The 72089-nt window shown below is 37.8% G+C and overlaps 3 protein-coding genes across 3 annotated transcripts; 1 reads left to right on the top strand and 2 right to left on the bottom strand.

Moving 5' to 3' along the window:
• Positions 1–9965: 9965 nt before the first annotated feature.
• Positions 9966–10400, bottom strand: LOC137724958 (uncharacterized). The gene has a single exon (XM_068463588.1). It carries the CDS (start codon positions 10398–10400, stop codon positions 9966–9968), a length of 435 nt encoding a protein of 144 aa, XP_068319689.1.
• Positions 10401–36458: 26058 nt separating this feature from the next.
• Positions 36459–45346, top strand: LOC137726327 (CDPK-related kinase 5-like). The gene is made up of 11 exons (XM_068465240.1): positions 36459–37373; positions 40566–40696; positions 40924–40965; positions 41049–41157; positions 42304–42382; positions 42470–42766; positions 42850–42962; positions 43424–43531; positions 43654–43716; positions 43809–43976; positions 44741–45346. Exons 1-11 carry the CDS (start codon positions 36834–36836, stop codon positions 44876–44878), a joined length of 1788 nt encoding a protein of 595 aa, XP_068321341.1. The 5' UTR covers positions 36459–36833; the 3' UTR covers positions 44879–45346.
• A 16557-nt stretch (positions 45347–61903) lies between these two features.
• LOC137726789 (uncharacterized) lies at positions 61904–64097 on the bottom strand. Its single transcript, XM_068465749.1, has 4 exons — positions 64019–64097; positions 63752–63860; positions 62480–62628; positions 61904–62138 (listed from the first exon to the last, which is right to left on the bottom strand). Exons 2-4 carry the CDS (start codon positions 63855–63857, stop codon positions 62058–62060), a joined length of 336 nt encoding a protein of 111 aa, XP_068321850.1. The 5' UTR covers positions 63858–63860; positions 64019–64097; the 3' UTR covers positions 61904–62057.
• Between the last annotated feature and the right edge of the window lie 7992 nt (positions 64098–72089).

Genomic DNA, 72089 nt, shown 5'->3' with positions numbered 1-72089 from the left:
AGTAGCAAACAGGAAGGAACTAGATCTTGAAGCTCCTTCAACCCTCAACTACTGGTTAAACCGGCTTTCTCCTGAAGACAGTGGTGGGGCAGGGCGAGCACAATCGCTAGAGTGACCCAACCTTCCACACCTGTAACAAAATATCCTGAACCCCTCATAGGACAGTTGGATAGTGTAAGAATCGAGTCTGCGACAAGGCACCAAGAAACTGTTGAGCAATGGTTTGGTTGCATTGAAATCAACCCTCATCAGAAGAAAACCCCTGAAGCTAGTTTCCAAAGGATCATTCACCTCTAAGACTGCACCCATTCTAGCTCCCAGGTGTTAACTACATTGCAATGTTTGAGAAGTAGAGAGAAAATCAAGAAGAAAGATGAAGAGAGAAAAGATGAACACAGAGAGTTTTAGAGAGAGAGAAGTATGTTTTGTATTAACCAACCAATGAATATTACACACTATGTTTTTATAAGAGAAATCCTAACTACCTTAACCAAATACTAACAACCATACTAACTATATTACTAAGTATTTCTAATTGTATTACACTTGTACCCTTAATACCAGGTACCTAGCATTTTTCACCATACAATAGTTCCTTGGTATACATTGCACCTGAACCAGTAAATAGCCCGGTTAGCCTCAATGTACTCTAGAGAATGATAGGTAAGTCACAGCTTCATCGACTCCTCCTAGTTACAGCCTCTTCTCCAACTGTATTGCATAAACGTTGGCTTTCGTATGAGAACCCGGTCAACTCCCATTTTGTTCCAAACTGGTCTAAAGACTTCCTTGACTACAATTTGGAATGGCTCATGGTTAGCTATAAGTCTGCCCACCAGATGTATGGTATTATCAAATCTTTCCTCGAGGTCGAGACCGTCTTCAAGGGTGATGTTCAAACAGTCCCGGTCCTCCTTGCCGACGTTCATGGTGTAACAAAGTAGGAAGCTTTAAACATAACATAAATCTTGAAAATAAAATATTTTAACTCACGACATAGAAACCGGAGAACATATCCAAATTGGATACAAAAATCAACACTAAACGGCTGCAGAAAATGAATCCAAAGGTACTAGTGGCACCACCAAAACAACAGTGTTTAGATGGTTACTGAATGAGGGCGGATAACATTCGTAGCTGGAAGAGGAAGAAGAACCATGGCAGAGCACTTTAAGTTGTTTGGCGAATTAAATTCAGGTTAGACTCCCGATGTCTTCTTGAATGAGGTTGAGCACGGCAAGCTCGTTTTCAGAACTATCGGATACAATGACCAAGTACAAAGTTGCAAAGTGCTTGTACACAAGGCTAGTATCTAGGCCGAAAATAGACTCAGCATCCACGAAATTGCTCACATTCTCAGCTTTACTGGATAACACTCCAGAGACGTTGTGTATAAGCTCATGTTGCTTCTCCATAAGCTGACCTTAAAAACTAAAATTTGTAGAACTTGGAAAAGCAAGACTTCCCTTGCATGTTTATCACCATCACCGATCGCATCATCTTCTCCATAAATAATAAGAAAAAAATGATTTTTCCTTTGTACTCATAAATATTCGAAGGTTTGGATATTACATTGGAAGTGTACGACAATTTTGTTGTTGTAACTAAAGTTTGTTTGAGATGGCAAATTTCTGTTCAATTGATATTAATATAATTTTACTTACTATATGCCACAATATTACTTCAAAAAATAGCACCATGATAATTGTAAACGCAAAACTAACATATATGTTGATATATTGTTTGATCCATCCCTAATTATATTTTTCGAAGTTATGAATAACTAAAATGCCCTTGGAAGAGCTAAGTGGAAATCCTACGTGGAAATTTTAAGCTCATTTCCTATTTTATCTCATTTCTTGCAATATTTGTCACCACGAACGCATGAGTGCAAACAGGACATGTAGAATTATCAGAGAGACAGGCCATACGGCCCACTTCCAACAACACTGATATTGTCCCCAACTTGGTAATTACCACCTGCACAATCCGTTAGGTGTGAGGTTTTATCACAAAAGGCCTCGGTGTTAATTGGAGTGGGATTAGGGTATTTAAACTATTCTTTTGTCTTTGATACGGTCGATGTGGGACATTTCAACATGCCCCCTCACGTGGGACCCAATTAGTGGGTCATACGTGGGAGATCCACACATCAACAACCACGTGGAATCAAGGGGACTCACCCTACACGCGGGGCCAAGGGACCCACCATCATCGCGTGGGGCCAAGTGGACCCACCCATCACGTGGTAGTACGGTACGGGGTCGCTCCCTGGCTCTGATACCATGTAGAATTATCAGAGAGACGGGCTATACAATTACCACATGCACAATCCGTTAGGTGTGGGGTTTTATAAAAAAGGTCTCGGTATTAGTTGGAGTGGGATTAGGGTATTTAAACTATTTTTTTGTCATTGATACGGTCAATGTGGGACATTTCAACTGGACATAAATCGGACGTATAACGAAGAAGTTACGTGTGTTTTAAGGTCGAAGGCAATTTGGTAATTTTCTACCTATGAGATCGAGTGGAACCTTCTAGTCTACATGTAAAGTTTATTTTTATTGTTTTCTATTTAGGGTAAGTTGGTTATTTATCCAGTCTTCTCTTCAAGGGAACATGACCACTTATTATATCTTACTCATTGTCTCTTTTTTCTCTCTCTCTCCATCGACACTTTCTTTCTCACCTTCTCCCCACCCTCACTCTCTCTCTCTCTCTCGCTAAACCACAGACAACATGTGAAATCTCGTTCCCAAATTTCACTATTTAATTTTCATATATCATATTTGCGCAATTTTATTTTTAATTTTACTTTTGTTAATTTTTTAGTTTTAATTACTTAGTTAGAAAGTCAAAATTTTTGTAAATAGTCATTTAAAATCCATAGACCTTTTGGGGTCACACTTAGTGTTTTCGAATAGAGCTCAAATTCACGAGCGCGTAGGCAAACACCGTTCGCAAAGTGAAGCTATAACAAACAAATACGAGCAACAGAAGTCGGTTCAGAATATTGATTGTGGAACTTACTATAAATAGCAAGTCCAACTTAGTGGGGAATCAACCAATCACATGTAAGACAGCTGGACTCAGATTCCCACCTCTGACCTGCGCATGCAAATCGTTTTATGACCCGTTTCCCTACAACAATTTTCGATGCCTACTCCAGCATTTTTCTGGCAAATCAAAGCTAACCACCACTATAAGACAACTTAGCATCACTCCATTTTTCATTTCCACCCAACTCAAGCGTATTTCGTCCCTGTTTCACGACAAATACCATTGTCGATTTCCCAGAGCTCATAGTGGAAACCTCACTGTTCCTTCTCTTTCCAACATCAGCCACCACCACCATCTGACTCCGTTAAATCCCAGGAACAAAGCCCAAGCAAAGTTCAAGGCGTTGGATTACCGATGATGGCGAATCGATGATCACCCTTTCTAGGGTTTTCGATGATCCACTGCGATTTTTAGGTGGAATTGGACCCTGGGTAGGTATAAATATTGCTCATCTTCTCACTATCTTCATTTTTGTGTAATTTGAGGCATTTTGGCGTTAGGTGGAAATTCCAGCTAATCGTGGTCGTTGCACGCGGCGAAGCATGGCCTAAAAACCCACTTGGTCCTTCTAGGCTAAATTCGATATTGTGACTTTATTTTTACTATCCGTTTGATGAAACTTTGTCGTTTGAGCCTAGTTTTGTGAAGGTCCGTCACTTGACATTTGTAGTAAATAAGCATCCATCATTGGATCGTCCCGAAGTTATAGTATGCGGTTATACGTAATATTTGAGGATTTAAGAAATTTATGGATTGGAAATTCGAAGTATAGATCATCCAAATTGGATTACTTGGGTTGTTGACCATATTGTTGCCCACGTTAATCAAGGGTTGACTTTTGGTTAAAACTTTTTGAGTCATTTTTAAACATTAAAATTGACGATACCCAAAAGAGCCTAGTGGGCATATCTTGGTGAACCAGCCATCCAGAAGGATATGTGCTTCAGGTTGTGAGCGAGTGGCACCTTATCAAAAGTTACGTGATTATTGAACTTCTAGATGTTATAAATGATGTGTGTGATTGCTAGTATGGAAAGATGAGCTTGGAGCATATTAGAAGTTTCCTGTAGAACTTGTACATATGTGTGATTAGATAGTTGTTGTTCATGTGGATTTGATAGTGAGTGTGTGTGTACTTACAATTGTGAGTCATGTTGAATGGACGTATGATAGGATGTACGATGCTTTGTGTCGAGCCGAGATCCCTTTTATATCATGTCTACAGTTTGATTTTGCTTCAGGCCTTGATATGAAAATTGCAAAGCCTACATAGCACACAAGCCAATTAACTTAAAGCCAACTCAATCATTCAATGGCATGAAGGTTGATCTGGGCGCGCCAATTTGCACACAAGCTAATTTCTGAAATGAGCAACCTCAGCTGAGGGAGAAACACTCTCGGCCTTGAGTTCTAAACCTAAAGACAAGGTTATGCAAATTACTATGAAGTTCTTGACACGTCCTGACCCCAATAACACGAGTTACGAGGCCAAGGTATGCTGGCCACTACTAAAATGACACCATTACTCCATCAAGAGATGATATCACAAGCCAACTTAATAATGAAGCCATAGTAAGATAATTGCAATGTGAGTGAATTTAAACCAAAATGTTCATCCTTAATAGAATAAAAGCTGCTACATAGTTCCCTAATCAACCTCCCCACTTAGGGACGCATGTTCGAGAGTTAAACTCGGTTATTATCACATCACATCAAAGCATCTAGAAGTTTCACACAACAATAAACACATAAAAGTCCAGTGTTATGCATAATTGAAAGTATGATTATACAAACAGTAAAAGAATCATCACCCAAAGTCCAAATGACTGGTTGGTTCACTGTTAAGCACACTCGTCACATCCGGGGTTCTCCTTATTCTCTTTACATCTTGAGGGGTTGAAAAACAAAGTGTGAGTGGATAAAGTTTATCTAGTTAAAAATCATTCAAATATAATAATCCCTGTTTTGAAATCACATATATAGTAAAAATTACATACATATAATACTACAATAATAGTAGTCAAATTCACATCACATCACATCACATCACTCATTATATCAAGGAAAGTAATATCAATCACAATAATCAAAGTAATCCAAATGTATAGCAAGCAGGTGAAGCAGCATCTACCTGATTGATGACTAGCATTTACTAGCGTTTCTAGCCTTTACTAGAAAACTAAGTACCTGCCAAATAACCTATGACCGTAGTTAGCCATACAATATGTATGATGACCAAGTGGTGAAAATAAATCACCAATGGTCTCAAGATATGAATATAATTTAACTAGATATAAATCTCCTCAAAGACTAACAATAATATTCGTATGAATCAACATATAATAATAATTTAAAAAGATTTAGTTTTGAAAGGATCCACTCACAAGCAAGCAGAGCACCCTTCCTCGTTAGGCTCCTTGCCTGATTCCTTTTTAATCTCTAATATGCCTATTGATTGGTTATAAAGCTAAAACAAGCTTTAAAGTGAAATCTATGAAAAATCGTCCATAACTACTATTTAGGCATCAAATTTTCACAAATATAAGAGCCATGCGATTCAGAACACTAAAAACCTAAAGGTAGGTCTCGAGTCCTACACGCGCTGCCGCACACGCTACCCCATGCCGGTTGTTGGTGAAAGCTAATAGATTAACGAAATATACCTCTGTCGTTGGAAGATTTCGTTAACGTTAACAGAATGGATGACGTCACCATGAATCCTAACAACGACCGCCATATGTCGCTAATCACTGGCGCTAGAACCTTGCCAGAAACTACAGAATGTATAGAACACGATCCCTATCTCAGATTATTTCGATTCCGATGTGCTTAATACCCCAATTCCAACCAAAAACACAAATTAGGGTCCAGGAAATTACCTATACTTAGATTCATCGTGAACTCGTCGGACCTCCTCGCCGTAAACTGGAAATAAAGAACACGACACCCATAGCACCATTAAAAACAAGGAACTCACCCAGACCGAATGCAGGAGGATTAAAAGGAGGATGAGTCTCGAACTCGCTGAAGTTCGCCCATTTTCCCTCGCCCGATACTGGGCAACAAGGCAGAGTGTATGCAGATGTTAGAACATGATATTTAATCTGATAACCTCATCAATCTCATTCCCACAAAAATAGAAACAATAATGAGGAGAGGGAACCCCCAATCGACTTTGAACTCAACGGTTTCTCATCGGAGTTCGTCGCCAGGACGAATAAGCATGCACAAAAATTTACAAGGGTTTAAAACTCTTAGATTCAACACCAAAATCATCTCCAACACATAGAAATGACCCTGGAACTCGAAGAGTGGATAAAGAACCTCACATGGGGGTTTTGAGGTTAGATAAATTAAGGAAATGATGGTGATTGTTGAGAACAAGAACAAATATACCAAGAGCAGCACTGTAAATAACTCAAGCAAACTTGAAGAACAACTTATTTATTGACTAGAGACTTTGGCCATTATATAGCCTTACAGAATTAACGGAACCCTAAAAAATAGCCCACAATCCACACTAATCGGAAAGTGATAACGTGCATGAGGAATTAGTCTACGTAGAACAAGTCTTCTTAGATAATAGGAATTTATTGAAAAACCAAAACAAAACCTAAGTGATTGAGTCCTACAACGAAAAGGACAACCAGACTTATCAATCCCTCCCTTAAACTTACTGTTATCAAACAGTTAGCTTATACTAACAATCTCACAAACCCTCAGCATACTTCGAAGTCTCTGGAAAACATCAACCTTTAATGGCTTGGTCATTATGTCTGCCACCTGATCCTCGCTCCCACAATGAATCAAAGTAATCGAACCCTCATTTGTGAGATTCCTCAAAAAGTGATACCTCACATCAATATGCTTACTACGACCATGCATCACTGGATTCTTTGACAGCTTAATGGTTGAACTGTTATCATATCTAATTAGAGTACACGTCTCATTACTGTACTCAAGCTCCTTCAGCACTCTCTTCATCCATATTGCTTGACACGCACACATTGTAGCTGCTACAAATTCTGCTTCTATATTAGACAGTGTAACAATAGGCTGCTTCTTTGAACTCCATGTCACAACACCTAAACTCAGCAAGAACAAATAACCACTTGTGCTCTTCCTATCCTCCACATCTCCTGCATAATCACTATCTGTGAAAGCAAACAGTCCACCATCTCCACATTTCTTGTAATGAATACCATAATTCACCATCCCCTTTAAATATCGAAGAGCTCTTTTTGCAGCCTACAGGTGAAGCTCAGTTGGTTTTGCCATAAATCTACTTATGAGACTGGTGACAAACATCATGTCTGGTCTTATGGCAGTGAGATACATCAAGCTTCCCACCAATTACTTGAAGTATGTCTCATCCACAGTAATTCCATCCTCATCCTTACTGATCTTAAAACCTGGGACAATCGGACTATTCACTTCATTACTTTCCAACATCCTAAATCTCTTTAGAACCTCCAAGGCATATTTTTCTTTTATGTATGAAAATACCATCTGTTCTTTGAAGTACTTCAATGCCAAGGAAAAACCTCATGCTTCCCAAATCAATCATATCAAATTCTCTCAACATGGACTTCTTGAACTCACACATAATATCTTTATCATTACCAGTAAAAATTAAATCATCAACATAAATACTTACAATGATGATCTTTCCTTCTCCATTCTTCTTTGTGAACAAAGTTTGCTCACTGTCACACTTCTGAAAACCCTCATTGATAAAGTGCGCCTCGATCCGACTAAACCAAGCTCGTGGAGCTTGTTTTAATCCATACAATTCTTTGTGTAGCTTGTAGACCAAGTGTTCCCTTCCTTCCTTCTCGTAACCCCTTGGTTGCTTAATGTAAAGCTCTTCACTCAGCTCTCAAGAAACACTGACTTAACATCTAACTGAAAAATCCTTCAACCCTTTTGTGCTGCCAAGGCAATGATCATCCTCACTGTGTCCATCCTTGCCACTGGTGCAAAGACCTCTGTGTAGTCTATGCCGTGCTTCTGTGAGTAGCCTTTGGCTACTAGATGTGCTTTGTGCTTGTCAATCTCTCCATGTTCGTTGTACTTGGTCTTGTAGACCCATTTGACACCAATCTTTTTAGCTCCAGTAGGCAACTTACTTGAAGACCATGTTTTATTCTTCTTAATGGAGCTGATCTCACTGTCCATAGTTTGCCTCAATTTCTCTTCTTTCACTGCTTCTTCAAAATAAAGAGGATCTTCGGTTGGCACGATTTGAACCATGTGTGCCTCATCGTCACTTAGCCCTTCTCCAGTGACATAGTCACTTAAGTAAGAAGGAGGACGTCTTATTCTTCCTTCATAAACCCTCCCTTCATCCTCACCAAGTTCATTAGAACTTCTTTCTTCACAACCATGTGTTTCTTCACTGCTCTCACCCACATTTCTTTCTTCTCTAGTCTCACTGCCATTTTCATCTTCATTTTCACTCACCCTTTCTTCTCCCTCACTGTTTTCTTCATTTTCTCCCCATTCCAAATCTAACATGATATGTCCCTCATAACTCACATCCCAATCTCACTATTTTTCTTTCTCAAAAATAGCATCTCTGCTCACAACAATTTTCTTAGCTATAGGATCAAACAATCTATATCCCTTGGACTCTTCACTAACTCCCAATAAAACACAAGGAAAACTTTTATCATCTAATTTACCTTTCTTGACATTTGGAACATGGATGTGCTAAGCTTCCAAAGACACAGAAATGCTCAACTGATGGTTTTACTCCACTCCACGCCTCTTGTGGAGTGATATCCTTCACTGCCACCTCGTTTTGTTACGGCATGTAGGCAGTGGTTAACTGCCTCTTGATTCCATTTTCTTTGCAAAAAACAGTGAATTCAGTTGAGGTGAATTCACCCCCTCTATCTGTCTGTAGACACTTGATACTCAGCCCTTTCTCATTTTCCAGCATTATTTTGAAAAATTGGAAGCAATGCAGTGCCTCACTCTTTGCTGTCAACAAGTACACCCATGATTTATGACTAAAATCATCAATAAAGCATAAAATATACCTCTTTCCACTATTTGATATAGGAGAAATGAGCCCACAGATGTCTGTATGAATAAGCTCCAAAGGCTGACTTGCTCACCACGTACTTCTTGTTGGCATGTCATTACGATGCTGTTTGCCTTGAATGTAGTCTATGCATGTGGTATTTGAGATTTGAAGTTGAGGGAGTCCACGAACCATCCTCTTGTGTTGCAAAGCTCTCAATCCCTTGTGGCTCAGGTGACCGTATCTTCGATGCCAAAGATAAAAGAGATCATGTGAGCTTGTGTGAAGACACATTTCTGGTTTAGCACTTATAGAGACTAGAGTCTGAGCTAACAGTATAAACATCATGTTCTTACTCATCACAATTTGAATAATCAAACCCTTAGTCGGATGATATATTTTGCAAACTCCTTCTTGAATCAATATAGCCAAACCCTTTTCTTGAAGTTGTCTTATGCTCAAGAGATTGGTTTTGAGCTCTGGAACATAGTACACCCCATGGACAACAAGGTTGATTTAAAAATAATTTGACACTTCCCTTGCCAACCACATTCATCCTACTGTTGTTTCCCAATTTAACTGAATGAACAAAGCTTTCATCTAGATTTGTGAACATATCCCGATTGCCACACATATGGTTGGAACATCCTAAGATAAGAAACCAAGCATCAATCCGTTCATGTGACTCAACATATAACATCAACAACATATCATCTTCTTCATTCACTTCTGCATAATTAGCCTCCTTATCCCATTTTGGACATCCATACTGGAAGTGTCTAAGATTATGATACTTGTAGCATTCCACCGCATCCTTGTTGAATGCTTGGCCTCCTCTTCCACGTCTTCGTCCTCTATAATTGTTTCTTCCACGCCCTCATCCTCTATAATTGTTGATACCCCCCTCAGTTTTGGCATCAATTGTTACCTTCAGGGCTTGCTCCACACAGCTGCTTCTATAAAATTTTTGCTCATGTATAGTGAGCGAGCTTTGAAGCTCATCAATGGTAATTGCATCTAAGTCCCTAGATTCCTCAATCGAACAAACTATATAATTAAATTTGTTCATGAGAGATCGCATAATTTTTTCACAGATCGTGACATCAGTCATGGTCTCCCCATATACTCTCATCTTGTTTGCTATTGTCATCACTCTAGCAAAGTAGTTAGTGATTGTTTCACCAACCTTCATCTCAAGAGTCTCAAAGTCTCTTCGTAGGGCTTGAAGAGTTGAGTGCTTCACTCGAGCATTCCCTTCACATTTCGTCTTCATGGAATCCCAGATCTCCTTGGAGGTGTCCTTTTCCAACATTGTCTCTAAGATACTCCTATCGATTGCTTGGAAAAGGTAGTTTTTGGCTTTGAGATCTTTGAGTTTCACTGCATCAAGCTATTTTTGTCGTGCTTCTGGTAGGGGTTGCGCCCCCTTTGCTCGTTCTTCATAACCAGTTTCAATCAAACTCCAATACTCCTTGCTTCGAAGGAAATTTTCCATGAGCATGCTCTAATGGTCATAATGACCATCAAAATGTGGAATGGAAGGCTACACAAAGTTTCCCTCATAAGTCATTTTCCTCTCTTTCTCTCTTGTGTTTGGAAGTCACTCAAAAGCTGCAGCTTTTCGGTTCTCAGGCCCCAGTAAGGGCCCCTAATACCAGTTTGTTGAGAACAAGAACAAATATACCAAGAGCAACACTACAAATAACTCAAAGCAAACTGGAATAACAACTTATTTATTGAATAGAGACTTTGGCCATTATATAGCCTTACAGAATTAACGGAACCCTAAAAAAATAGCCCACAATCCACACTAATCGGAAAGTGATAATGTGCATAAGGAATTAGTCTACGTAGAACAAGTCTTCCTAGATAATAGGAACTTATTGAAAAACCAAAACAAAACCTAAGTGACTGAGTCCAACAACGAAAAGGACAACCAGACTTATCAATGATGGTGGCTAGTTTGTCACAGTGCTAGAGAGAGAGGGAGAAATTGCAGAAGTGAAGGGAAAGAGAGAGATGGAGTGGGTTAAGTCCACTTAAAAATTTTAAGTGAAACTACTTGTTTGCCCCTCTCAAGGTTTCAAATTACCATAATACCCGTTCTGACTAAATTTCGAATTTCCTTTTCGATGTCACATTCACGTACATGAATATAATTAGGAAAACATAAGAAAGTATAAGAAATTGATATTTGAGTCGAGGCTCGAAATTTACTTAATAAACACACTCAAGGGCAAAATAGTCGTTTCATATGGATTGGGAATAAAAATACATTATTTTAAGGGATAGGTTGTAACAATTCTGGATCTTCTGCACCAAGTTTTGCACCCTTAACTATATTAGTGAAAATATAGGTCCTCGAATCTGTATCAAACTGTATGGACAAAGATACTCAAAGAAATTGAGTGTCTTAATTGTAAAAATGGTTTAGCTGTTTGTATGCTAAACTCTGAATGTGATATGAGAGTAACCAATCATGAAACCTCGCCGAGAAGGCTGATGAAGTGATCTTTTTCGGCAAAACAATCAAAGATTCTTCGCTGGTTTAGACTTAAGATAAATAGCTAGCCACAGACTTGGAGAGTCCCCATCTATCTAGTCAACAAAAACTTCCAAGGCAAATTGACTCCACAACTTCGACCTCGTCTATCCAGTTTGTTACTTTCACTGGTTTTTTTTGCAAAACCCCATTTATCTAGTCGGTTGTCGTCTGTCGGCTGCTAACCCAAAGCCGTCTATCCAGTCAAAGTTTGTGTTGACAGTTAGTGAATTTGTTAATTTTCAGAAAATGGTGTGAAAGTTGATTTGTGTGTTGAGTTGAAGGTCCTCTTTATGTTGTCCTCTAATATTTATAGGAATAAATTACTTGATACCCAAGACAGTTAGTTATAAAGTTAAATAGTATTACAATCTCTTGAATTATTATCATGATATGCTTAGAATGATCTTCAGTCCTTTCACAAGTCATTCTCCTTTGAAATCCTATCACTACTTTCACCTTCTTTGACTCCAACTAGGACTTTGAACCTAGACTTATTATGGGATTAATTCAAACTTCATTGAGAAGCCAATCCTAATCCTTTCATCCAGAATCCAATTCTGTTTTCATTATGATCTATTAAAAAAAATAAAAAATAAAAAATAAAAAATAAAAAATAAAAATAAAAAACTAAATTTCTAAGTCATTCAAATTTGATGTCCATTTTGTTGAGAAAAACAATCTCTAACTGGTAGATATTGCAGTTTTTATTAATTAAAAATGTGATTGTGTAAATCCTAAGTAAATTTTATATATATATATATATATATATATATGAATCTTGTGAGATCCAGAATATCTTTCCTTGTACAACATGTATTACCTGGAGAGTAAGTTTCTCTCCCCTTATTAATATAAATAAAGGCACAAGATATGGAGAATATCATTCATAGAATTCCTCAAGCCTCTCTTTTCTCTCTTTCTTTATGTACCGCACTTCTCTCTCTTTCCCTCACTAAAATAGGTCTACAACAGTAGAGAAGTTTTCACAACTGTTTTTCTATTTACAATATTAATAAGTTCCCTATGATATAAGTAAGAGAGCATAGAATGTTTTCCAAATTGCTTATGAGGTGAAATGATAAAACCAAACTAGTCAGTAAATGTAATTTGGTTGTATTATACTACTAGTTTAAGACCTAAATCGAACCAGGTCAGACATTTATGTTATGTTGATTCAGTGTATGGTTTGAGGCAAAAAATGAATCAAATCAGACCACGCTATGCAAAAGAGTTTGCTGTGTTACCCCTTTTCTATAATTTCACTTTGCTTTTTCTTGTTTCCAATCTTGCAAATTTCACTCTGGCTATTAGGAAACTAGAAGTTTCCTTCTTAAGTTTCATCCTCCTCTAACCTCTGGATTTCACCATTTCTTCCTTGAGTTGCTGCATTTGGCGGAGAATAATGGGTTCCAAGTTTTGCACAAATTACATTAGCAATTGTGCTAATTACTTCAACGCTAGCAGTTAGCAGCACAGCCAACAAGGATTGGCAATATGGTAATTACACAGGTTAGGGTTTCAACTATGGCTCATTTCACCTCAATAAGACCAAAGGTCCAACAAGATAATAGTTGGTGGTTCAGAAAATTGGCATTTCGGATTTAGTACACAGAGTGGGCTTTGAAGAATGGACCATTTTATATCAAGGACACTCTTGGTGAGAAATTTCTGTTCATTTCTTCAGTTGTCGTTGCAAAGATGTCACTTTTTATGTTACAAATTTTCTACCGATATCGACAATTTAGTGACATAAATAATAACATGTCAAACTATTAGGCAAAAAAAATAAAAATAAAAATAAAAATCTACTACCTAAATTTTTCTGCAACTGTAATCATTATCTTGCACAATTTGCTTCACTACTGCTCCTTTTCCATCGTACATAAAATTGAATATATGATCAATGGTGCTTTGGGTGTTTGTAGTTTTCAGGTATGATCCACCAAATGACACTACTCGTCCTCACAGTGTTTACATGTTCCGAAACCTTTGGAGCTTCTTGAACTGTGACTTGAGCCAAGCGAGAATGGTGGGGAACCAAACACAATGAGGCAGAGACGGCTTTGAGTTTGTGCTCAAGAGGTGGAAGCCTCTCTGTTTTGCTTGCGGCGATCACAATGGTTTGCATTGTAAGGACAGACTGATGAGGTTCTCTGTCTTCCAACGTTTCGTGGTTAGCGTTATTGATCAATCGATGCTAAGACAGTGCACACACTTTATATTCAAAATTAATTACTTTTGAGCAAATAATAAGACTTGGTATGCAAGTTTTTGAGAGAATATAGTTGATAAGTCTAGTAGTGACATTGAGTATTGATCATGTCATTTATTTAATTCTTGTTGTTCTTTCTAGTGACGTTTTACTATGTAACCAAAGATTTGAATTCTTTTTTGGAGGATTTGAGGTTGTTTTGGTCTCACCATCATGTTCATCACTAGGATCTTAGCATATGTATCGTAAGGTTTTCCACATTAGTTTGAGTAAATGTGAATCTATATATGGAAATCAGGCAGTCTAAGTTTGATACCGATAACACTACTATTATTAGTTTGAGTTTAATATTTTGTTATCACTCATGAGTTTAATATATTGGTATATATCACGCTCATGAGTCTAATGTATTGAACTCATGCATTCAATATATTAGTATCACACGTACTTTTTCAAGCTTACTGTGGAAGGCCTAATTAACACTATAAAAATATTTGATTTCTTATGTTATAAACCTCAAGATTATGATATCGATATAATCAAGGCTCAAGATTATAAGTACATCTAAAGACAAGAGGTCGTTGGTGTAGGTAACCCTGCGGAGTACGCGCGTTGTTGCGTACCTTGGATGAGTAAGGTACCGTAGTGCCATTCCATATTATTGTAGTTGACTCATATGCACATTCGAATAGTAGTAGTCCAGCCAATATCCGACTGCCAGCATGCCATAAGCCGTTCTCAACATTATATTATGACCTAAAATTTAGAAAGAAAGAGAGAGGGTGCGGTTGAGAGAAGAGTAGTACTTGAGAAGTTCTGTGTTGGTAATTTTCATGCCTAGTGTCTTTAGTTATAGTAAGGGAGAGAATCACGTGTTTTCCAAGTAATACAAAGTCAAATAAGAAAAATCTTCTAGACCCCGAAGAATTCCTAACTTATCTATACTTAAGATTTACACAATCACACAATGTTAAATATTAATTACAGTACTTTCCCCTTGAGTGTACATGTAAATGCATGTAAATGCTCAATCAGGAGACACAATTGGTCTTCAGGAAAATATGGAAGCAGTTGATGAAGTCTTCTCATAGACACTGATGCGCGAATGCGAGTCTCAAAACAAACTGAAGAATGCATAACGAGTAAAACTAAAATGCCTTAAGGACGCAAGTAAAACAAACACAACATAATGATTAGCCAAGGATATGTGCCTCTTTAAAACCTCGTTAGATAGCAGCAACCCAATGGAAAAAATTCTCCTAATCCAAGGGGAAAAGAGTACATTAAGATTAAGTGAGTATACTTTTGAATACTCCCCTTGAGTTTAACAAAACTTCCAAATGAAAACTACAAGTATTGCAAATCAGACAATTTACGCATACCAATACCTTTGACAAGTTTCTAGAAAGTAGACTTTGGCAGTGACTTGGTGAAAAGGTCGATTAGGTTGTCTTCAAATAGGATTTGCTTGACTTCAATCTTCTAATGCTCATGCTGCTGAGATGTAGATTCAATATGATGGTCTTGACTTCATAGATGTATCATGTTATCATATGGTCGATACATGCAGTGTTGTCTTCATAGGTCGTTGCTGGGGCTCAACAATTGATGAAACCTGCAAGTGCTTAGAATATGCTCATATGTACACGTGTGGCATCCTGTATGGTGATGAGCTCGAAGACGTCACAACTAAGAGGTTGGATGGACCTAAATTCGTTGTTTTCATGTATGGTGATGATATCGAAGACATTGCAACTAAGAGGTTGGATGGACCTAAATTTGTTGTCAGAGGGGTGATTTCTATATGAAGTTAGTGTGTGTAGTAGAACATTCATCCATAAAACCAACTTCTCCACATGTATACCTAATCACATGCTAAATTGCATTTGATCACATGTATACAAGAAACATGATTCAATTAACTCATATTTAAGAACAATAATGTTATCCAGAACAAAAACAACCAAACTTAAATCCAAGAACATAAAAAATTGTTCACAAAGGAAAATCATAACTCAAGAATTCATAAATCAAAATCATAAAGAAAAATCATAACTCAAAATCATTAACAATTCAACAAAGAAAAAAGGAACCCAGTTAATGAGATAGCGCATTAGACCAAGTGAAACCCATGTTTTAGGCCATTTGGTGTTGGAGCTTACCCAAAGCCAATTTCGTGCGGCTATTACCCAAAGCCAATTTGATGTGAGTGATTATGGTGGTGGACAACAATTATTTATTCGCAGGAAACTACCTGACGGATTTCTAAAAACTCGTTGGAAAATTTTAACGTTAGGGTGTCCTTGATTCACCTTAAAATGCACTGAAATCCAACATGCAATACCTAATATTTCTCATGGGAGTGAGAGGAGTCGTTTCCAATTCGTGGCAAGGTCTTTTTTACGACGATCTGCTGAAATTGCATTGTCAGAAGTGGATCCGAAACCCTAACCCTGCTTACTCGAAAACGTTCATGAAATTCACAAAATTGGTGTGAGATTTTGACTAAGTAGAGCAACAAGGATCAATTGGTGGTGGTTTCGTGGACTATAGTTGCTGAAAATGACGAACTTGTTGCTGGCCACAGTGGTGAGTCGCATTTGAGGAGAAGAGTGAGAGGAAAGAGTGAAAAGGGAGAAGGAAGAAAAAGAAAGAGAAAAAAAATATATAGTATATATATGACGGTGTTTCAAGGACACAATCGGCATTAGGGTAAAAATGCAAGGAGAATATCAAAAGCACATTGTGCTAATTAATAGCTCATTTGGATGCTCTTTTAAAATGACTAAAAGTGTTTTTAGAGAAAATGTTTTTGGATTTCAAAAGTAAGAAGCATCAATTATGACGGTGTTTCAAGGACACAATCGGCATTAGGGTAAATATGCGAGGACAATATCAAAAGCACATTGTGCTAATTAATAGCTCATTTTAATGCTCTTTTAAAATGATTAAAAGTGTTTTCAGAGAAAATATTTTTGGATTTCAAAAGCAAGAAGAATCAATTATGTGCTTCTTCCAATAAACAATTTAAGTGCTTTTTCAAAATTTATTTGCATTTTTACTAAGAATTAATTCTAAAAACATGTTCACCAAAAACACTTTCAGTCATTTTAAAAGCACATTCAAACGAGTTATAATAGTAAAATAGTTCATTTTGAGATTAGTTTAGATTGAATTTCCAATTGATGTTGCTTTCCGGGCAGCATGATCATTATGTGAGAAATTACATCTAGTGTCAGCTTTTGTCTTTAAATTATTACGAAGTGTTCTACTTTGCTCCTTGAATTGGGAAAAGGATCATCACCGGATCCTTTTCCTGGAAATCTTAGTGATCTCGTGATCGTGATCGTGATCGTTTATCGTATGTCGTGTAGTTAGTTTTCGTTAAATACTATTTGTATTTAATTTTAAATTTAAATTTTGAAATAATTTTTTATCGTACGATGTACGATGAATGGTCACGATCACGGAATTCCTAGAATTTCCAAAAAAAAAAAAAATCTGACCACGATCATTTTCCCTTGAATTGTAAATCTTGTTACACTTTGTCCCTAAATTCGATTATTTAATTTGAGTAGCATTACCCCTTGAATTCTATAGGCTTTGTTTTCCTTTATCTTCTAAACTTTCAATTTAGTTTTGGTCCCTTCGTTCTCATGTTAATGTTCTGGTCTGTTTGAGAATTATTTTTGTCCACTTTACACAGTACGTCTTTGGATTTTTTGTAGATGTGTTGAGTTTCAATTCCTCGTAAATTTTTCTCTTTACTCAATGAATAGAATTCTAAGTTTGACAAAATATATATATATATATATATATATAATTCTAAGTATTCATTAATTTTGTTGTGAGTGTAGCATTATATTTTTTAGGCATTGCACGAAATGAAATTAGCGAAAAATTGTAACAATTGACGGTTGAGGAGAAGTGGACACTGAATTGAAAACTTAGTGAGCTCAAAACAAATTAAAAGCTTAGTAGGGTTCGAAACCATAGTGAAGTTTTGAAAGAAAAAAATAGACTAATGACCTAAATTCAAGGAACAATATTGCTATAGTTTTCTGTAAAATCTAAGTTCAAAATGTTCTGCCCTTAAAGGATATATGAGTTAAATAAAGGTAAGTGATTGTTTTTCAAATGAGTTTGGATATGATTTCATAAGGAATTCAATATAATTTCAGAAGGAATTGATGACGGTTACAGGAGGAGTTAGATTCAAGGACATGAACTCAAAGCTTAAGTTATTCATGCATGGTGGTGGTCCTGGTGGACTCAGAGGTAGTGGTTGTTTGCAGAAGGGGTTTATGATTTCCTGGCTCACCATCAACTTTAATGTTCATCATTTTCTTCAGTAGAACAGCAGTCTTTAATTAACTTGATGGGGTAAGGCTGTGGAGAGGTCAGGGTTCCGAACTACAAAACTAGTCTAAAATCAACTTCAATGAGCTTGGTTAGGACTGTGGAGAACCAGAGTGCACTTCAAGACGCTTTATTTCAGAATTTAAAAGTAAAAATTATTACCTAGGATGTTTTGGATTTAACAGATCTTTAAGTAGAGAGGGGTTTATCACTTAGTTGATTAACAACATTCATTCATACACTTGAAGTTTCAAGTTTGATTCTCCTGTCCTCCAATATTGCTTGTAAAATAATAGGTCTCAAAAATTTTCACAGGAGAGATTTTAGAAAATAAAAATGAATCCAAATACTCACCATTCCATTATGAAGAAACAAAATTTGTTAATTTTTCCAATTGTTAAAAATATACTATATAGAAATGTCTTTTACTTATTCGAATAATGATTCATATTAAGTACAAATAATTTGAACATTGATTTCGTCAGTAGTTGAACATTAGAGACATTTTTGTTTTTTACTGGACAACATTAGTACTATATTTTTTTTCCTTATAAGTGCATGAAATTTGTTTATGCGTAGTTAGAGTAGGTCTTAAGTTTGAGTAATATCAAAGATGAGGATTGTATATTTGCAGTAAATTTGATACCTAATCGTGATTAGCCCACTATGATCGAGTATTTTGTTGTGCCACTACTGGTGCTTTGTAATATCCTATTGCTTGTCAACATATAAAAAATACAAATAATTAGTTATAATATAATGGGATGAATAATAATTCCTTAAACCTAAAGAAACTTTGTGTTTGTTTTAATCCTTAAGTTTTTATTAGGGAACCAAACTTAATACTTTTGAAGTAGCTCAAATGGTTGAGTTGGAGAGACTTACATTTTGATATGCCAACTTCGCTTCTCAGATTATTAATAGAATTTCATGTGATAAATTTAATACACGACATTTTATTATTGACCCAAAATGCCTTGGCATTTTTAAGAATGTTTATAAGTCCGTCAAATTTGGATAAATGAAGAAATACTTTCCCATGTAAGTGGTCAACCCTTTACCACAGTAGTGGAAAAGTGTTGAGCTCTTGCACGACGGCGTGGGTTTAAACTCCGTTGGTGACTAATCTAACATTTAATCTAACAAAATTTATCATTTGACTTAAAAAACAATAAAAATAAAATAAATAAATAAATAAACCAACCTTCCCCCATGGGGTTTGATTGCAACGGATTCCAATCTTTTCCTGTGGACCAATCTCCCTTGGCATTGGTTAAAGATATGTTTCATAAATATCGGATAATATTTGGGCTATGACTAGTCAGAATACCATATGCTTATTATTTTCAATCCCCAAAATGGAATATCAACACCATATAACTTATTTCTTCTAATTTCCGTAACCTCTAAACCTTCCTTTCTTACTTGAACATAGGTACCTTGAATCTTATGATTTATCCACTCCAACCTAATCCTAGACATAGGTACCTTGTCAGAATATACCAGTCGAACATAGAGAGATCGCAGAAGCAGTAGAAGAGAAGATATCATGTAGAAAGCAGAGACTGAAGAATTGCAAATGAAGGCTCAAGAGTAACAGGAAGCACGTGGAGAGAGAGAAGGAATAGCAAGATTTCTGTATTTCTCATTAGTTGAACAAATGAATCTTTAAAGCAGTTTTTAAAGCTTTCCTTTTCTTACTCACCGTGTAAGCTAAGCTAAGTTAGCTAACTGTTCTAACAATATAACAACTAACAGACCAGCTTCATCTTTTGACACTTGGCAGCATCTCAAACCTTGATATCTTTACACAAACGAGCCCTTATTACTCGAAAATGTTATATTATTACTTCCTCTCATGGAAGAGGAGAAGCTCTTGAGTCTTCATGTTTGATAGAAAGAAGTAGAATGATCTCTTTTTCACCTAAGGCGAATGTATGAACCAAACTTGTACGCAATTGATGCTTTCGTGGGAAGCAATCTGAGGTGGATTCAATACAAGAAGCATTTACATATCCTATGATTCTACCTAAAGTATACAACCAAAAAGAAAACAGCTATTTAGCAAACAATCACAGCTTCGTGTACAAGTACTCCCAAACATGCATGTATTTACAAATCCAAAAGGATGATTAATCAAAATTGTTAATCTATAACTGGTTTCATCTGCAGGTAGGTAAACTCCTTTCATTTAATTAAGTGGGATTAATTAAGCGCGAAAATGTTAGTTTAGTGGAATTCAAATGCGTGTCCCGTGTCAAAAAACATGTTGATGGGAAAGAGAGGCTGTAATTTGTTTATTCCTAACAATGCAATGTAGCGGGGAACCCACTCATTGAAGGAGTACCACAAATGGGATAATGGGGGAAGAAATTTCAAAGTCGTTTTTACTTGGAATGAGTAATTTGATGACCCTTTAAGAAACAACAATGTTTTATGGGGGAGAAAAGAAAAAGGAAACAAAAGGCATAAAGGAAAGTGGCAAGTTCCATGAGATATTGGGAACCACTTTGGCACTACTTCTCATGGAACCACTTTGGCACTACTGCCAAAGAATAGATGCAATCTAGCCTTCAGATTGAACTCAGTCAGAACCATTATGCTTTGGGATTTAGCTTTTTTACTTTTGGATGGACTGTTCATCACTTGGTGGGAAAAAATGTTATGAAAATCGAACCTAATGAAGATCTTTTACTTAAAAGTGAAGAAAAATACTACTAAACCATAGTACTAAGTGGTCATTCTAAATGACTTGTTAATTGTAATTAATCAGTGTTGGTTACATACCTAAATTACACTTGATGTAATCCTATATATTGTACATGATTTACACAATTCAATCAATGAAAACCGTACACTTTACATGGTATCAATAGTTTAAGTTGCCCTACATTTCTGGAAACCCTAACCCTAGCCCTTCCTGCCCTAGGTTCTCCTTCTTCCTCAGCCAACCTTCCTCGCTCCCTCCCATGGCATCCAGATATTATTATTAGTATTTTTCATTTTCATAACTCATATGGTTGAACCCAATAAGCTTTCTAATTTTTTTAGCTTTGGAGTTAAAATGGTCATTGTACAATTAGAGAAACAAGTCTATTGGATTAGATGATAATTGAAAGGGAACTGACAGTAGGGCAAGCTATATAACGTATGGCCCTGCTCTCTCAATTAAGCATATAGACGTGAGCAAGTAAATGACTTGCCATTATGGACAATGCTCTTCTTTTTCTCTTGACCCTTTGACAGTTCACGCGATATTGAAACCACTCTCATAAAAAGTAAAAGACTTATATCGATAAGAATTTATTGCTAGACTAAATCTGATAACACCTTAAACTTTTGAACCTAAATCTAATTAGAGATTTGTTTTCCTCACTTAAATCAAGATTAATGAGTCTTAAACTATCACTTACCTTTGCCAGTACTTCCTTCAAGATTCATGCATATAGGTCCTATTACTTGGAGAAGAATTCCCATGTAATGCTGTGTATGGTTCTTTCTCTTTATCACATATGTAAACACAATACGGTTATTATGAGGGAAAGTGCTCAAATAGTACATGATTAACGAGAATCATTTCCATAGCACATGTAGTGGCGGAGCATGATTTTACAACAATAAGTCAAGAAGAAAAAAATATAGAATGTAATTCAATATTGTCTACTCACTCTTTAGTTTTTCTTTTCAACTTTTTATAGTGGTTAGAGACAAAAATATACATGGGTTGTCGGGGTTAAGTGCAACCGGTGCCCCATCTTAGTCTATTGATATAATTTTTTTATAATGTTGTGTTACTGGCACAAAACACTACTGCAACAGTGTACATGTGTCAATGAATTGAGTTGCTCTCCACGGTTGGCTAGTAGTATTCTCCATAAACCAACATGGTACGATTCAAACACATGAGACGACTTAATTAATTGCTTTCTCTCATTATATGACAAGTACACGATTGAACCAATACCAATTATAGTTCAATTAATTGCAATTGACTTTGAGAACCACTACCTAAACACTAGATTACATGCAAGTTGATCAGTTGGATGCTACTATACATCCACAATTGGTAGATAATCTCATAACAAATAAGGCCACTTATTGTGAGTATGAATCCTGTATCGGGAAAATAAATGATCTTGAATGTGCTTATAAGTAATTGGGCTACTCTTTATATTGTCAATTGGTTTTTTGGTAGAACCTCAACTTTCTTCACATGCTCCACGTCACCCAATTTGAAGGGGCGTGTTGAGGGTATGAATCCCACATCAGAGAAAAAAGGGATGTTGTATGTACTTATAAGTAATTGTGCTACCACCCATATTGCCAATTGGGTTTATGATAGAACCTCAACTTTCTTCACCATGAAAAGAGTGTGGTTGAGATAAAACATGACTAATTACACAACTATCCAACATGAAAAACCATACTGAAGAGTACTAAATCTTGCAAAGTACCACAAGGAAAGAACCACACCACTCTCTAATAATTTTGCAATCATTGGCAAAGAAGCTGTACTCTGAGTCACCTCCAACAAACATAAAGCTTTTTCCTTATAGTCCTTTACCAAGCGCACACACAAAAGCCACGGACAAAAGGCTCTCCTCGACATAAAAAAAGAGAGCAACTACAACCACTAAGACTCTCATCAACAAAGTGAGATAGCGGCCATAGAAACAAGAAGGGAAGATATTAACAAGGATTGAACTCCAAGGCCAAAGACAAGGGTCGACGATGGTAGGTTTTTTCTTCATTTTTCTCTATAGCGGCAAGGGTTTTTAATAAATAGGAAATAAACACTTCCGTGCCCATCTCTCACTCTCACCATCACCGCCGCCACCCCGCCCCATTACCATCTCTACCACCACCACCCGATCACCATCATCGTTGTCACTACCTACTATCACACTGTCACCACCACCATCACTAGCATTTGTCAATTACATAGCTCATTCATACGTTGATGCCTTTTAAAAAAAAAATTACAATCTATATTACTACATAGGTGGGCATCAGATGGTTCGATCTTGCTAAGTAGTTGACTTTAGATGCACATAAAGTTCCTTCATACTCCTAGGTTAAACAAATAAGAAATTTCTCAAATTAAAGTAGATTTCATCATTGAGGTCATTAGCTAAACATGGAAGAAGACAAATACAATAAAAGAAAATTTGATAAATTAATCAGGCAAGTTACACTTTACAGTCTGTACCCCTTTAGATTAATTTCTACATTTTTTTTGGTAAAGCACTTTCAAATATTGTTTATCCAGTAGTATATAGCCTGGTTTTTTTTACTTAGGTCGTGTTTTTGTTTTGCAAACTTCCCTTGTTTCTTCTCAAGTCTCACTTGTTCTCTCCGGACAAAATTAAATAAACAAATGTTCACTGCTCTAGGAATTAGGACTAAACGAGATCATGGCCACATAAAAAAATTGAGATACGGATCAATTTTTCATTGTCCTCTAAATCTTAATCTGTAGTTCCCTGTTTCCCGTATTTCTCTTCTCAATAATTGTGCTATCATTTTAAAATAAAATCATTGATTTGCATTAATTAAGATGTGCGTTATTTAACTGCCAATTTAATAGATTAAATCATTCTATTAATATATCATAAAGTTTTTTGGTTGAAAAAAGCATGCTCTAATTAGCAAATAATGTCAGCAGTTAGATATCATAAAGTGGCAGTGGGATCATGTTTTACAACTGCTTTCTCTGACATTATACCAAATATTGAATCGGGTTGCTCTCTTCGAACTTTCCTGGAAAATGACAGTGTGTTTGAGCTTTCTTCAAAAATGACAATCTCCAAACATTATTCATTCTTTAAATTGCATGGTAATTGCAGATTGGAAGGGTTGATTTTGTGAGAGGAGAGTGAGGGTTGGTTTCTAATTAAACATTTACCTTTGAAGATTTCTTTTATTAAAGAAATATTATATTTGTTATTCAAGAAGAAAACATACGTAGAAAAGAGGATATGGTGCATACATGCGGCAACATGAAAATTTTGTTGTAACTTTTAACCTCGTCGAAGTTAAAAGAGTATTACACAAAAATACATTAGAGAACGTGCATGGTAATTGCAGATTGGAAGGATTGATTTTGTGAGAGTGAGCGAGGGCTGGTTTCTAATTAAACATTTACCTTTGAAAATTTCTTTCATTAAAGAAATATTATATTTGTTATTCAAGAAGAAAACATACATAGAAAAGAGGATATGGTGCATACATGCGGCAACATGAAAATATTGTTGAAACTTTTAACCTCATCGAAAGAAAAAGAGTATCACACACATATACATTAGAGAATCTCCAATGAGCTCAGCTTAAGTTTTTTATTTTTTATTTGATAGGATTTTGGATAGAGTAATACTAGGAAGACTAAATTTGGAGAAATTTTTAATTGTGACGGAAACACAAGTGGTACATCACGTGTTTTAATAGGAGTAGTGAGAAAATTTATTTTTTAAGTTATTAACTTTTTAGTATACATATCCCACCATTTGTATAATGACACGTGGTGTACCACGCCGCGTACTGGTCACACTGAAAAATCTCTCCTAAATTTGTAAACAGTTTTGAAAACTAAAAAACATGGAAATTGATGATTGGTTTATTAATTACACATTGATAAACATGTTTATTTTTATTGGTGACATATCATTTAATTTGCAAATTTAGTCTCCCTGTGACATCCCGTCCCGGAATTATAGAAAACGTATGTATGAAATTACGATTTTGCCCCTAGTATGTTTTTCGTCACGTTGTGGGGTTATTTTGTGTGTGGTGGCAAGTGGAGGGCCACACACACACACTGACTCACTCTCCCTCTCCCTCTATCCCTGTCCCGTGTCTCTCTCTCCCTTCTTTCTTCTTCTTCCTTCTGTGAGAGTACGGACACACACCAAGGACCTTCAAACCATCACAGATCGAAGGAACCAACTACACCATTCGACTCGTGAGGTCGAGGCGAGCTCAGCCATACCATTTTCAGGTGAGGAATCCTTGATTTTCACGTCGATTCATCAATGGCCGATTTGGGTACTGTTCATGCAAAGTTTGTACATTAAGTTTTTGGGTTTTCTGAGCTCGTGGTTGTGTTTGTGAGGTTCCCAGGAGCGTCGGAGTAGCTCGTTGGACGATTTTGGACGTCGGGAAGGCCTGGTTCGAAGTTGGCCGAACTTGGAGTCTTTGGGCAGGTATAATCTCTTAGTTTTAGCCCTTAAAACTTGTTGGGACTTGTTCTTCTAGTCTAGGGCTTTCATTTGGTCCAAAAATCACGAAAAACGGTTGAAAAATGAGTGAGAAAACCTGAGTTGCAGGTTTTCCCAGTTTCCGGCGCCAGCGACGTTGCCGGCGATCGAAGGAAGAAGGCGACGGAATATTCCTAACGCCGTTAACGGAACCAGTTAGATTTAACGGAATATTCCGTCAGTTTGACGGAATATTCTTGACGGCGTCTGTTGACACCGTCAGTGTGCCTGGCACGTGGCCGCGCGTGGGGGGCGCGTAGGTCCGTGCCTGTGCTGGCGCGTGGGAGCGCGTGCGGGGTCCAAAAATTTTTCTAAAAATATGGTTGTGATCCTGAGGTTGTGTAGAGCACGTGGGTATATTCATTTGTCCATTTTGAGCAATGTATGAGAAGTTATTACGAGAAACGGGTTATGTGCTTTAAAGTTAACGTTTTTATAGTTGTTTCGCATCTAGGTGACACGTACCCAGAGGACGAGCGTGCACACGCGAGACAGGGGGGCTACGACCCTTCTACATACCAGTGAGTGGGCTTTTGTTTTCCGTATATACCTATATACATTTATATTCCCAGAAATTGAATTAAAAAGGGTTATTTGCCTTATGCCATGCACTTTATTATTTATCATTCATGCATCTTTGCATGCATTATTTGTGGCATACATATACATATGCATATGTCATATATATTTATATGTGGGTGCTGTGGAGGCATAGGTAAGTGCCAGGTAAGCGTTAATTAACGATTGCATTGCATAGTGTTTAGAGGTGCTTAGAGAGCTCATAACCTGCACCCCCGGTGTTAGTGCTCCCGCCCAGAGTAGGGCACAGTCCTTCACGTGTTGTTCACCTCCCGCACCATACGCTCAGCTTGGATCCAAGCTAGGTGCATAGGCCTGTCGTACAGACCACTTTAGGTGGTTCGGACTCGTAGGTGACCCGCGATTGTTCGCACAGCCTTCACGTGATCGTAGCACTAGAGCGTATATATGTATTACACCCAGGCCTGTCGTACAGACCACATAGAGTGGTTCCGACTCGTGGGCAGGTTCAGTTGTTGAGTTTGAGATTGAGCTCTATATGCAGCCGTACAGGTCACGTTAGGTGACTCCGGCTGCCAGATGTTATGTTATTGATATGATTCATACCTGAGCACATACATTTCATTACGAGGTTTTGACATGGCATATCTTGAGCATGATTGGCATACCCTTGAGCATGTTGGACATATCTATACATACGTACATATGGTTATTTTCTGGGAAGTATACAGGTTTTACGGTGAGGGGTTAGAATGTATTTTATGAAATGGTTTTCAAAGAGCTTTGTTTTTGCCCACTCACGCTTTTGTTTTGCGCCCCTCCAGGTTCTAGTTGCTTAGCCGTTGCGGTGGTTTCCCTTGAGAGCTTTCCGGCGTTCGGACAGACACTCCACATTGTAGGGTCGCCTTCGGGCGTACTACTGTTGTCGTTTTATTTGGACTGCCATAGACCTGCTCTGAATTTGTATCGCACTAACTAGCATTTATTCTAGTACTTGTATGCTAGTTTTTTTTTAATTATTCGTGCCTTTATATTACTACTTACTAGCTTCCGCACGTGCACATGGCTACGTCACCTTTGAGTGACGGCCAGCACGCTCCGATCTCGGTCGGGGTGTGTCAGTTTGGTATCAAAGCCTAGGTTTGGCAGTCCTGTGTCCTTGTGAGTATTCTAATGATTTTGGTGTCTTCTGTCAGAACTATGCCGCCTCGTCGGGAACCCCGTCGCTCTTCTGAGCCTAGTTTCCCCGATATTACTCAGTTGGGGGAAGCTTTTGCTACAGCCCTTCAGGCAGTGATGCGCCCTCCCCAGAGGACTCCTCTGGAGACTATGTACAACTTGAAGCTGGATAAGTTTAAGGGCAGTGAGGGACCCGAGAGCACAGAGCGCTGGCTAGAACACATAGAGAAGACCTTCCGGGTGCTGCATAATAAGGGGAACTTGCATATGGAGAGGTGGGTCGAGACGACCGCTTGGTTTCTGGATACGGAGTCGGCCGCTTGGTGGGAGCAGGAGCTTCGTAGGTTGACTCCGGATCAAAGGGTTGATTGGAATGTTTTTACGAGATTGTTTAGGAGAAGGTATGTTCCCCCTGAGTACATCGACCGTAAGAAACAGGAGTTTTCCGAACTGAAACAGCGGAAGATGTCAGCGAATGAGTACTACCGTAAGTTTATGGACTTGTCCCGTTATCACCCTGATGTCGCTGATAATCCGGCGGAGATGCTCCGTCTTTTCCGTCTGGGCACCAGGAAGAAGTGGCGTTCTATGGCGTCTACGGTCCACAGCGAGACTTACCGGGACTTTTATGAGATACTGTTGAGGATCGAGGATTCCGAGAATATGTCGAGCGATACTGATGAAGAAAAGGACGGCAACCAGAAGAAAGATGACAAAGGCAAAGGTCAGGCATCGCTCGGGCCCCGTCAGACTCAGAACTTCAAGAGAGGTGGAGCTAGTTCTAGTTCTTCGAGTGGTGGCTTCAGTGCCACTGGACAGGGTCGTGGAGGTAGATTTGCTGGTGGCGCTAGAGGCCAGAGGCAGGGCGATGGTGGGCGAGGCAGAGCCCCAGTTTGTCGTAGGTGTAACAACCGGCATTTCGGCGAGTGTAGACGTGGTAGCAACGGGTGCTTCACATGTGGACAGGTGGGACATAGAGCGGCGAATTGTCCCCAGGGTTAGCAGCAGCAGAAACCACATCAGACCTTTATGCCACCGCCTGCACCACTCCAGCAGATCCAGGGTCCTAGTAGTTACGGCCAGACGGGTCGAGGTGGTGCTTACCACTATCAGGGTGATGCTGTCCCTTATGCTCCTGGGCAGTATCAGTATCCTCAGGATCCCTATCCCCAGGGTGGCTATCCCCAGTATTCGGGCGGCTATATGCCGTATCCTCCAGCCTCAGCGGGTGGTTCACAGTGGTATCAGGGAGGACAGTATCAGCAGGGGGAGATTGCCACTAGCAGTGCAGGATCTTCGAGACAGTCAGGCCAGCCCAGTCAGGGGCGTGGTGCTCAGGGACGCGGTGTTCAGGCGAGCAGAGGCCGCGGTGGGCGTCAGCAGGGACAGGGGCGTCTTCACAATATTTCTCTGCAGGACGCTCAGAACAACCCAGACTTGATTATGGGTACGTTGAACATTCTTGGTTGTTTTGCTAGAGTCTTAATTGATTGTGGAGCTACACATTCCGTAATTTCTCATACGTTTGCTCAAGCGACGCAACCTCGCCCCACACCTCTAGGGTATGATTTAGAGTTTGTTATGCCTAGAGGAGAGAGTTGTGTCATAGATTGTGTGTACCCAGGGTGTCCAGTGATCGTAGAGGGAGTTGCTTTGTCAGCCGATCTTATCCCGTTAGATATTGTGGACTTTGACGTGATTCTGGGCACGGATTGGTTACACTTCTATCGTGCCAACATTGACTGTTACGGGAAGGTAGTTACGTTTCACCGACCTGAACTACCTGTGGTTACTTTTGTGGGTGAACAGAGTGGGGTGAGATATGGCGTTATTTCGGCGCTTCGAGCGAAAAAGTTGTTAACTAAGGGTTGTCAGGGGTATCTGGCTCATGTGATGCTGGAGGAGGCTGTTACTAGCAGAGTGGAGGATGTGAGAGTGGTTAGACACTTCCCTGATGTATTCCCCGAGGATTTACCTGGTTTACCCCCAGATCGAGACGTAGAGTTCACCATTGAGTTGCTTCCAGGTACTAATCCTATTTCTTTAACTCCTTATCGTATGGCTCCCGCGGAGTTAAGGGAATTGAAAGTTCAGCTGCAGGAGTTAGTAGATAAGGGATTTATCCAGCCTAGTACTTCGCCTTGGGGCGCTCCAGTGTTGTTTGTGAGGAAGAAGGATGGAACTTTGAGGCTGTGCATCGACTACAGGCAACTCAATCGGGTGACGATTAAAAACCGTTATCCATTGCCTCGTATCGATGATTTGTTCGATCAGCTGAGAGGTGCTTGTGTGTTCTCTAAAATAGACTTGAGGTCTGGTTACTATCAGCTGAAGATCAGTAAGGATGATGTCCCTAAGACGGCGTTCAGGACTCGTTATGGTCATTACGAGTTTCTGGTTATGCCATTTGGGTTGACGAATGCACCAGCCGCCTTTATGGATTTGATGAACCGAGTATTCCAGCCTTACTTGGATAGATTTGTCATTGTCTTCATTGACGATATTCTGGTGTATTCTAAGTCGAAAGCGGAGCATGTTCGACATCTTACTTTGGTGTTGAAAAGGTTGAGGGAACACCAGTTATATGCTAAGTTTAGCAAGTGCCAGTTCTGGTTAGATCAAGTTGCATTCTTGGGGCACGTCATTTCTGCTCAGGGTATTTTGGTTGACCCTCAGAAGGTTGCAGCGGTAGAGAGTTGGGAGCAACCGCGAACCGTCACCGAGGTGAGAAGTTTCCTTGGATTGGCAGGGTATTATCGGAGATTCGTTAAGGATTTTTCGGTGATCGCCTTACCACTGACGAGGTTAACGAGGAAGAATGTCAAATTTGAGTGGGATGATAGGTGCGAGCGGAGTTTCCAACAGTTGAAGCATTGTCTCACTCATGCACCTGTTTTGGCACTCCCAGACGATAGTGGTGATTTCGAGGTTTACAGCGATGCTTCCTTGAATGGTTTGGGATGTGTATTGATGCAGCATGGTAGGGTGATTGCTTATACTTCGCGGCAGTTGAAACCTCATGAGATGAATTACCCTACACATGAATTGGAGTTGGCTGCTATCATCTTTGCGTTAAAGTTGTGGAGACATTATCTTTACGGGGAAAAGTGCAGGATCTTTACAGATCACAAGAGTCTCCAGTATCTCTTTACTCAGAAAGAACTTAATCTTCGTCAGCGGAGGTGGTTGGAGTTGCTCAGCGATTACGATTGCACGATTGATTATCATCCTGGTCGTGCGAACGTAGTGGCTGATGCACTTAGCAGGAAGTCACAGGGCCGTATTAATGCGTTGTACGCTAGTCGTGTTCCTCTTTTGGTGGACTTGCGTACTATGGGAGTAAGGCTAGAAGCCGAAGATCGAGATGTGGCATTACTTGCTAATTTTCAAGTTAGGCTGATACTTGTTGATCGGGTGCTTGAAGCCTAAGTAGCTGATCAGGAGACTCAAGAACTTATTCAAGCTCGAGAGCAAGGAAGGAGGCGAGACCTCAGAGTTCGTGATTCAGATGGCATGTTGATGCTTGAAGGTAGAATGTTCGTGCCTAATAGTGTGGAGTTGAAGAAAGAAATTCTCGATGAAGCACATATCTCGGCTTACGCTATGCATCTAGGAGCTACGAAAATGTATCATACCATTCGACCATTTTACTATTGGCCGGGTATGAAGAGGGAGATAGCCGAGTATGTGAGCAGATGTGCTGTTTGTCAGCAAGTTAAAGCAGAGAGGAAGAAGCCGTTTGGGTTGTTGCAGCCACTTCCCGTTCCGGAGTGGAAATGGGAAAATATCACCATGGATTTTGTGTACAAGCTCCCGCGTACACATAATGGCTTTGACGGCATTTGGGTGATCGTTGATCGACTCACTAAGTCGGCTCATTTTATTCCGGTAAGAGAGAAGTATTCTTTGAGCCGTTTAGCGGAGTTGTTCATCTCGAAGGTTGTGAAGTACCACGGTGTCCCTGTGAGCATTATTTCGGATCGAGATCCACGATTTACATCGAAGTTTTGGGTAGCTTTCCAGGAAGCTATGGGCACGAGATTACTTTATAGTACGGCATATCATCCACAGACTGACGGGCAGTCAGAGAGAACTATTCAGACCTTGGAGGATATGCTGCGAGCTTCGGTGTTGCAGTTTGGTGATGCTTGGCACCAGCGGTTAGATTTGATGGAATTTGCTTACAACAACAGTTTTCATTCAAGCATTGGAATGGCGCCATTTGAGGCCTTGTATGGTAGAGCTTGTCGCACACCGTTGTGTTGGTCAGAGGTTGGCGAGAGAGTTTTAGTAGGTCCAGAGATTGTTGAGGAGATTACTCAGAACGTTCAAGTGATCAAGTCTAACCTGAAAGCAGCTCAGGACAGGCAGAAGAGTCTAGCGGATCGGCATGCTACGGACAGGGCATATGAGGTCGGAGATTGGGTATTTCTGAAGCTTTCACCGTGGAGAGGTGTTGTGCGGTTCGGAAAGAAAGGGAAGTTGAGCCCCAGGTACATCGGACCATACGTAGTCACAGAACGAGTTGGTGAGGTAGCTTACAGGTTGGAGTTGCCTCCGGAGTTGGCTAGAGTGCATAATGTTTTTCACGTGTCTATGCTCCGACACTATGTTGCTGATCCATCTCATGTGATACCTCCTCAACCGCTTGAGATTAACCCAGATTTGACGTACGACGAGGAGCCGGTGACGATACTAGATTGGAAAGAGAAGGTCCTGAGGAACAAGACAGTGAATTTAGTGAAGGTTTTGTGGAGGAATCATTCCGTTGAGGAAGCTACGTGGGAGACAGAGGATCGAATGAGGGATTTGTATCCTCGTTTGTTCTTTGGCCACTAGGGGCTGCTGCTTGGTTGTTTTGAATTTCGGGACGAAATTCTTTTAAGGTGGGAAGGTTGTGACATCCCGTCCCGGAATTATAGAAAACGTATGTATGAAATTACGATTTTGCCCCTAGTATGTTTTTCGTCACGTTGTGGGGTTATTTTGTGTGTGGTGGCAAGTGGAGGGCCACACACACACACTGACTCACTCTCCCTCTCCCTCTATCCCTGTCCCGTGTCTCTCTCTCCCTTCTTTCTTCTTCTTCCTTCTGTGAGAGTACGGACACACACCAAGGACCTTCAAACCATCACAGATCGAAGGAACCAACTACACCATTCGACTCGTGAGGTCGAGGCGAGCTCAGCCATACCATTTTCAGGTGAGGAATCCTTGATTTTCACGTCGATTCATCAATGGCCGATTTGGGTACTGTTCATGCAAAGTTTGTACATTAAGTTTTTGGGTTTTCTGAGCTCGTTGTTGTGTTTGTGAGGTTCCCAGGAGCGTCGGAGTAGCTCGTTGGACGATTTTGGACGTCGGGAAGGCCTGGTTCGAAGTTGGCCGAACTTGGAGTTTTTGGGCAGGTATAATCTCTTAGTTTTAGCCCTTAAAACTTGTTGGGACTTGTTCTTCTAGTCTAGGGCTTTCATTTGGTCCAAAAATCACGAAAAACGGTTGAAAAATGAGTGAGAAAACCTGAGTTGCAGGTTTTCCCAGTTTCCGGCGCCGGCGACGTTGCCGGCGATCGAAGGAAGAAGGCGACGGAATATTCCTAACGCCGTTAACGGAACCAGTTAGATTTAACGGAATATTCCGTCAGTTTGACGGAATATTCTTGACGGCGTCTGTTGACACCGTCAGTGTGCCTGGCACGTGGCCGCGCGTGGGGGGCGCGTAGGTCCGTGCCTGTGCTGGCGCGTGGGAGCGCGTGCGGGGTCCAAAATTTTTTCTAAAATTATGGTTGTGATCCTGAGGTTGTGTAGAGCACGTGGGTATATTCATTTGTCCATTTTGAGCAATGTATGAGAAGTTATTACGAGAAACGGGTTATGTGCTTTAAAGTTAACGTTTTTATAGTTGTTTCGCATCTAGGTGACACGTACCCAGAGGACGAGCGTGCACACGCGAGACAGGGGGGCTACGACCCTTCTACATACCAGTGAGTGGGCTTTTGTTTTCCGTATATACCTATATACATTTATATTCTCAGAAATTGAATTAAAAAGGGTTATTTGCCTTATGCCATGCACTTTATTATTTATCGTTCATGCATCTTTGCATGCATTATTTGTGGCATACATATACATATGCATATGTCATATATATTTATATGTGGGTGCTGTGGAGGCATAGGTAAGTGCCAGGTAAGCGTTAATTAACGATTGCATTGCATAGTGTTTAGAGGTGCTTAGAGAGCTCATAACCTGCACCCCCGGTGTTAGTGCTCCCGCCCAGAGTAGGGCACAATCCTTCACGTGTTGTTCACCTCCCGCACCATACGCTCAGCTTGGATCCAAGCTAGGTGCATAGGCCTATCGTACAGACCACTTTAGGTGGTTCCGACTCGTAGGTGACCCGCGATTGTTCGCACAGCCTTCACGTGATCGTAGCACTAGAGCGTATATATGTATTACACCCAGTCCTGTCGTACAGACCACATAGAGTGGTTCCGACTCGTGGGCAGGTTCAGTTGTTGAGTTTGAGATTGAGCTCTATATGCAGCCGTACAGGTCACGTTAGGTGACTCCGGCTGCCAGATGTTATGTTATTGATATGATTCATACCTGAGCACATACATTTCATTACGAGGTTTTGACATGGCATATCTTGAGCATGATTGGCATACCCTTGAGCATGTTGGACATATCTATACATACGTACATATGGTTATTTTCTGGGAAGTATACAGGTTTTACGGTGAGGGGTTAGAATGTATTTTATGAAATGGTTTTCAAAGAGCTTTGTTTTTGCCCACTCACGCTTTTGTTTTGCGCCCCTCCAGGTTCTAGTTGCTTAGCCGTTGCGGTGGTTTCCCTTGAGAGCTTTCCGGCGTTCTGACAGACACTCCACATTGTAGGGTCGCCTTCGGGCGTACTACTGTTGTCGTTTTATTTGGACTGCTATAGACCTGCTCTGAATTTGTATCGCACTAACTAGCATTTATTCTAGTACTTGTATGCTAGTTTTTTTTTAATTATTCGTGCCTTTATATTACTACTTACTAGCTTCCGCACGTGCACATGGCTACGTCACCTTTGAGTGACGGCCAGCACGCTCCGATCTCGGTCGGGGTGTGTCACTCCCTAGCATTGCTAAGTAGGCTAATTTTTCAGACCGAATATACAAACTATGTGATATGTCACCAATAAAAAATAAGCACGATAATCAAAACCTCAATCATTCTCACTTAGATTCGAAATTTTGAACTCTCGAATTTTGAGTTTTAAACCAAAATGTTAAACCCAAAATCTAATCTCAAGAGTTAAAACAAAACATCTGATCGTGCCATTATAGACCTTAAAAAGATAAGATGTCAAAAACGGAATCAACATATAAAAGAAAATGAGATGATGGATGATGGTTAAAGTTGCGATTGACACTCTCAAATATAATTAGGGCACATTTACATAAAGGCAATCGGAATTAAAACGCATAATTGAATTCCAATTACAGAATATTCCAATGCTTACCGAATATTGAAGAGTCAAAAAGGTGATGGGATCCATGCAAATTTTGGAATTCAACCCGAAATCTAAAGGAATTAGATTCTCTACATTTAGATGGTATTTGAATTCCGGGTTGTTGGGGGGACTCGGAATGGATTTTTCCTCCTCATTATACCCTCACTTATTTCTAAATTTCAAGATTGACCTTTGCATTAACCCAACACCACCAACAGTTGCCCATTTTAACCAAAAAATTAGTATATAAAATAATTTATTTCAACTCAAGGCATTTTAGTAATTATTTTGATTTTCATTTTGATTCAGTAAACAGTTTATATGGAATCTATATCAACTTGACAATTCCAGAAGGTTTTAATAAACAACTTCAACATGAATCTAATTTTGACTCCTCTCATTCCAACTCCTCATTAGTTCAATTCCTCTTATTTGATTATGAATTAGTAAACGAATAATTAGTTAGTCAATCAACATACAGAGATAGACGCTTAGCTACAAATTTGAGCAAAACCTATAAATTAAAATCCAAACTTAAAAAGTTTGATAAGCACAATGTTGACAACACTATTCACACCATTTCAATATCTAAGCAAAGTACAATGGAAGTACTCTTCTCACTTTTCCTTTTGGTGCTTTATCAGTGGCAATGGATTTCTTTTAACAATGGTAAATTTCATTACCAACACAACTAATCTCCACAAATAGAGGTCCAAATACAAGTGAAGCACAAAGCATAATGATGAACCACTCAAAAAGCACAAAAAGAGCCCCACCCAACACAAGAATTGGAGACCAAAATAGCAAAACACAAAGCAAAAACCTAGCAACCTACTGCCCCAGCCGTCACTGTAGCACCTCCAACCCAGCACAAGCCCCCAAAATAAAAAAAGAAAGCTTCATCATCCTCCAACAACCACCACAAAGATCTAAACCACAAAGCAAAGGAAGACAACGAGAAAATACTTCCCACAAAGCAACAGTGCTGAGATTGGCAAACACAAGGAAGGTGGTGGTGTGGACACCCGAGCTAGAGCTCTACACACCTTCCAACTAAGTCGCAAAACGCAGCAAAAAAAGGTGGTTGCAGATTAAGACAGTTGTGGAATGGAGGGATGAGAAAGCCAATTGGGGCTTTCTGATCTTAGGCTAGAATGAAGAAATTGGGCAGTAGAACATGGAGAAAAACAAGCTGACAGAGATGGAAGAAATGGAAACGAAAAGGAAAAGGGACAACCATCGACCCTAGCCAAGACTAGGCCCGCTACTGAACTAATTGAGGAAATTTAAAGCTCATATAATTCAATGAGAAGGGCTGTCACGAAATGGAGAGAAAGACTCATGGCAATGGGAATTAGGCATCGACTATACCACTTCTACAACTTTCATTGTCTTTTGCTTCAACTTTCATTGTCCTTGCGCACCATCACCCAAAGTGCCAAAACACCTAATCCCAAGTTCCCCCCAACCCCCAAAATTCCCAATTGCGTGAGAAAAAATGATATATTTTAATCTCTCAAACATCATTGCTTAATTTTGTCTGCTTTTTTATGTTTATTTAATTTGATAGCAAGAAACAATAATAGTGTAAAAAATTAATTTTGTATGCTTTTTTTTGTTTATTTAATTCGATGACAAATAAAAAATTAAAAAACAAACTCTCGTCTTTCACAAACAAAATTACCAAAAAATAAAATAAAATCCAAAGAGTCATGTGCTTGCCATGTGGCTACTGAGATCACAGAAGACTACAATCTACAGCTCACTCCCACGCTTCCATCTCCCTCAGTCACCCCCAGCGTCCTCGTCCTCAACAAATTCCCACTCTCTTTCTCTCTCTCTTTCTCTCTCTCTGTCTCTGCACATTTACACTTTTTCCTGCCTTTTATTATTAACTCCAACAGCTCCACCATCCCCTGCTCTCTCTCTCCTTTTTCTCTCTCTAGACACCACAAGAAAAGTGGAGCAACAACACCACCTACAAGCATTCACAAACAAAAAAACCTAGAGCTTGATCTAGAGCTAGAGCTACACTCTCACACATTTCACAATGCCACAACCATAACCATTGAATAAATCAGCTTTTCAACCTTAAAGCTTCAATCTTTCACCCATTTTCTCTCACTCCTCTTCTCAAATCACAGAAACCGCCATGGGAACCTGCACTTCGAAACCTCCAAAGCAGAACCCATATTCCCCCAGAGACCCAATTGACCCAAACAATCCGTCCCAAGCCCCCAAATCACTCCCATCCCACACCCCTCACCACAAGGACGACGTCGCTTCACGGCAGTCCCAGTCCCAGTCCCCCTTCTACCCCTTCTACAGTCCCAGCCCCGCCCATTACCTCAAGAAGTCGTCTCCGGCGCGGAGCAAGAGCGCAACTTCCACTCCCAGCCGGTTTTTCCGGCGACCCTTTCCGCCTCCGTCGCCGGCGAAGCACATCAAGGCTGTGCTGGCACGGCGGCTGGGCAAAAAGGCATCGGCTTCGGTGGCGATACCGGAGGACGGAGAGGAGGAAGATGGGGTTGAGCTGGACAAGAGGTTTGGGTTCTCCAAGGAGGTTACGAGTCGATTGGAGGTTGGGGACGAATTGGGTCGAGGGCATTTTGGTTATACTTGCTCTGCTAGGTACAAAAAGGGGGAGTTAAAGGGTCAACAGGTCGCTGTGAAAGTCATCCCTAAAACAAAGGTTTGGCCTAATGCTCTTATTTGCATGTATGATTTTTGGTTAATCTATATTTTGTTTGTAAAGATTGGATTTTCTTGCTCTCATTTACTTAATCTTGGTTGATAAAATTTGGGTTTCTTTTATTTATTGTATTTTAGTCGTTCTTCAAGGTAAAAGTAAAACCTGAGACTTTAGGCCAATGTTGAATCCTTGTTATTGTTGTTGTTTTTTGTGTTGGGGTGGGAGCCAGGGAGTGATGGTTTACAGTGTGACTGTGTTAAACTTAATTCTTAGCTGATTAAGGTCGAAGACGTCCTTTGAGGTTGAATGTGGCACAAGGAAGATCTTTGCAAGATCTCGTCATGTATTCATATCAATTGACTGTGGTGGAGTTGTTCTCGATAGGATATATTATTCATTATTTAAATGAAAGAAATATATGCTAAGACAAGTTGTTTGAGTGAAAGGGTTGTAAAGTGACCAAGTTGTTTGTTTATTGCTTTACTTTGGTCAATAATAGGTATTGATCTCTTGGCCTACTTGATCCACCTGAATAGTTTACACCAGGTTTTGCCCACTCAAGTTGGGATATTTTATGTTCAAATCACATTTTGGAATGGAAGTACGTTTTTCCTTTCAAAAATGTGGATCTTTGGTGACCGATTGAATTCCATGTAGTGGGAATAGGAATGATAGACTTTTTTGTTTGTTTTGTGTGATGGTTTCTCAGCCATATAACACTTCGTCGATACCTAAGATGTGACAGTTCATTCTGAATGATAAACAAAGCATTCAGTCCAATGGTTGTGAGTGGACCTAATCTTTGACAAAAGTCATGGTCCAAATTGTGGTCTTGGCCTTCCCACAGGTATATAATTGAACTAGATCATATAGCAGCCGGTCAATAATGGCCAGTAGTAACCATGCTTATAGCCATCCAAACTGCCGAAACCTTTTGGTGGGTCACATTTCACAATCTTGACCCTCTACATGGTTAACCATCAGAAGCCTCAGCAGATTGTAAGACGCTTATTGCAAGAGGAAAGAAACATTGAACTTAATCTTGTATTGTTTTGTGTTTGATGATCATGTAGCATGAGGTGATTCACCAATAATTGAAGCTATTTGATTGGCAGTATATTCTTTTGAAAAAAGTTATAAATATCTATGCCCAACCCAATGTTTTAAAAGGCTCGCCTCAGGGCGCGCCTAGGCTTCCTCTGAGGCTGGGCTTCAGTGTTCCCGCCCATGTTTTGAGGGAGTGGGCAGAAGGCTTTGCCGGAGACGCCTAGGCGGCGGAGGGCGCGCCTCAAGGCGTCCAAGCACCTTGTTTGCCTTTTTTTTTTCTTTTTTTTTTTTTTTTAACCTCCCAAACCCAAAACGACACCGATTGGGTAAGGGTTTTTTGATTTTTTTTTTTTTTTTTAAACACTGTTGAAGGTGCTAACTAGAGGATGTATATAGATCACACAGTACATGGTAATTTATTAGGGTTTCACCAACTTGGAAGGAAAATACCTGGAAATTACCCCATAGCAATTTATGTGACCACATGAGCAGATATACAACAAGATTCCTGGTGAAAACTTCTGCGCTATGATGCTTATATCTCAACTGGAATCTCTAATTGAGTATGAGTCTGATTTGGTCATAGTAAGGTTCCAGAATATGTTGTTGGTGCATAAATTAATAAATTGTTGGCTCATTAACTATATGCATAAATTGAGTATGGTGCATAGTAAGGTTCTAGAATACCTGGAAATTGTTGGTGCACGAATGATTGATTTCTTTGTTTGTATTTTGATTTAGATGAAGAGGATTTGGATGAATGATTGATTGATTTGTTTGTATTACCTTTTGAATGATGAATTTGGATGATATTACCTTTGAATGATGAATTTAGATGATATTATCTTTTGAACGACTATGGATTTGAATGATAAATTGAGAATGGATGTTTATTTTACAAAGTATTATTTTTTATACAATTATTTGTATTATATAAAACATACCGTGAGGCTTCGCCTCACGCCTCACGCCTAGGCCGGTCTATCCCTTGGACGCCTCGCCCACGCCTTACACTTTTAATACATTAACCAGTGGTAAAGGTTGAAGGGACTCAACACTAATCCAGGGAGGTTGACCCAATCTACCCACTCTTTCATCAAAGAATAAAAGATGACGACTTCTAGTTCTGGACTATGCTTTCTTCCCTAAAGTCCCCTAGAAAAGAAAGAGGGGGAAGAAGTAAATTTTTAGGGACACAAGGTGACAACTTTGTAGCTTTATTAAACATCAAGTATGCCTCATATGCTGGGAATTTTCTTTGCAAACAATAGTGTGTGAATTTATTCATGTAAAGTTGTTTGTACCATACTTGACCAATCCCGAAACTACCAAGCATCGGTCAACTTCATACCTTCAAGGATTCACTGAGGGGTTCTGCTGAGGCACCTTTGCCGAAGCACAAGAGTTTCCCTCCAACCAGGAGGTTAATCATAGCACGACACATGTCAACGTCAGAATAAAGCTCATAGAGTTCCACATTGACCGCGGACAAAGCTAGAGACTCCTCAACTATAAAAGAAGATGATTCTCCTACAATGAATCCCTAATGTCATTATTGTTCTTGAACTGGTCATTAGAACCCACCAATGACGTTTATGCTTAAACTTATGTGTTTGTGTAAACCCGTCACTATTAATGAGAACTCCTCTACTCCGTGGACATAGGGTGAACCACATACATCTTGTGTTTGCTTCCCTATCTGTATCTCTTTACACATTATCATCACTAGGTGACTAAAGCAACCGAACGAAGGTCACAAACTTGACACTTTATGTTGTTCCAAAGTCTCACTGATTTTGTGCACCAACAAAAGTAAATTGAGTATTATAAATGCTGACCAATGTACATAGGATGAGGTAAATAATTGAGTTGCCTTTAAAATAAGTCCAAGATCACGAGTAGTGATGTTATACTGGTATACAATTGACTTTCCTGTTCCCTGAGTAAATTTGGAGGGGAAGCATAAGATATGAAACACTTAAAGAATTGTACAGAAGGTCACAATAATGTATTGCTGTGAGATGTTGTGTTACATGTGATGGCTTTGGTAGTTGATTTTACTTCTAATGCATTTTCTTTTCTTTTTTTTTTTTTTTTCCTTTTTGTTATGATTTCTTCTAACAACAATGTATTGTTTGTTGTTAGATGACAACTGCTATTGCAATCGAGGATGTGAGAAGGGAGGTCAAGATCTTGCAAGCCTTGACTGGACATAGCAATCTAGTTAAGTTCTATGATGCATTTGAAGACAGTGACAATGTCTACATAGTAATGGAGTAAGTTCAAAAATCGAATTCCTATTTAAGTCTACATCTCGTTTTACTTTTTCATATGTGATAGTGATTCACCGGGTAAAAAGTTATAATTTTGCTAAGCTTGGTATGGTTGTATGGTCAGGTTGTTCGTTTTTATTTTATTTTTTTCTTATGTAATTTACAGGAGGATTTCTTACCTCTCTTAAAGATATCTGACTTTATGGTATTCATCTTTTTTAACATTTCAGATTGTGTGAAGGTGGAGAGCTTTTAGATAGAATACTTTCAAGGTATATAAATTAGGTATCTTCCATAAGGACTTTCAGATGCTGATATTTTTTGCTACTAACTTAATAATCTGTTATTTCTGAAGGGGCGGGAAATACTCAGAAGATGATGCGAAGACTGTCATGGTGCAAATACTGAATGTTGTCGCGTTTTGTCATCTCCAGGGTGTGGTGCACCGGGATCTTAAGCCAGAGGTGAAAAACATTTCTCTACTTTTCTTCTTATCTAATTAGCAGATGAGACGTGTGTTTGAAGCTTAAATTTTTATTGAAGATCCAGGTGTGGGCAATGTGGACAAAGATACCCCTTTGAGGGATACTTCAAGTGACAAAATGAAGGGGTTGCTCAAAATTTCTAGTACTGAATGAGGCTGATTAAACTTGCATGCACTATTCTGTTTAGAAGGGAAACAAACTCAATTTAGATTTAAGTGTGTCCCTGCACCTTCGTTAACCTCCAATACTGTATACAAGGAATTGAACAACATGACTAATGGTTACTTTTATACAGCAGACAGACTGTAATAGAAACCCCTTATGTTTCAATTGACTGGATCTGTAGTTTCCCAATTTGCCCCTGAATTACCCAACTGTTTAAAATGATTGGTATGTATACATGGTTGATGTCTCCTGGACTAAGATTAAGCATCATCATGTAGCCGGACAAAAACCTATTTGTCTTCTGGACAAAAATCTTTTTACTTCAGTATATTTAGTACTATTAGGCGCCTCCAATTTCATACAATCTATCAATAGATTGTTGCTGGGTGTCATTACTACTCAGTTCACACCTTAGGTTCCCAGATTCCCAGATTTTGTGGTTATTTCTAACAAGGGAAAGAAATTGGCACTTTGTTCCAGGCTAGGTGAAATGAAAACTTCACACACAAAATGGTTATCTAAATCCAATAAATTTTAGTTTAATCATATAGGTGGCATTATGTTCTGTTTGGCTTGAAAGGGAAATATTTTAGTGACAGTTGAAATAGTAGTCCACACTGGCTGTTTCTACAGCAGGTGTTCTTGAACAATTGAAGAAATAACCTGACTCCTGAACCACATTTCCTTGTTCAATATTTTATCTTATGTGCTAGTTGAAAAGGCGTTCATGTGGGAAGTGTAGGGATTCCACCTAAAAATTCAAAACTAGTTAATTGGCTTATATTTCCACTCGTATTTCTCCATCAGATACCTTGATATGTATTTATCATCATGAAAGCTAGAAGTTCATGGAAGTTTTTTATTATCTTATACTTGATGTACTTGTTATTGTCGGTTGTGCTCTGTAAATCTATTTCTCTTTATGTGAACCTAATGCTATTTTTCCTTTTTTGTTATTAGAACTTTTTGTATACCGCCAAAGATGAGAATTCCCAGTTGAAAGCCATTGACTTTGGCTTGTCAGATTTTGCCAGACCAGGTTTGTCCTTTCTTATTTTAGCTTGTTTTATTATTGATCTGGGTCTTTTGATTTTGGATAGGTTTTAATACTCTGTCTGTCTTACAGACGAGAGGCTGAATGATATTGTTGGAAGTGCATACTATGTTGCACCTGAAGTTCTACATAGATCTTATAGTACAGAGGCTGATGTGTGGAGTATTGGTGTAATAGCATATATTCTCTTATGTGGTAGCCGTCCATTTTGGTCCCGGACTGAATCTGGTATTTTTCGGGCGGTCTTGAAAGCTGATCCCAGTTTTGATGAAGCACCTTGGCCCTCTTTATCTCTTGAAGCAAAGGACTTTGTCAAACGCTTATTGAACAAGGACCCTCGGAAACGAATGACAGCAGCTCAGGCTCTAAGTGAGTTTTCTATGTCTATAGTGTGTTAAGTTTCTGCTATCATTTTCGTGAATCATTGCCTTAAATTCTTATATTTTTTGCAGGTCATCCTTGGATCCGGAATTATAATGACGTGAAAGTGCCACTTGATATTTTAGTATTTAGACTCATGAAGGTTTATATGAGATCATCATCCCTTCGGAAGGCTGCTTTAAGGGTGTGTATATGTTTTCACCGACAAGAGTGAGAACTTTTTCTCGAATTTTGCATGCTGAATCAGATTCTTGGTCTTAAGAACTTTGTATATCAAGTCAAATGATGGGGTTAGTTTTCTTGATGAATGAGATTTTGGTTTGTACCTCCTAAAAAATATATAATTGAAAAGTAATTATTAGTATTCCATTTTAAATAATGATGACTCAATAAAACCATTGATTATCTGTTCTCATATTTTCTCTACATGGTCATGTGTATAATTACAGGAAATAAGAGGGGCTTCTGAGATGTTATCAGTTAATGCTTGATGATTGTTTCATCCAAATTATTCTTCTATACGTTTGCATAGTTGTGTTTTGAATTATTTATGTTTGTGTGTTTTATATATTTTTTTAAACGTTATATTTTGGGATATATTTAATCAGTCTTTTAACGTTTCATTTCTGTAAATTGATGTGACAGGCCTTGTCTAAGACATTGACTGTGGATGAACTGTTTTATCTTAAGGAACAGTTTGCTCTATTGGAGCCAAACAAAAATGGCACTATAACTCTTGACAATATTAGAATGGTTGCTCTCTCTCTCTCTCTCTCTCTCTCTCTCTCTCTCTCTCTCTCTCTCAGAGACACACAGAGAGATAAGTTAATATTTAGTGTGTTTTGTTTTTTATTTTTTGTTTTTTTCCTGGACAGGTCCTGATGAAAAATGCTACAGACGCAATGAAGGAGTCCCGCATTCCTGATCTCATTTCATCGGTAATAACTTGGTTACTTTCGTGAATATTTCTATGGTATTAGGCTCAATAGGTTATAAAAGTACTTACTGGTTAGTACTTGTCCCATGACAGTTAAATGCACTTCAATACAGAAGAATGGATTTTGATGAGTTCTGTGCAGCTGCATTAAGTGTCCATCAGCTTGAGGCACTTGATCGTTGGGAACAACATGCTCGATGTGCATATGAACTATTCGAGAAGGATGGCAACAAGGCGATTGTCATTGAAGAACTTGCTTCGGTAAGTTGAAATTTTAATGCCACATTTTGCAGACTTGTATAGTATTTTACTTACGAACTGGACTTGCTGACATTTCTTAAACTTTCTGTTTTACTAGTTACATTTCATAAGTAACATACTTTTGGTTAAAAGAATGCTGTAGGGTGGGAGAAATAGAGTTCTGGCTAAAATGTACTTTTGGTGCTTAAATTTTGATTCAAATGGCACCTTGGTCTTGTTTTTTACATTTATTTTGGGCAAGGCCTATTATTTTGAATTGAAGCAATGTGGTCAGCTCAACTGCATCTGTTCTATGACTGATTTTTGTTATCATATCAGCAGTCAATGCATTATGTCAGTAAACCATGGACGGCAATAACTTTTGATAACAAAAACATGATTATGGTGCACGAAAGATCACACCATGAACCGCTTTTGATAACAAAAGCATGATTATGGTGCACAAAAGATCACATTACTTCACTTAAAAAATTTGAAAGCTCGAACTGAAACAATGGAAAAGGGACCAAACTAAAGTTGAGCTGAAATTGAATGGTCATACTCCCATAGCATATTTATTCCTAGATTTTTTTAATTTCTAAGATATTAGCACATCCTATGCATCTGTATTCTCATAGCATCCGCCCTTTATGCATGGATTTTGATATTGATTTGGTTTTTAATTTACGACCTCTAGAAACGAAAGATTTGCAAGGCTCTGTACTATCTGTAATGTACCGGACTGAGACTACTGTTGTTCATACTCTCTCTAAATTGTGATTCAGGAACTTGGGCTTGGTCCTTCCATTCCACTTCATGTGGTTCTCCATGACTGGATTAGGCACACAGATGGGAAGCTAAGCTTCCTCGGGTTTGTGAAATTGTTGCATGGTGTGTCCAGCCGGACGTTTGTAAAAGCATAATGAAGATATAAAGCATTATTTATGCACGTGTTTTAGCCAAATGATATGTGCTATATGTGGAATAGACGTGGTGCACCCGATGATTGATTTTCAAGATTTGGATGTTCGGAAAGATGGCCATTTACAATCCGTTTGGCACACACGTTGAGTGACCCATCCGGCCAATTCGTGAAGAGGGGTTGAAACATCCCGGACAATGCAGGTGCGAAATCTTGGTTACCAGTTGGAATGCTGTGTAGCTATTCAAGTGTAAAGCTGTAGTTAGTTTTGCCGAAATGGGCGGTTACAATATTCTTCAACTCCTTAGATGCATTGTATCTATCTGGTTACTTTGAAACATGCTTGATTTGCCTTAGTGTTGTAAAACTCCGCAATGGCATCAAATGAAAACCAAGATTTACCATTCGGTGTTTTGCAATTTCTGAAAATACCTGCACTCGTAGGTTTTCATCACATTTTTTCATGCAATGAGCAGTCTAATCATTTTCCAACATCTCACCACTTGGGCTAACCCGAAAGGCGGCATATGCTCACCGTCTTATTGATTCGGGAAGTGATTTCGACACTTGTTTCGCTTTCTCGTCCTCTATTTAATTTTGGCTTTTTATCAAGTAAATTAAAGGAGAATCAACGGACAGAAAATAAACAGTATACAGAAGGAGTGCAGAAATCATTTTCCTCCTTGTATTTAAAAAGAGTTGTTTAGCATGAACCATTAAAAACTGAAAAGAAAGGAAAAGAGAGTTGCTTGTATGCAATGGACACAAATCCTCTCCGGATCTGAGCCTAGGGATCAATAGATCCGGACCATTAAAATTTGATCTAACGGTTACAATTATTATAATTTTTAGGGAGGCCTCCTGTTTGTAGTCGTTTGATCAAATTTCAACGGCCCAGATTTATTGATCTCTAGACTCAGATCCATAGGTGATCTGTGTCCGTATGCAATAGCATGAAGAAGTAATTGTCGATTTATTTTGATTTTCTTTTCTTATTCCACTTAATTGTCAACCTTGCATCACATCCACTCAGGTGCTTAGGGCGTGGACTTTTGCTTGACTTCTTCCTCGGGCTCGCCTTGGGGCTAATTGCATGACTGGGTTGGAGGGTTTTGTTGTTTTGGTGGGGTGGGGGGGGGGGGGAATGCGAATATTTTTCGCTGCTACTTTCTATTAGGGGCGGTTTTTCAAGATACTTGCCTCTAATTAGCACTATCCTAAAATCAAGTGTATGAAGCACTAGGGTTTATCCATCACCATTAACACTCTTACGTAGTCCAGTGAATTACTTATGAGTTAACACGTACAAGTTTTGAAGGTTAGGTTTTCCTTATGCATATTCAACTTGTGCTATTCAAGCTAGAATATATATCTAACATGCAATCTCTATGACATTCAGATCAAGTATACACATGCAAAACTCATTAAGTTTTGTGAAATCACTTTGGAAAACCATGGAATACTTAAGAGTGTGATATTCTCCTTAAGTGAACTACAACTTCCAACCACAAGAAGCATTAACCAACTTCGGGGTGACATTCAAACATAAGTTGCATCCAATTACTTGTCTAAACCTCCTAATGGTGATTAAACATTGACATATATAGATAGTTTTAAATCAGTGGTTGAAAATTCAAAGCAAGCATACATAACATCATAAGTAAACAGCCAGTTAGTATTACGGTCTAGTGGTATTCCTCTTCACTTGTAAGTGAGAGGTCTTAGGTTCGATTCTCGCCAAAGGCGAATTTGAACCACATTATTGCTAGCTAATTGTGAGGCTAAGCCCACCCCTCCCCTTAGTGTAGATAATATCGTTTGTTCAAAAAAAAAAAAAAACAAAACATCACAAGTAAATAAAAAGGAAACTACATATTCATGCTAAGGCAAGTTAAGAAAACACTCTTATTAGATCTAGCATTTGTGTCGTTTTCGTGTCATACTCGATATCTTAACGGGTCGTGTCATGTAACACATGTTAAAGTGAATAGGTAATACGACCTGACCCGAAATCAACCCATTAATATTATTAGGTAATATGACCCGACCTGTTATCCGTTAAAGAAAATACATTTTAAATCAATAAATAATGAAAATGAAAAACATAATTTGACCAAAAAAAAAAAAACATAAAACTAAATTAGTATATACATACCACATTGTCATATAAATATTACTTCAAAAAAAATAAAAAACATTTGTCTTTCAACTATTACATGCTCCCAAAATAAGAGCGTAATGAAAAAATATTAGTACATTACTATAAAATATCAAATGTTCAAGGATATGCAAAATGAAGGGAGTTGCGTTTTAAGGATGAGAAACCATGCAAACGACAATGTACCCATACTCATAGTGTAGGGGATGCAATCACGAGTCTTTGCATATTTTTTTTCATATTTTTCGCACTTATAAATTAATTACTATAATTTTTAATGTGTTTGTTATTTTTAAATTACTTGATACTTTTATTTTTAATGTGTTCTATAGTTTTTTAATCTCACTCTTTACCTATAAAAATAAATAAATAAATAAAAATAAAATTTTTTAAATTGTCATAGAATAATAATACAATAATACATATTTAATATACAATATATACATATACACTATGCCTATTGTATTTTATAGTAAGTTTTTTTAGTATAAAAATTTAAAATCATCAAAATAACTTTTTTCTTAACATGTCGAAACAGGTTACTTGCGTATCACCTTCGTGTAAACCTGTTAAGGACCCTTTATTAACGGATTCTTATTGTGTGACCCAATGACAACCCGATTAGTTATCGTGTTGACACAAAACCCCTTTTTTTTTGTATCGTTTTTGTGTCGTGTTATCGCCAAAAGCTCTTAAGCCAAAAACATTCAGCCCCCCTTAAAGACTCCAAACTCAACATATAAATAGACCTAAAAATATGAATCTCTATTAATTAATGAAACCTACCTTCTTTGTTAACCAAAAGAAGGTGAAAGACTACTCAGTCTTCAATCACACAAAAATATGATGGGCAATAATGTAATTTCACAGGTCCAAATTTTACTGTTTTTTTATTGAAGCCTCACCTACAGGTGATGTTAAAATACCTCCAATATTAAAAAAAAATCCAAAAACAAAAACCTCCCACTCCCCCCACATTCTTTCTTTTTCTCTCTCTCTCTCTCTCCCCTTTTCATTTTCTTAAAAAATATGTTCATACACACAAAGTGTGTAGACTAATGCTACTTCTATTTAAAATAAGTCTCTCAATAAATTTGAAAAACCAAATAAAATAATATAATTTAAAGATACATTCCTATTCTAATTTTGGTAAACTGGTCAACCTGCTTCCTAGTCAAATCTGCACTAAATCAAGCGTTTAAGATGGCGTTGGAAGCTTAGAACATCCCCTTAAACTTTGTAGAATAAACTTTTCTCAAAAAAAAAAACGTCATCTTCAATTACTTTTGGTCCAAACAAATCCAGAACATCAATTTGCCATCATTGCGCTTCTGCCTTCATTTAACTGTCACGATCAAAGACTAAGAATTAAAAGTTGAGATTTTGACTTTATCAACTTGAATGACTTGCAAATTTACTCTAAATAATTTCACTCCAAATTCTACTGTTTTTCTACTTTTTGGGTTAATATCAATTTACTACCCTTAAGTTTCATGGTTTTCAACATTTGGTACATGAAATTTTTTTCGTCCCAGAGTCATACCCAAAATGTTAATTTTGGGACAGTCTCACATATCCGTTAGTCTGGTTGTTAAGTCTTCCGTTAACTGGTGACGTGGCACCCACGTGGACAATGATTGGATGCCACGTATCAATATGGGTCCCACGTGGATATTAAAAAAAGAAACATGAAAAAATTTGAAAAAAAGAAAAAAGAAAAAGAAAGACGTCTTTTTCCTCAACACCCCTGGACCTTCCCTCCCTTCTCTCATTTGCACATCTGCATCCACCTAACCTCTGCACATCCATCATTCCCTCATCCCACCCCGACTCGACTCCGCTTCCAAACTGAGCGTGAACCCAACTGGCATTACCCTGGCTTGATCGTCGTTAACCCCAACCGTAAAGGATCAAGTATCCCAAACCCGCTACAACAGCACTCGCAGACCATCTCGTAACGCCAAGGATTGCCAAATATCAAAGACGAGGAGAGGAGAGAGGAGAGAAGAGAGAGGAGAGAGGAAAGAGGAGAGAGAGAGAGAGAGAGGCCTCAACTCAGAAGCCAAAATACACACACACAGATCACATTCAAAACCAAACCTTAAAAATTCGAGAAATTTGCAGACGAAGATACAAAATTGCCCCAATTTTTCTCTCAGATCCGTTCCCCCAATTCTTCCGATTCTAATAAAGATTGAGTTGGGGTTGGGGTTTGCTCAGATTTCGAGCCATGACGTGTGTAAAGGGAGCCATAACCCTCATTCCGTTCTCTCCTCTACACTTGTCCAACCTCTGCACTTCCACCTTGCCCACCCAAAATGATGGCGTGACGATTCCGCCCCAGCAGACCAGCCCCTCGAAATTGATGCTAAAGATGATGCAGTCAATGACGGTCAGAGCCAAGATAATGTTGGTCGGGTTCGCGCTCAGGTTGGAAGCGGAGTCGGGTCGGGGGGTGGGGTAAGGGAAGGATGGATGTGCAGAGGTTGGCTGGATGGAGATGTGCAGATGAGAGAATGAAGGGAGGGTCCGGGGGGTGTTGAGGAAGAAGACGCCTTTTTTTTTTTTTTTTTCAATTTTTAATTTTTTTATGTTTATTTTTTTTTAATATCCACATAGGACCCATATTGACACGTGGCGTCCAATCATTGTCCACGGGGGCGCCATGTCACCCGTTAACGGAAGACTTAACAGCCAGACTAACAGATGTATCAAACTGTCCCAAAATTAACACTTTAGGTATGACTTCGGGACGAAAAAAAACTTCATGTACCAAATGTTGAAAACCATGAAACTTGAGGTAATAAACTGAGATTAACCCTTACTTTTTAATCAAAGCATATTCTGCATGTCCTACAATCAAAACGTAAAAAAGTATTAAAATTTTAGGGTAAAATATAATATGAAACTGATACAGTTTAGCTCAAGCATGGAGATTTTAATGCCACCCCAAAACTTCTTCCCCCAGCCTCATGGTGGTGGCGGCGGTTGGAAGAAGGAGCTGCCACCAGGTTGTGAATTCACAAGTGGGTTTTTTTTTTCTTTTTATAGTGTGTGTACACGTATGTGTAAACTTTACGGTTTCCAGAAACTTTTTTTTTTTTTTTTTTATTTTTTATTTTTTTTCTATATGGAACTATGTTTTGCTTGCCATGTTGTAAATAAGTTACATTTTAAATATTTATAGTGTGTGTGTGTGTGTGTAAACTTTACGGTTTCCAGAAACATTTTTTTATATGGAACTATGTTTTGCTTGCCATGTCGTAAATAAGTTACATTTTAAATATTGCGTTGTTACACTTGTGAATTGTATTGTGTGATGCTGAGGAGACTCATGTAAACTTCAGGTGAGTATTATGTGATTGAATGAGTTGAATTGCAATGGTATACACACATTTATTTAGAGCTCATCATGGCTGCACCCTGGTATTAGTGCTCCCGCCTGGGGCTAGGGGCCAGCCTTCACGTGATTGTTCACCTCCTGCACCGCATGCTCACCTTGGATCCCAGTCTGGTGGCAACTTGTCGTACAAACCACAATAGGTGGTTCTGACTCGTAGGTGACCCGCGATATAGGGAAAGAGTGAACATGGAAATGGAAAGAAAGGTTTTTCTTTTTTTTTTTTTTTTTTTTTTAATTTTAAATTATATATATATATAGTAGATGTATGCTAAAATCACATTTAGGTGAGGCTTTAATAGAAAACAACAAAATTTAGTTTTGTGAGATTACATTATTTTGCCCATCAATTTTTTTTTCTTTTTTTGGTGATGGAAGACTAAATAGTCTTTTTGACACACCCCGACCCAATATGTCCACTAGGACTCCGAATCGAGCTGTGCTGGCTGACACCTGGAAGGTGACGAAGACATAAAGTATAGTGATGCGGAAAATGTGAATAAATTTAAACCTAAAAGTGCCAAAATATAAGAGTGCGTTGGTGAGCGGAAATGTACTCATTTCACACGTGACGTCAGAGCATAAGTAAAGTAGAGTAGAGTGGATAAGGATTACACCCTCAGAAGTAGCCACCAATACTGAGATTTACTAAGAATCCTCGTTGATATAACCGTTCAGCAGCTAAAACTTAGAGGGGCGAAAAATAAGGGTGAGTGGGTCTAAAAATAAAGTTTTAATAAAAACATTTTGATTTATAACCGTTTGCTGTAAAACCCATATAGTTTCCAGAAAATAATACTACTATGTAGGTATAAAAACCAATGCCCAAGAGCAACGAAAATTGAAGTATGCCATGTCATAATATCTCGGCAATAATAAACGTAAGCCAAGTGTGAAACCAATATAAAATAGTATGCAAGTCGGAGTCACCTAACATGACCTATACAACTGGACTTGTAGCTCATCAATCTAGGCTAGCACACAAGTCGGAGTCACCTAGTGTGACTTGTACGACAGGCTAAGTATAAATATATATGCTCAAGTGTTATGATCACGTGAAAGTTGTGCGTTGGCGAAGCAGCAAGGGTTGTCTAGAGGCGTCAAAAACGGCCTTGGAGCGTAGTGTTAAGGTTGTAGTTGTTGAATGCGCAACCAGAGAGGATTGGATTGACTTATGACTTGGGTTATTTTGAATCGCAAAGTCCTCCTCCTGGTTGTATTCCTTTTCTGTTTGAAGACTCTCTTGGGTATCTGCCCCTATCTTTCCTATTTGATATTTGTCCAAATAAAAATAAAAAATGTTCAGACACAAAATGTGTAGACATAGGCATATGCTAGTGTCTTTTATATTTACTTTTTCTTTTTGGCTGTTCATCGAATTTTTTAACTTTAACTACAGTACAAAAACACAAAACATATTTTATAGAAATTCACTATTTTTGAATTAGAGTAAAATATAATTAGTGGTTTTGTCCCTATTGGTAAAGCTAAAAAAAAAAAAATCAATGAACCATCGTAAAGAAAAAGTAAATATAAAAAAAATATATATAAATACTTTATGAAGTTGAAGTTGAAGTTGAATGCCAACAGAATTCTCTTAGAGTAATTTCAAACTATGCGATGTATCACCAATAGGAAATAAGCATGTAAATCAACATTTTAGTATAATCCAATCATCAACCACTTTCATGGTTTACAAATTTGGTCTAACTAGTTGGTTTTCCTAGCATTACCCTTTGAATTATTTCAAGGAGAGACAAAAGTACAAACCTTAACAAATCTAGCCTAAAAAATAAGCAAGCCAAAATGTTAAAACTTTAGCCATACTTCCTATAGACTTGTTCAAAACTACACAATCTGTAAAAATTTCAAATTGACTTTAGATCCGTAAAAACTAATTTATGCAAGATCAGTTTTATAATTCATGCACTTCGACATTAGTTTTAGAATTTTTTGTACTTCTGTAAGATCAGTTTCAAAATTTTTGAACTTTCGCAAGATCAATTTCAAAAATCTTGCACTTTTGCAAGATCATTTTCAAAATTTCAGTATTTTTGCAAGATCGGTTTCAAAATTTATTTATCGAAATCATCACAATCAAATAATGTCACATCCCATATTGCCCAAGGGAGTGGATCCTGTAAGGCTTATATGTATATTCTCATCTTTACTTAGCACGAGACCTTTTGGGAGCTCACTAGCTTCGGGTTCCATTGAAACTCTAAAGTTAAGCAAGTTCGCGCGAGAGCATTTCCAGGATGGGTCACCTACTGGGAAGTTCTCGTGTGAGCTCCCAGAAACAAAACCGTGAGGGCATGGTCGGGGCCCAAAGCGAATAATATCGTGCTACGGTGGTGTCGAGCCTGGGATGTGATGGGAGCCTAGGCCGGGATGTGACAAATACTTTCAAAAAATATGAAATGGAAAACCAAAACTAAAAATCCCAATGGTTCTCATAAAAAAAAAAACCCTCATAAATCTAGGAACGATGCAAAGAAGAAGAGGTGAAGAGAGAGAAGTACGAAGAAAAGTAGGAGACAAAGAAGGACAAAGAAGGAGGAGGAGACAAGAGAGAGGAGAGATGTAGGAAGAAGGAAGAGACAAAACATTTTAACTTATCCCAAAATATATCTGTTGGAAGTTATAGCTAGCCAAATTAACATTTGGATCATTTGGCTAGCTACAATACAAAAATTTTACTAATGATGTTAATGATTAAGAAAATTTAAGTAGATCTTCAAGCCCCACTTAGTGGAAAAAGGCTTTATTATTGTTGTTGTTGTTGTTGTTGTTCTATCCCTATAGGTAAAGCTAAAAAAATCGATGAACCGTTGTAAAGAAAAAGTATATATATAAAAATAAAAATAAAATCTAAACTACCTATTAATAAAACTTTCTTTGTCAACCAAAAGAGGGTGAAAATACTATTTAGTCTTCTATCACAAAAAAAATAAAATACTAATAATAATAATAATAATAATAAAATTAAAAAATTTATGGGCAAAATAATGTAATCTCACAAAACTAAATTTTGCTGTTTTCTATTGAAGCCTCTTCTAAATATGATTTTAGCATTCATCTAATATTAAAAAATAGAAAACAAAAACCTTTCTTCCCACTTCCATGTTCACTCTTTCCCTATCTCATTCCCATTTAAAAATAAAAATAAAAAAATAAAAAATAAAAAATAAAAAGTTCAAACACAAAATGTTCAGACACAAAAGTAAAAAGCTTTCTTCCCACTTCCATGTTCACTCTTCCATGTAAATCCTGAAGAACTAAAGATTTTAGAATCCACCAGAGATTAGGATAAAATCGTAAATGTTGTTTTATTAGTTTTGGACTGATTGGTCACAATGGAAATAGCCACCACTTAAATAAGCCATTTGCAACACCTTGAGACAATTAAAAAGCCTTAAGAAATTAAAACAAAAGTAAATGAGATTAATTGGATGACAATTGAAAAGTTTGAATTTATTACAAACTTTTATTTTGCGGTTTTGGAAGTCTAGATGATCGGTTTTGGCCTTAAACCCAACGGGCTCATGGTAACCATGAGTCCTGATCTGCTTGCGATTCCCTTTAAAATAATATATTATACATGCAATTTTGACACCAAAATATTTATTCTGTCGTTTTATCAATTGTCCCATATCTTGTCCTCCATTAAGTAGGGATCCCCACATAATCTTTCCACACCTAAAATCAAAAATAATTTTCTACAGAACACTTTCTTTTTTTTTAATTTTAAAATACCTAGAAATAAGAATCGATGCAGCACGCTCGTACAACGCCACCACCAAACCTCCCTTATACAGTGCCATCACCTCACCCTTCTCCAACTCTCAGAAGCTAGGTTGGATTCCAAAATGCATCTGCTCGCCACAAACCCATTCGCTTATCTTCAGTTCTCCAACAAATCGCTCACATCGTCCACCAATAACTATGCTTGATTCTACCTCGCTAAAGGCAAAGCCCCCATCAACCGACCAAGGGAGAAAAAACCCGAACAATATATTCATTGGTGTTAGGTGGGGTAGAATGTTATGTCGGGTGGGTCGAAAGAGAGAGGAAAAATATGAGAAAGAAGGTAGTTTGGAGGGTGAGGGGACGATAGTGGGTTTGATGGGTATTGGTTTTCCTTTTGTACGTTAGAATTTTGATTAGGTATAAGAAGGATAGGTTAAGCTTATAAGTTAATATATCGTCAGATCATTCTGAGGGTTCTCATTGAAGAGAACCTTATAGGTCCTCCAAATGAACACCTTAGGTGAGAAGCACTGTGTTATTAATAAAGAAAATGAGGGTAGTATATCCATCTTTTTGGGTTAGTGAAGCTCGTTATTTTATGTAACACAAATCCCTTTAGTCCCGACTGACAAGAAATTCAATATATACAGGTATTTTGGGAGGATGTGGAAAGTTATTTCATATCCAAACATAATAAGAAGTTGGGATACTCATCGGTGCATTTAATTTTAGGATTGGAACCTTAATTTTGTTAATAGAACTCAAAATTTGGTCTACCTAACCCAAAAATTACACATATTTAATGTCACTGGATATACATTATCCACATCTATGGATATTATCAATTGAATTTGCCTTTAGAACCGATGGTGGTATGGAATACGTCAATAATTCATTTAAAATATTTTGTCATCAAATTGGGATTGTTCATCGTATCTCGTGTCCTCACACACTTTAACAAAATGGTCTTGTCGAATGTAAACACTGTCACATCTCCATTGTCACCCTGTTTTATCCTAAACACTACTCATGCCCCGTCCTCCCCTTGGGTCGAAGCCGCTCTCACTACAACATTTCTCAATAACCTTCTCCCTTCCTTGGTCGTTCGTTGGTTTAGTCCTTATTTTTCATCTTTTTGGTCGTCACCCAAATTTGTCCTCTCTTCATATGTTTGGTTGTGCGTGTTAGCTGCACTTAGGCGCTTATACCACTAACTAATTGGAACCTCACTTGAAAGAATGTGTTGTTGTAGGTTACAACTTACAATTTAAAGGATATTGATGCCTTGACCTAGAGACCAATCGGTTTTTTATCTCCCACCAATTCACTTTCAACGAAATAAATTTCCCTTGTGCGTCTTGCTACCCTTACAGACTAGTCCACTTCCGTACCCCTTCTCCTGGAGCCCAACTGTGTCTCTTGGCCTGCTGCCCAGCCCATGATGTCCAGTCATTCTTCCTTTGTGCACGGCCCATCTGTCTCTCTAGGCCCACTTGAACTCACGAACCTACCTCTTGCACTTGCTGCTCTTTCTGGGCCTCAGCCCAACACGTCTACTCTTGGGCCGCAGCTCACTTCATCTGCTCCAGTAACTCAGCCTACTTTGCCTACTTCAGCGCCCTTGCATGTTCCAGTGCCATCTTTGAAGCCAGCCACTCACGGCCCTGTAGCTCTAATGTCGTTCCCTTTACAAGTAATCCCATGATGACCTGCTCTCACATAGGCGTATGGTATTGCTAAGTGGTGTACAATGATGGGGGAAGAATTTAATGCTTTAATTAAAATTGGTACGTGGTCTCTTCTTCCTTCTCATCCATCTCAAAATTTAATTGGTTACAAATGGGTATTTCGAATTAAGCGTCATGCATATGGGTTTATTGAGTGCTACACAGTTCATTTGGTTACTAAAGACTTTCATCAACGAAATGAGTTCGATTATGATGAGACATTCAATCTGGATGTTAAGCCCGCCACTATTCGCCTTGTGCTCAGTTTAGCTGTCACAAATGGGTGGTTTATTCGTCAATTGGATATTAAAAATGCATTCTTACATGGTTACTGACATGAGGATGTCTTTATGGTTGAGCCCCTAGGTTTTGTGGATCCTCAACCCCCTCATTGTTTGTAAGTTACATATGACAGCCTCAAACAGGCTCCCTGTGCTTGATTCCAATGCTTTAGTACTTTTATTCTTCATCATGGTTTTGTTCAAAGCTTGGGTAATCCCTTTTTCTTCACCTTTCACCATGGTCACCTTATCTTATTACTTTATGCGGATGACATTGTTTTATTTGGGAATAATTCTGAGGCTCTCTGACGCTTTATGGCTCTTTTGGGACATGAATTTGAAATTAAGGAACTTGGTCCTCTTCTTTATTGTTTGGGCCTTAAGGTTCGTTTTACTATGGTTGGCCTTCATCTCTGTCAGATTAGATATGCCCTTGATTTACATATGGTGGACCAACATGATGGATTGTAAACCTTGCTGTACTCTCATAGCTTCTTGAGCCCAGTTATCCAATAAGGATGGTACTTGCTTTCTGATCCTTTGGAATTTCGTCATCTATTAGGCTCTCTACAGTATCTCACTTTAACTCATCCGGACATTGCATATGTGGTCAAACATCTCTCTTAATTCATGTCTTGACCTACTCACATGCATCTTATTATTGCTAGAATCTCTTGAGCATAGAATCTCTTTTCGACATTCGCCTGTTCCTCCTATGCTTTGTGGGTATTTTGATGTTGATTTGCTTAGATGTCCAGACACCCGTCGCTTCACTTCAGGGTTTCTTGTTTTTCATGGCTTAATTTGATTTCTTGGAGCTCCACCTAGCAATTGACTGTCTCTCGTTCAAATGTTGAATCCAAATACAAGGCATTGGCTTATACATGTGCAGAATCTATATGGCTTTCTTATGTTCTTTGTGAGCTTCATTATCTAGTACGTTCGCCCATCTTCTTATTTTTTGATAATTTGAGTACTACCTACATGGCAACCAATCCAGTTTTTCATGCTCGGACGAATCATATTGAGCTTGATTATCACTTTGTTCGTGAGTTGGTGAAGATTGGTACTTATAAGTCTAATTCATTCCTTTCATTGATCAACTTGCAAATGTTTTCACCAAAGGCTTCTGAAGCCACATTTTGAACTTCTGAGGTCCAAACTTATCACTTTGAGACTGGCAAGTTTGAGAGGGGGGGGGCTATTAGTGTAGGAAATCCGTTTTATGATTTTGTGAGGTAGCTTTTGTAAATCCCTAATGAGGTGATTTTGTATCATATATTTTATCATATTCTTAGTATGTTTAGGTAATTATTTTGGTAGAATTTTGATACTGTGCTTTATTTTTTCAATATACAACATTCGACTTCCTCTGGAGCAAAACATGACCAAATGGACCAATGTTGGAGTGATTCAAATTGGAGGACGTTTGTGTGTCTCTTGGTGTGTTCGTTTCAAAATATTGGTTTTTTTTCTTCTACCAAATGGTTATTTTCTGGTGATGGAATAAGGAAATAGTGTACATTATTGAAAAGTGACGTTTTTGTGCTTAATTGCAAATTTTAGATCCCAAGATGGCATCTAATGCGTTCATGGCCTTTTGGAGAAGTGTTTAGAATATTCCAGCTATCTTGGGCCGGTTTTGGAGCATATATGGGGTAAAAAACGTGGTGGTGCAGATTTTGTGCGAATTTTACTATTTAATTTAGGATTTCCTAATTTATTTTGATTTATTTGGTTTCCTGGTCTGATTGGTAGACCTTTTTTCTAGGATATTGAATTCTAGCATTTTATAAATAAGTTTGGTTGGCCCTATTTTTCCTTCTTCTTTATTTGATATCAAAGAGAGGAAATGGGCCAAGCTTGCAGACTTTCAGACTTTTACATTCAAGATGTTCTTTTATCTTTTATTATTTCAATATAATTCTTTTGATTTTAAGTATGAATATGCGTAATTAATCCATTTTGCTAGGGTGATGACACGAGCCTTAGTAAGAATATGTAGTTTTTGTTCAATTTGCTTATGATATTATGCATGCAGGTTTTTGAGTTATTATTAACCGGTTTAAACTATCTAAGTGTCTTGATGATTTGCAACCATTAGGATATTTAGAAAAGTAATTTGATGCAATATTGGTCGGAGTTCGATCCTTGAAATTGACGAATGAGTCATGCATGTTTAGATTGGTCTTAAGGGTTGCATGGTTTTTCAGAGGGTTTCACAAAACGTAATGAGTCAGACATGTTTAGATTGGATCTGAATACTACAAACGGATTGCATGTTTGATATACGCTCTATATTGGGGGTCCAATTAGTCATATATTAGGAAAACCTAACTTTCAAAATATGCATATATAAGTCATAAGTAGGGCTGGAAAAAAATCCCAAAAATCCCAAACCGAACCGAAAAATTCCCTAAACCAAACCAAAAAAATCCCAAACCGAAATTCCCGAAAATTTCGGTACGAAAATCGGTCTCAAGTTTTTGGGATTTCCGTAATCCCAAACCAAACCAAAATATATATATATATATATATATATATATTATTTAATTTTTAAATATATATTTAGAATATATATAGAGGGAATGAGAGGTTAAAGGGGGGAGGGAGCCTGACTTAAATATTTTCTAAAATACCTTATGCAATCAGAGCTTTTTTACTTTTGTTTCTTTGTTCCTTGTAAAATGTTTTCCCTCTTTTTATCGTGTTTGGGATCCTTGTCTTCTACCAGTTAGTTGTGAGCTTTGATGGTTTCTCTTTATAGAAATCAATTATCTTGATTGTCTACTTGAATTCATTTATATGGATTTTAGCGAGGTACCCCATTCGTTCTTTTCAACCGATTATGGTTATATATATTCTTATAGGCTATGCGAATGCATCTCCAATATGAATTGTGTATGATTTATCCTTCCTGGTGTGAAATCATGATTTCTTTTACTATTTAGAACAAGAAAAGAAACCTTGATTTGAATAGTTCGTTATGTTTACAAGGTAAAAGAAATTTTGCTCATAACGTAATGTTGTTGAAATGGTCATCAAAGCATGACATTATTTGTGCTTTTAAACTGTTTACACATGCATAAATCCTCACTCACGTGAACACTTGCACACATGTAAACTATAAGTTCATATCCCGCTTCTTTGACTCAAATTATGTCAATCGTAGAAGAATTTCTGAAGGAACCTAGTAAACTCTGGTTTTGGATTTGTTAATTTATTTTTGTTGCATGGATTTGTAGTAGAATAGGCAGATTGGCAGTGTAGAATAGGCAGCAGATTGTTAATTTATTGTGATGATCACTTCACTGCACAGCCAAGATATGATACACAGTGCACAACCAAGATATGCAATGCAGATTTGCTATTCTGCACACTGCATAGGCATAGCCAAGTTATAACCCAGCCAAATTTTGATCACTGCACTGCCAAGATATGCAGTGCAGATTTGCTATTCTGCACACTGCACAGCCACAGCCAAGTTATTATAGCCGAAAAGTCCAAAAATATTTCGAGATTCCCATTGTCCCGAAAATACCGAAACTATTTCGGGATTCCCGAAAATTTGGTTTGGGATCGGTCTTGAAACTGGGAATCCTGATCATTTTGGTTTGGGAATCGGGACTAAGGTTTTGGTTCAATATCCCATACCGAACCACCCCTAGTCATAAGTAATTGAGAGAACTATATAGGATTGTTAAGGTGACGACGGAATCCTAGTGCTTTCTCAATTTGATTTCTAAAAACTGTTTCTTTCTCCTCATCTTTAATATTGCAGATTTTTCTACTTTCTTTAATTAAATTCGTTTTTATTTAATTAGGTCATAAAATCAATCATCCCAAAAATTTGCCTTTAAAAAATTAATTGAGATTTGGTTTGATACAAATTATTTAATAATTCTTTTGGAGAACGACCTTACTATAACCATTTATACTACAATATCCTTGTTATTCTTGCAAGTATTATAGGTGTTTTCAACCCTTTTGAGCGTGTGGTAAAAATCTTATCAATCCCTATTAACTTAAGATTACTTGTACTCCAAATCAATTGATTAGTATATATTTGTAATATTGTAAATCAATGAAATCAAGACATTACAACTCTACATTTCCAATAGGATGGCGATACATCTTTAATCAATTTTAACACTGACAAGCATTTCAAGGAAAAGTTGAAAAAGAAAAATGTATGGTGGTTTTTTGTTTTCTGCGATGAAGCAAATGAAAAGTACAACTGATTTTTGTTTTGGCGAGTGGAGGATATATTGTCCCTTGTCACATATCAGTTTGACAAGTCATGTGCCAATTGTGATTATGGTGTAACTCATAAACAAAAAAGTATATTAAAAAAGTACAACACAAGGATATGGTTCTTCGTTTGAGCTTCATGAAAAATCTTGCTGGAATTACAAGAAGTCGGAGGCCAAATAAATCTTGCTGGAATTTCAAAAATCCTTATGGTGCAACTCATAAACCATAATACTAATTATAATGACCCCTTCCTTCCACGAATGTGTCCAATGTCCAATGTCTTCTGGGTTTAAAACCCCTCTCCTCTAAATTATATAATAGTTTTGAACTCTCCCTCCTCCCCTTACTAATACAAATTCTTTTGAAAAAAAAAATATGTACAATGAGCACTCCAATATTGGAGTATGTTAATTCATATCACTACTCAAATCACTGGATGTTTAGTCAAGCAAATCTGTCATTAGAGTATCCCAACCCAAACCCAAAGTACTACTACATATTTTCAACTAAGCAGCCAAAAAACTGTAAGGACTTTCACAAGCTTCGACATGCATGGATCTTTCGCATGAGTCAGTAAGACTTCACATTCATAATCCACTGAGGTGGATTCTTAGTTAAAAGCCTAAAGGCCACAAGCTTGTCAGGCTTGGACCTGTGTCACCACACTAAAGTTTGATGTTGTTCTTCACTCGAGTCTTGTGTATAGTATGCATATTATATACATATTTTTCTTTTAATAAAAAAATTCAAATTTCGTGCACATCTTTAAAACTCCAACGTACAACTACACATTTATACATGCAAGTACCTAATTTTCACGTATAACACACGTTATTTTCAATGACCCATGCATAATTCAGGTATTCTACATGTATTGTTAACATATTAGCAAAGTTTACGAAGAATACATAATACTTATTTTCACATATTATTCTTGTTCTGCATTTTACTAAATAAGTTACCCTAAAATTTAATCACTACACCCACGTCGTTGATGCTCTTTGTTTCTTCCTTATACATCATTAGGGGAGGAAGGAACTCGGGTTAAACCACACAATAAGTTTAATTATAAAAATTAAGGTATTGAACTCACTAATCAATAAATCATTTTCTGTGTTGAAATTAACCCCCATAGCGGATTTCTTCCCCCGGTTGCCTTTGAAATCGAATTGGATATTAGCGAGGGGTGGGCATTAAATGAACCAATGCATAGGCTTATCCTAGGCATGCATGAACTAATGCATAGGCTTATCCTAGGCATGCTTGTGGACCCACGGTATGGAGTCCAATGCCGTTTGTTTTCCACATGCCTCGCCTAGTTCACTAGCATGTCAAAGACGAGTTTCTACGGCGTGTGAGTTCCACATATGTGAGAGATGTGACGGCCAATGTTGTAACTAAATGTGGTACAAATTATTTTGTTATATTCAACTGGCTAGCTACGTTATGGACTGAATATAATGAACATTATTACGAAATTTAAATAAAGGATACGAACGACTTGAACATAAATCAAGCAAAACTCTTCTTTCAACGCTCAAATACATTAAGTATGCGACAGCCACAATTTGCAGCAGACAAATCTGTGTAAAGGACATGCCACTCCTAAACTAGCTAGGCTTTGACGGCTGTGCTCGAGGCCTCCAGAGTCCTAGCTGATACTTGTGAGTGTATTTCAAGATCAGCTTCCTCTGCAAAACAGAAACCGGCTATCAATTTCTTTAAGCCGAGTGCAATAGCGTTCTAGGATTCATATAGCCGACCCCACTTAATGGGTTAAGGCTATGTTGTTGTTGTTGTTGAAACGTGAGTTAATGAAATGAACTGCCAAATTTACACATTCCTCATAATCGTTTTGTGTCTTTTAAAAAAAGGACGCACGGTACTCATTCCACACCCATTCATCAACAACGCTTAGAGGATTACTCAGGCAGATACCAAGAAAGAATTAAACAACAGAAACTCTGATGTGTTAAAGTCTAGCCAATGTGTCTCTATCTGTATAATAAGTCATAGACACGAGATTGCTTACGTGCTTGCAAGGAACACCAAATTTCTTCAGCCTGAGAGTACGAGTGACAAGCAGCTTTTGGAAGTCACCAATCTCAGATTCAAGCTTGGCTACATGTGACTCCACGCCATTGCCAATCCCATTCAAAAACTCTGGTATCCCAACTTTCACTGCAAGAAAAACAGCCACGCAATTTCATTACAAATGTTTGATATTCTGAAACAAGAAAACGTAGACCACCCAATTTAGCCCAAAACAGGGCTAAGCTATGCACACAAAATATTCACTTTTCATTCCTTCAATATTCTAAATCTTTTAGCACCAGAGAAGAGCAAAGCAAATAAACAAATACAATACCAATAATTGCAAAGAAAAGGCACGGAACAGAACCTGAGTTTGATTTCAAGTAGTGGAAAAAAGTTCCTCACCAAAAACAGATAGTTACATACAAGAAGCATTGAACAACAAAACCCAATATTTGACTTGCCATTGTTTAGATCCCCCAACTTCCTCAAAAATCAAACAAACGAGGCAACACAAGCAAGACCAACCTCATTAATCATTCCTTCTTCACTGCCCAAGAAAGTTTTCATTTCTATCTATCAAAACCTGAAAATACAGCATTACAGGAGCCCTAAATTAATTTCCCGTTTCTTTCCACTTCACTGTTTTCAGCTTCCAAAATTTGTCTCATGCCTAGATTTGGGATGGCTTGGATAACTCCTAACATTCAAGGTATATTAAAGGTCGAGGTGATGATTAAAAGAGCATTATACAGGCAAGGATGGAGATAGCATATGTTGGATATAACTCAACTTCTTTTGCCATGAAAAATGATCAAACTAGAAATATAATTTCCTATATAATCCCTCCCACGTTCTATACTTTTCCTACCCTCTCTCCCTTCTTGGCCATGTAACTTTTCCCATTAGCCAATGGTGTACAATTTTACCTTTATAAACACCAGTTACCAAAAATCATGTTGTTGGACGATAAGTTGATAGCACTGTATCAAATTGTTAAGTTAATTTCATCATTCGAAGTTGCCCCCACCAAAAAATGTTCCTGGCTCCATCCATGAACACAAAGCAGACTTCTCCCTTCTAATCCAATAACATATACCAAACGAGACCCGACTAGAAAAAAAAATTGGATCTATTATACTTGAAGAAATGCAAATCAGCGAATTCGAATAACCCAGAAAAAAAAATTCAAAACTTTCCTGGATACCAAAGAAAAATGGAAAATTCAACCATGGGCACCAATCCCTGAAAGCCAAAATATTAGGGTTACCTAGGTAAGGGTTTGATTTAGTGGAGAACCTGATGAACCCGGCTGTCGAAAATGGTACCAATATTGAAGTTGAACTGGTGTGGAATAACATTTGTCTCCATGCCATCTTCTGTCGAATAGTAATGTTGAAATCAATGAGTGCATTCGTATTTGTGTGTAAATTTGTAAGTAAATCAAGGTTGTCAAACCTAAAACTTTGCAAACAGAGCAATGGAAAAGAGTGACTTGACGCGAAACCCAGAAGATTTTGAGCGAAGTACCTGATACCTGACGGAGGGGAGCCAAAGAAAGTTGAGACTGAGAACGAGCTGGGAGACGCCGGCTTAAGGAATTACAATAACACGACTGGGGGGAGGGGTGGGGGTTAATGGGCCTCCACGAAAAAATAGTTAAATTACTAAGGGTATTATTATTATTATTATTATTATTATTATTATTATTATTATTATTCTTATTATTGTTGTTGTTGTTGTTGTTGTTGTTGTTGTTAAAAGGAGACCAATGGGTGGCCATATCCATCGTTGTTGTTGTTGTTAAAAGGAGACCAACTGGTGGCCATATCCATCATTTTGGAGGTTATAAAGACTTACAAAGCATTTCAGCCCACTGGTCATCATCGTTCAATTCACCAACGTTAAGTTAAATTACTAATTTACGACCGTCATTGTAAATGGGCTTATATATATGGTGTCCAAACTTTACTCTTCATTTAGTTTTAGTTTTTGAACTTTCATATTAGGTTTCTTCAGTCCTTGGACTTAATACTGTGTTGTACCATACTTTAACTAACGCCATCTGTCTTTTTGTTAAGTTTAAGGCAATGTTAGGATTTCATCCCAAATCACTCAAGTGAATTTAAAAATGAGAAATGAGAAAGGAAAAAAAACCTAAAATAATCAGAGATTTTTGTGTAAGAAAATTGAATATAGTTTTAGTTTTTGAATATATATATATATATATATATATATATATATATATGTCACATCTCATCCCTAATTTAATCTTGTTTGATTTATTGACATTGGGAAGTTACAAAAGTGCCCCTGATGGGCTAAGTGGAAATCCTAAGTAGAATTCTTACGCGGACATTTGAGTTCTTGTCACTCTTTGTTTCTTTTCTCGTCTTTCTAGGTAGTACGTATGCTTACAAACACATACGTAAATCAGACATGCAACAAACGATTTATGCACTTTTCCAAAATAAGGGGCAAAATGGTAATTTTGTATTATCGGGAATTCATTCCTTTTTTTATCGAGATAACAGGGGGTTGTCAGTATTGTGGGCTGCAGACTGTGATATTGACGTTCTATTCGTTGAGTTTGTTAAACAAGTGGGCGAGTAGGTCACTTTTCGTTAGTATTTTATTTATTTAGCCTCGTGCCTATTTAATTATTGTTTGAGCTTGACTCAAAGATAGATACACACACATATTCTTGTAGTGCTCATCACTATGATCGCGTGGATACAAGCAGAGCATAATTCAAAGCCACAAAGAAGATTTTACGGGACTCCGAACATCAAGGGCATTATCTTAATTCTACTACGTTGATTGAAGCCTCTTATGAGTTGAAGAGGAATGATGAGGCATTTGAACCATTCAGATCGATGGCATTGAAGGGTTTGGAGCCAAATTTGATTTCGTTCAATGTTGTAATCAATTGGTTGTGTCGAGAAGGTTAGATGAATGAGATAATTAAGATCTTTTATCAGAATAAAAGAAAAGGTTTTATTCCTGATTAGGTGACTGATAATACACTCATTCGTGGATATGCAGGGGAATGGCTTGTCTCCAAATGTCGTCACTTATACAACATTGAGTAACACTGTGTAAGGCTAAGAATTTGAATCGAGCATCGATCAGGCGCTTCGAGGATTCTTCCAAGCAAACTGTTGTTGTTAATGGAAACACATAAACTTCCTTATGATAAGGCGGAACACGAGCTAATCGATCTTGAACGGATCATTACTAGCTACACAAGCCAACTCATAAGAAGTTCCCTTAAGCCTTAGGGTAAAGTTGAATGAAAGGTTCGGAACCGCAGGTCTATAAAATCCATCGGCAATCCAGCGCAAAATAGTTTTTAGCTTTCAGTAGCAACCTGTATTATTTCCATTCTTATAAAGTATTAGTCTCATAACTTGTCCTACTACTTTGAACCTTCAAGCTCTCAAGGTTACTTGGGATTAAAGGCAGATCAATTGTATGCAAATTAGTGTACTTCTTGTGTCAATATAAACAAATTTTCTAGGGGCTTCATAGTTGCTACTTTTGCTTCTCTTTTTTGGATTGAAGTGTTTTTTCTTCTTCGGTTGTTTAGTTTATCAAAAGCCTCTCAAATACTGAAAGAAAGATGGCACAAATTCTTGAGTTTCCTGTTGGAATCAAAATTAAAACATTTCCATTTTGTTACCCAAATTTCAACTTGTCAATTTCAACTTGAGTTGAGGAATCTTGCATGGACTTGGCAAAGGTCATAGGCAAAGGTTTAGTTTAAAAGGCCGGCTGCAATAGTATATGAAAATGTTGTAGTATAAATTCACTAGAAGTGTAATTGTTTTATTTGGAGGGCTTTTTAGCTAAAATGGTCGCTGAGATTTGCATTATACATCACTTGGTCCTTGAGATTGAAAATCAATAGAATTAGTCCCTGAAATTGTCCACCATCCATTATTTTGGTCCTTCTGTTAAAAACTTCGTTAAGTGGTCCCGGAGCTCATACAAGAAATTGAGATATTTGGCCAGAAGTTTGGGCAATTTTTAAAGCTTCGTAACTCAATCGTTTCTTAACCAAATTCGACTCATAATATATCAAAATGAATATAGGAAAGTGTTAAATAAGATTCTACCTATTTGGAAGCCCAATGGTTGTCGGAGATGCCCGGAAAATAGCCTGAAAGGTGACTGGTCCGTGGGAAAACTGGAAAACTCGCCGGAAATTGGGTAAACTTTCAACGTTCATAACTTGTTCAATACTTAACGAAATGGAGTGATTCAAAAATGAAATCATACTCCTCGATGATACGAAGAGAATGGTACCCTGTAGACCTCTAACTTGCTGTGTTTTGGCTAAAAAATAGCCTGAAAGGTGACTAATTCGTGGGAAACTGGAAAACTTGCCAGAAACTGGGTAAATTTTAAACATTCATAACTTCTTCAATACTCAACAAAATCGAGTGTTTCAAAAACAAAAATCATACTTCTTGATGAGATGAACAGAATGGTAGCTTTCTCGATGGTTAACTCGCTATCATTTTGCTGGAAAACGGTTCAAAAGTGGCTGTCTTGCTCTCATTGAGTTAGCCACTTTCGAGCTGTTTTTTGGAAAAACCTGTTGGAAATATGCCCTGAAAGTCAATCTTTGGAAGAAACCTTTTAGGACAATGTAATGATGTATATATGACCCTTATACATCGGAAGGCAAAGATACTAATTAGGACTATCTCAATGAACGAAATATGTCCTAAATAATGAATCCATGGACAATGGATTGATGGAAGAAGTAATCTAATGATGATTAGACTACAGAGACCTTCTTCTCATAACCATTATGTCCAAAAAGGTTCCTGGTCATAGGATTGTCGGAGGAATACTGACAATGCATAGACCGGTACATACTATGTCTGCTTCAAATGGAAGGATGAAAAGTCTCATCCCATTCGTGTAGTGACACTAAGACAAGTATGTAGGTGCTCATTAAGGGAATGAGTTCACTGAACACAATCGAACGAGAGTACTTGCATGGAGGTCTACTCACATGTCAAGCAAGTAACTCTGAAGGTTGGAATAATGTAAGTAATCCTTTGACCTGAGACATCATAGATGTCTAATGGTTAGGTCCTTGATCTTTGATCATGTCAAACGACATTCCATTGGAGTGTCCACGGCATTGTTGGGGTTAAGGTATCTAAACATGTAGGCATGTGAATGATCAACAAGGAATCTCTGATCCTCGTTATGAGAGGAAGAATACTCTGAGATATGATTCGGGAATCTTCGGCCGAAGTCTCGAGCGTAATAAAGGAAAACGTTCCTGTGCGACTCAATTGAATCATATAAGAAAACATAATCACATTAGGGGTTTGACATAGTATATCCATACCCTAGTGATGTGATTGAGAGTATTGTTTTAGAGAAGGATCGAATTACATTGTAATTCCAACTGAATAGGTTCTCCGAATGAACTTCTACATTAGCTTGGGTAGCCATGATATATGTTTAGATGTCACTCATGGCTTGTGAGTTCTTCTAGATGATTAAATGTAGTCATCAAAGAAGAAGGTGAATTAAAAGTAAGTTTTAATTCACTAAGTGGATGGATTAAATATAATGAATTGGATTGGTGCCAATCACCTCACTGCCTTGCTAATTAGAACCTAAAAGATTGTTCACCAATACACTCTTGTAGTGAGTAACTAATGGATGATGGAAATAATTAATTGGATTAATTAAGTGTTGTGATTAATTTAGAAAGTCTAAAGAAATCATAAAAGCGATAAAAGATCGTTTTGGGCTTAAAGAAATGTTCGGGTTTAATTGGGCCCATTGGGCCTAAACCCATTGGGCTTTTATTCAAGCATTGGATGACTTGAAATAATAAAAGCCCAAAGCCCAAACAACACAAAGAAGGCCGGCCAAAGAGAGGGAGAGAGAAGGTCAATTGTTGACTTGTTTCTTTATGTAATAAAAGGAACTTTATAGTGAAAGATTCATTAGGGTTTTTTGTGTGTTCAAAACAACAAAAGAGAAAAGAAAATAACTCTCTCTAACACTCAAAGGGCCGGCCACCATAGGGGGATTTTAGCTAATCATTTTATCACCCCTTTGGTTATTCCTTCATCCTTCTCACTACACTAGTGGGTGAGGATCTTTAGAGGTTTTCAATTTTGGAAACTTGAAGAGAACCTAGGAGCACTCATTCTCAACAAAGTGGAGAAGGCAAGGAGGGAGGCTAGGCTCAAGGAGTTCAAGGAGCAAAGAGCTTGGAGGTGGTCCATCCTTGGTCTAAGATCTAGATCAAGAGGTATAAAACTACTCCTAAACTTTGTTCTTCAATAAATTGTTTTTGATGCATCATAAATAAACCTATGAATCTTGAAGGGGATTTTCATGACTAGAGCTTTGATATTAATTGATGACATGCTTCCGTTGTTTTCGTATATAAATTTTGAATTGTATATGCATGCTAGTCAATAGAAATCCCACATAAATCTCATATTTTCCCTTCAAAACCACGACAATTTAGCAGTCGAAAAAGGTACCATTCTCTTTGTCTCGTTGAGAAATATGATTTTTTTATTTTGAATCACTCAATTTTATTGAGTATTGAAGAAGTTATGAACGTTTAAAATTTACCCAATTTCTGATGAGTTTTCATGTTTTCCCGCGGACCAGTCACCTTTCAGGTTATTTTCCTGCCATTTTCGGCAACCATTGGGCTTCGAAATAGGTATAATCTTGTTCAAAACTTTCCTATCTTCATTTTGATATATTATGGGTCAAGTTTGGTTAAGAAACGATTATGAAGCTTTGAAAATTACCCAAACTTTCGGTCAAAAATCTCATTTTCCGGTATGAGCTTCGGGACCACTTAACGGAGTTTATAACAAAATGACCAAAATAATGGATGATGAACAATTTCAAGGACCATTTTTATTGATTTTCAATCTCAGGAACCAAAGTGATGTGTTATGCAAATCTCATGGACCATTTTGGCTAAAAAGCCTATTTGGAGAGTAAGTGTAATTGTATTATTTGGAGAGTAAGGATACTATCTTCCTTATGACTACAAATAAAGGTAAAATAGAGTGAAAAATCACACAATAGAATTCTCAAACTCTCTTTTTATCTTTGTCTGTTGCTAACGTTCTCCCTCTCTGTTATCTCAATAAAATAGCTAACATAATATCAAGCACGCTACTGTTGTTGTGCTAAGGAACTGAAAGATTTTCGATGACAATCTGTTGAGAAGGAATCCCACATTGATGGGAAGAGGGACCTTGCATAAGTTTATAAGTAAGTTGGGCTACTCCCCATATTGCCAATTGGTTTTATTGTGGAATCTCAACTTTTTTCATGGTATCATAACAAGGTTATCTCACGTGTGAAGCCTAATGGGTTGACGAAGCTGGGTTCAAGACGTGAAGCTCCATCTTGCAAGCAATAGTTTAAAAGCCACCATTGAAGAGGCTAAGGACAAATCGGTTGACGAAGCTGACAAGGCAATCTTTATGATTTTCATTAGAAGACATGTGCACGACGCATTGCAGACTAAATACCTCACTACAGAGGGTCCATGCACGCTATGTGCTTCGATCATCAGAAGGATATCTTCTTGCTTGAAGTAAAACACGACTAGCAACATTTACACTTCCAATACTTCAAGTTTGTAAATGAATACAATTCTAAATTTTTTCGAATCCGATCACTCCTCAAATCCTACAAACAGGCCTTGACTGAACATGATCTTATGGAGAAAACATATTTAACTTACCATGTCACTAATATTGTCCTGCAACAATAATATCTGGAACATAAATTCATCAAATTTTTGGATTTGATCTCTATCTTACTACTTGCTGAAAAGAAAAACTAGCTTTTGATGAAGAAATATCAAGTTAGACCTACTGGCTCAAACTCTACGCTTGAAGTGCATGCCACAACATTTTAAGGCCATAAGGGATGCAAGAAGTGTCAAGGCCGTGGCAAAAGGCCGAATCCTTAGCTACAGGCCTAAGGTCAATTGATGTTGTGTTCCTTTTAAGTGCAAATATATGGTTCGTATAATGGAGGTAAAAGATGGATGTGGTTTTTGTGTTGTAAGTAAAAATAACTAATCACAAGAAGAATGTAACAGCAAATGATATATTAATTTTGAAACAATGGGATGGGAACAGGGATTTCGAGTTCCCCTTCACAAATCAAATTCATGCTTATTAAGTTAGCCTGTATTCAACTACCAACCTATTTCCAAAGTTTGTTTTGCATAAATATGATTAGCTTCATGATGTGTGGTTTTGATCAAATTCTCCTATTCTGCAGCTCAATTAGGATGTGCAACTTCGGTTCTAAATTACGAGCCAATGGGATGCATGAAAATGTCAAAATAACCAAAGAAAATACGTGGCAAGATGTTTGCATAGCATTATCTTCATTCATTCATATGTCAACCAAGATTAAGCATGATGTGTACTATAACCTTGATCAAATAATTTGTAAGCAACCCCAATGATGATCAAGAATTAAGATAAACAAACAAATCAAACAATAGAATCCGTGAATGAAACAAGAAGCATATTGATGAATTGAATACTTTAACTTAGAAACACGGATCAATTTTGCAAGGCTAAATCAAAATTCGTATCTTTGAGTTTAATTACACATCATGTTCGCATAGATTAAAATGAAGATACACAACATGAGTGAAAATAATTTCAAAAGAGGAAACCCTTGAAGCAATTTTGATATTGAACTTCTCCAAGAATAACCTATTGAGATGAGTTTTCAGTGACGGCGGAAGTGTATGGAACAGCTAGGGTTTTGAGTGGGGATGAAAATGGAGAAAAAATAGATGGCTAGGGTTGTGAAATTCATCCAAAATTAAAAAGGTATGTAAAAGTATCTGAAGGAAAGTTTTTATATGGTGAAAAAGGCTACAACATATTCCAAAGAGATCCCAACAATTTAACTTTTACTCTGCACGTTTTTTTTTCCCTTATTTGATATCTCCAAAACAGGCTAGCAATCTTTAACGCCCCAACCCGCGAATAAGAACTATTCATGAGTTAGGGTGTGAGCCATATCTTAGCTATACAAATAAATTCTATAACCAAGACATGATGAAAAATTAAAATAATATTTATTTGCAATTAAACTACAATACATCGTATAACAAAATTTTACATAATAAATGCTTGATTTTAGTACATAAAATTTATTGAATACACATCATAATAAAAATTAATGCACAAATTACTTCACCATCGAAGGTACCAACAAAATAATAATTCAAATGATTAATTCTTGTAAATGTAAAATTGATATATGCAAATGTGATGGATGAATGCACTCACTCCTTTCTAATCCCGCTAATGCATACCCAGCTTGCACATCCCATATCATGCTTATAGTTATACCACTTGACTCTGAATACCTTATAATATGAGTTAACTCTCGTTCATCCCTTAAACCCAATTTTTAGAATTAAATTCTCACTTTTGACTTTATTATATAGGCATTTTTCCCCACCCTATTTGTATACTCAACACTTCCCCCGACGCTTGATACAAGGTTCATTATTTTATATTCGAGGCCGTCTCCAACCCTTAAATATATTCACA

Source organism: Pyrus communis, chromosome 2, assembly GCF_963583255.1.
Source record: "Pyrus communis chromosome 2, drPyrComm1.1, whole genome shotgun sequence".
NCBI lineage: Eukaryota > Viridiplantae > Streptophyta > Magnoliopsida > Rosales > Rosaceae > Pyrus > Pyrus communis.
Note: the sequence above shows the minus strand (reverse complement) of the source record. Positions and strands in the feature narration are given on the sequence as shown.

Excerpts from the sequence above, each read along its gene's own strand:
- LOC137724958 (XM_068463588.1), bottom strand. The coding sequence starts at position 10,400 with ATGTTGGAAAAGGACACCTCCAAGGAGATCTGGGATTCCATGAAGACG.
- LOC137726327 (XM_068465240.1), top strand. The coding sequence starts at position 36,834 with ATGGGAACCTGCACTTCGAAACCTCCAAAGCAGAACCCATATTCCCCC. Across the intron at positions 37,374-40,565 it reads AAGTCATCCCTAAAACAAAG|ATGACAACTGCTATTGCAAT; the intron begins GTTTGGCCTAAT and ends GTTTGTTGTTAG. Across the intron at positions 40,966-41,048 it reads TTAGATAGAATACTTTCAAG|GGGCGGGAAATACTCAGAAG; the intron begins GTATATAAATTA and ends TTATTTCTGAAG.
- LOC137726789 (XM_068465749.1), bottom strand. The coding sequence starts at position 63,857 with ATGGCATGGAGACAAATGTTATTCCACACCAGTTCAACTTCAATATTG. Across the intron at positions 62,629-63,751 it reads TAAATCAAACCCTTACCTAG|TGAAAGTTGGGATACCAGAG; the intron begins GTAACCCTAATA and ends TTTTTCTTGCAG. Across the intron at positions 62,139-62,479 it reads TTGGTGTTCCTTGCAAGCAC|AGGAAGCTGATCTTGAAATA; the intron begins GTAAGCAATCTC and ends TCTGTTTTGCAG.